This window comes from Puma concolor, chromosome A2 (genome assembly GCF_028749965.1).
Source record: "Puma concolor isolate L17-30 chromosome A2, mPumCon1.1.hap2, whole genome shotgun sequence".
Lineage (NCBI taxonomy): Eukaryota > Metazoa > Chordata > Mammalia > Carnivora > Felidae > Puma > Puma concolor.
The window spans coordinates 135535456-135607544 of NC_141668.1; the positions used below are offsets into that span (position 1 = coordinate 135535456).

At 42.5% G+C, this 72089-nt stretch overlaps 1 protein-coding gene across 4 annotated transcripts; it reads left to right on the forward strand.

The window, feature by feature from the left end:
• The first annotated feature begins 981 nt into the window (after window positions 1-981).
• EOGT (EGF domain specific O-linked N-acetylglucosamine transferase) lies at window positions 982-39439 on the forward strand. 4 transcript variants are annotated; one of them, XR_015248297.1, is made up of 18 exons: window positions 1347-1480; window positions 2292-2512; window positions 5107-5330; window positions 6476-6576; window positions 8413-8521; window positions 11480-11574; window positions 11916-12020; window positions 16061-16167; window positions 19394-19497; window positions 25075-25167; window positions 25520-25591; window positions 25738-25824; window positions 26345-26413; window positions 31085-31146; window positions 34295-34414; window positions 34936-35093; window positions 36585-36687; window positions 37259-37421. XR_015248297.1 is itself a non-coding variant. In XM_086697621.1 (17 exons), the coding sequence occupies exons 2-17, from the start codon at window positions 2503-2505 to the stop codon at window positions 37403-37405; spliced, it is 1608 nt and encodes a 535-aa protein (XP_086553747.1). In that variant the 5' UTR covers window positions 982-1097; window positions 2292-2502; the 3' UTR covers window positions 37406-39439. The 4 variants fall into 4 exon arrangements, 3 of the variants coding, with proteins under 3 accessions (XP_086553747.1, XP_086553745.1, XP_025771871.1); XM_086697621.1 differs by lacking the exons at window positions 1347-1480; window positions 34936-35093 and adding an exon at window positions 982-1097 and having other exon boundaries at window positions 37259-39439; XM_086697619.1 differs by lacking the exon at window positions 34936-35093 and having other exon boundaries at window positions 37259-39439.
• The last annotated feature ends 32650 nt before the right edge of the window (window positions 39440-72089 follow it).

The window sequence follows — 72089 nt, forward strand, 5'->3', positions numbered from 1 at the left end:
ACAAATAGCTGCTGCAGAATCACTCTCCCGTTCTTAAAGCTCTATCCTATCTTGTTTCCTCTGAGCCTGAATGACCACAACTTAATATTTAGCCATTTAAAATAGTACCATGTGTATGTGACACCAATTTAATTGACTTGTATGTCCTTGCAATGAGATTAACTTATTTTTAGAAACTTTTCTCAGGTATTATGTTTAAAAACCGTATAATAAATATAAATATACGTCACATGGCTTAGTGAGAAAAACTTATTTTAAATGATTACAACTCATTTTGAATAACCTAACAGGAAAGCTCCATTTCCTGTACATGACAAAAATGGGATGGTGACAAGTAAGCTTAGAAGCACTTTTAAAAAGTACTGCCTTTATTGGTATGGGGTGGGCAAAGTATGAAATTAGAGAGCAGTAGTTCCCTTAAAGGCAGTCTTTAACATGAAGAGTAAATGACTTGATACTGTGAAGTGCTTTAGGATTATGCCTGGCTCATGTCAAGTTACTCTGTTTTAGCGGTGTTGTTATTTGGGGGAAAAATCCAGACAACATTCCTAATTTAGCAGATTACTAGTAATACTTCTCATAACAGCATCTTCAAAAAGTATTTAAAAAGCATGTAAACCTTTGGAAATAAACTGTCGTGTTTCTTTAAGGTCATAGGAATAGTGGTGACTCTGTGTGTGAGCCTAAGTTTATTTTAATGGCATCAACCTTTAGTTAATCAGTTCAAGTTGAGTCCGTAATGCTCCTATGCTATACGAGATAGCATTCTAGAACCCAAGATGTCCAAAGTGAAGACAGTGTGGCGGATGCGCATTCAAATAATTATGATAAAATAACCCATATAATTATAAAGGAATTCAAATAATTATAAAATAATCCAAGGATAAAACTTCAACTCCGCAGAAGAGCATTTGAACTTGGCGAGTTGCCCCCAAGTACGGAGAGAAGCAAGTACCCCGGAATCCCCGCCGCCAGAAGGTGCAGCCAACTCCTTTCGCGCTCACGTTGCAAAGTGAATGCGGCAACTTCTCTAATGAAGCAGACGGTAACCACCCGCGTCAGGAAGACGCAACCAGAATGAAGACCGGGAGAGTCAGGTGTGCCGAGTCCTCCGAGCGCCTTTTCGCCTCCCCCCGAGGGGGCCGGTGCAGCTTCGAGACCCCGCTTCGCTCTCCGGCTCAGCGGCTCTCCCTCTCCGCCCGGTAGCGAGGGGCAGCGCAGACCGAGCCCCCGCCCCGCTGCCGTGCGTCCCGCGGGCGCGCGCCCGGCCCCGGCTCCTGCCCCTGCCCCACTGCGGGGCTCGGGCCCGCCTCCCGGCGCAGGCCGCCTCGCTGTCCCGGCGGCTCCCTGGCGCCCCCTGGCCCGGCTCCGGCGCCCGAGGTTTCCGGTGAGCCGCAGTAGCCGGTTATGACGACTCCGTGCCCCCGAACGGCGGCCGTCTCCTCCTCCTCCTCCGCAGCCCCGGCTCCCCCGGCTCCAGGTGGGACTCGCTCGGCGATCCGCGGAGCCCTCACCCGCCGCCCTCCCGCGGCCGCCGTGCTGCGCGCGCCTCTCCCGCCGGGGCGCCCGGCGCGCCTTCCCCGCGGGCTGCAGCCTCTCCGCGGACTCCGCCGGCGCCTTCGCCGCCTGCGGGCCGGAGAGGCGGGCGCTCGGCCCCTTCACGGTGCCTGCAGCGGCGCGCGGGGCTCCCGGGAGCCCGCCGGCCACGGGGAAGGATGCCCTTCTTCCCCGCCCGCGCCCCGTGGGTCGGGGTCCCAGACCCGGGCGAAGCCGCTTCCGCGGGCCCCTCCCCGGCACGCCGGGGGCCGGGTGGAGCGGGGGTGCGGTGCTGGGTGGCGGGCGACGTGCGGGGATCCTCGCGTCCGGGAGGTGGCGGGGTGGGTGCGGGGTGCGGAGCGCGGAGTGGGTCCGGAGCGCGGCGGGGTGGCTGCGGAAGCGCGCCCGCCGCCGATCCCGCCGCCGCACCGCTTCCCTTTCTCGCGCACAGCTGGTGGACCTCCCCTGGGCATCTCAGGCAGCCGCCGAGCCCTCTCCGACCCCCTTGCCTCTACCCACCGTGGGACCTGTGGCCCCAGTGGGGGCCGAGCCATTTAGGAGTCCTTGTGAGCCTCAGATGCTTTCAACTTTTCGTGTGTCCACTGCCTTCTTTAGACTGCCCAAGCTCTGTCACAAGGCACTGCCCACTGTGTCACCCACTGTGGTCCTTGTCAGCCTCGGGCTTTAGCCTCTCATCGTCTTTCATGCTCTTACTTTTTTTTTTTTTTTTTTTTTCCCCCTCCTCCACCTTTTAGGCCTGAGGAAATCCGGTCCAGGAATACAGAAGAGGAGGGAGCCAGTTGCATTGCGCTGAAGGAAAGTAGCGCAGCGCTGAAGCTTTCATCTGCTGGAGAAGTGCAGACACCCTGCCCTGGGGGACCTTGCAAGAAGACCGCGTGCAGACAGGCTTTCTGCCAGGCCCCGGGGTTGTGCTTTCATGCTCCAGCAGCCACCCCCTTCTAGCGTATGCAAGTGGGTACGTGCCCTTTGCAAAAGCCTGCTTTCTGGTCTGAGACTTCAGATTTTTCCCATGACTTAAGTTACTCCCTCTGCATGGATCAGTGGGTTTAGTTTTGGCTAGAGCTCAGTCAGGGACAGTGGACCTGAACACCGGAAGGTCAGGACTTAGTCATAGCAATGACTTCATCATTGGAAGGGATGAGCCAAAAAATAGGCCATCCTGCCTTTTGAAAGGTAAGGCCCGGAGTAGTAAATAGTAAGGTTCAAGCAGCAGTATGATTCAGTGCGCAGAATGAATAGGGTCAGAACCAGGAACATTGTTTGCCTCCAGGAAATGGTTAATCTACAAAGTGTCCCTTTGGCCTGTACCGGTTGGTGACTGTATAAAGCAGGCTGTGTCCTTCTGCTTACCATTAGAATCTGGTTAAAGTTGGAGTGTTGAAGATGGTGTCTTTGACTTTGCTTTTAGCAGCATGGTGTTCATTAGGGAAAAGAAAACTCACTGTGAGTCAGGCCCTTTGCTTACGGAGTGTCTCGCTAAATGCTTGGCCTTCCACTGAGACGTTATCTCACTACGTTGTTTTCTCTCTTAGTATTTCCTTGAATCCAAAATATCACCTATATGATAAGGTCTACGTTAGCATTCTTTTAAGGTAGTATGTTTCATTTCTGACAGATTTCACATACCTAAAGCATGACAAAAGCTTCTGTGTGGTTCTGAGAATTCAAGAGGCCAATATTTCCCTGATAAGTACACTGTTAGTATTAATATGTATTTTTAAATTTTGTAAAATTGCTGTCAACTCACTTGTATAAAAGTCATAACTAAAAATATTAATTCAGGTCACTTTATAATAGGTAACAGTATATTCTTCAGAGCCACGAAAGAACCCACCATATTTACTACTCCAGAGGGGAAAAGGATTCCTTTTCATTGTCCACACTCTTTGTTATGAAGCCTTGGCCTTGGAACTTGAAGCTGGATTGAACATTGAAGTTTGTTCCTAAAGGCCCCGTCCTTGTGACCCAGGGTCAATGAAGGCTGATTCTGAAAGCTGGGTTTTCCAACATGCCCTGATGACTGTGGATCTTGCTGGGGAGTAGTTACGTGTAATATAGCCCTATCATTCAGTGGGAAGAGCCCCCCCCTTTTTTTTTCACAGAGCAAAATATACTGCTAAAGTGAACAAGAAATGGTATCATTATGGTCTGGATACATAGGAGAATTCTAGTCCCTGAGATTTAATCCTTGTGGGGTGAGATAGACTTGCAGTAAGGTCCCATGATGGTTATTGTCTCTTCTCATCTTGCTAATGCAAGATGGGGACAGAGTAATGGCACAATCTCTGAGACAGACTGCCTGAATTTCCCTCCTGGAGTTTTCTAAGTTGTAGTTACTATTATCATAGATCAGTATGACACCCCCTAGAATGTAAGCTTCACAAGGGTAAGGGGTTTTAGACCACATCTTCATTGCTACATCCTTGGTACTTTGAACAGTACCTGACACATAGTATGAACCCATATACCATTGTGATTATTAGGTGTTTTTTTTTTTTTTTTTTTTTTTTTTTTAAATTTCAGAGAGAGAGTGCAAGAGGGATAGAGGGGCAGAGGAAGAGAGAGAAAATCTAAGCAGGCTCCATTCTCAGTGTGGAGCTCGATGCGGGGCTCAATCCCACCATTTTGGGATTATGACCTGAGCTGAAACCAAGAGTCAGAACACTCAACCGTGTGAGCCACTCAGGCATCCCGTGATTATTAGTTTTTATTCAGCAGATGCACATATCCTCAGAGCTTTTGCATTTTCTTTTCTTCTTTCTCCCTGGCATGATTTCCTTGCTCAAAATTCAGGTCTAAGCTCAAATACTATTTAGCGACCTGTTCCTTCCCCCCACCATACCACATGGCTTTAAACATTTATTTCATAAACACCTATATAGCATTTAATGTGCCAGGTACATCTAAACATTTTACCAATATTTAAGTCACAACAGCCCTATGAGGAAGGTTTATTATTATTTCCATTTTACAGTTGGAAAAGCTGAAGCACAGAGAGATTAAATAACTCAAGATCATACAGCCAGGAAACTGTAGCTGGATTCAAACCCAATTGGTCTAGTCTCAAAGTTCATATTCTTAACCATCATGCCGTGTTGTCTATCATATTACCTACTTTCTAGCATCAGTAATATGTGAGTGGGGTCACATCGAATCCTTCATCCCGTTTTCACAAATAAAATTTTATTAGAACACAACCACCCCTATTCTTTAGGATGGGCTGTGGGTTCTTTCATAGCAAAGGTACTGTGGCCTAGTGCCACAGAGATTGTAGGACCTCCCAAGCCAAAAATATTCACTATCTGGCTCTCTACTGAAAAAGTCTGAAAAAGGTTATAAGCTCCAACAGAGCAGGAGCCTTTCTTGTTTTGTTCAAGCCTGTGTACGGGGTGGCCCCTAACACAGTGCCTGGCACAGAACAGGTGCACAATAAATGTCAAATAGAGGGAATGTTACTCAGTAGAGTTCGGTGTCTTTATATTTAGCTCTTGATCTCTTTGACCTTTAAAGGATATGCCTTAACAAAAACCTTTCCAATTGGATCTCTAGGTTTGGAGGTTGCTATGTTAATGCTGCTTATTCTTGGAGTATTGCTTCATGGTGTTTCACTGAGTGGCCAAGAGGAGGCTTCTCCCAAGGCTGATGGCATTCCAGGCGAACCTCTGTTTAACTACGCCAGCATTCGCTTGCCCCAGGAACACATTCCCTTCTTTTTGCACAATAATAGGCACGTTGCCACGGTCTGTAAGAAAGACTCCCATTGTCCTTATAAGGTAGGTATTCATCTTGTTTTTTCTCCTCTTAGTTCTTTTTAAAAGGATTTTAGTCCTGTTTTATAACCTGAACTTGATGGCTGCATTCTGTAAGGTAGTAGTAAGACTTTGTTTGCATTTCATCTAGTGCTGCTAAGTGACTAAACTTTGCTTTTTAAAATGATACCCCATTCATGAGAGTGAGATTTAAAGTCGAAATCACTAATAAAATTTAAAAGCTAAATCACTAATGAAATAAATAGGCAGCCGGTACTATTGGTATTCTCTGTAAACAAAGTAAATTAGATTTCGGACAAAAGGTCTAGGTAAAAGCAACTGAAGAACTTCACACCTCTTCTTTCTTAAACTGCTCCTGAGAAGGTCTCTTAGCATTTAATTTCGGTAATAACACCTCCGCCTCTGTCTCCACCTAATTATGACTGTTACTATGGCCTTCCTTCTGTTTTAAGGTTGTTGGAAAGGCCTCAAATTGGAGCCCATTAAGACGTCTCATGAGGTCGAGGTCGCAGAGATCAAAGCTGGGCCTTGTGAAACGCTTCCTTTCCCATGGAGCCCACACAGGAAGCGCATGGACAGGCAGACCTGGGAATGAGACCAGTCTTGCTTCTGGGCCTTGCAGACAAGCGGACTAAGCTCTCTGGCCAACAGGAGCTGCTGGGTCCCCCCAGGACTGCAGAACTGTCCCGTCTTGTGGCGTCTTGTGGCGTCTCTCCTTATCTTGATTGATGAGTAAAGTTGCTGATCCATCTAATTTGTGGTTCTTTTGATCATAGAAATTTCATTTTGTACTCTTTAGGGACTGCTTTTAGAATCGCTTTGAGCACTGAGAAAGGCAGTTTCATTAGGCTTCTTGAGGAAGTTCCAATGCAAGTGGTCTTTGGGAATGTAGGTAAAGCCTACACTTGGGTTGGGTCACAGACGGACATGGTGTTGGGGGAGTGGTGATTAAAGACCATTGTTGTTAAGAACTTTGAGACTGCCATTCTTAGGATTTATTCTAATGATTTTTATTACATGAATATGTATTATAAGATGTAAGGGTGAAAGTTCTGTAAAGATTTGTTTTCTTCACAGAAAAAACTAGAGTCGTCTCTTAATGTCCCAAAAAGGGAGACTAGTCTAAAAGTACGCGTTTGTTTTTTTAGAAACACTTAGAGAATCTAAAGTTCTGCTGGGGTTATGAGAAATCCTGCAAACCAGAGTTCAGGTTTGGCTACCCTCTTTGTACCTACGTCGACATGGGATGGTAAGCTTCTAGATGGAATCCTCCTCCCCTTTAAATTCTTTTTTTTTTTATTTTTTTTATTTTTATTTAAAAAAAAATTTTTTTTTTCAACGTTTATTTATTTTTGGGACAGAGAGAGACAGAGCATGAACGGGGGAGGGGCAGAGAGAGAGGGAGACACAGAATCGGAAACAGGCTCCAGGCTCTGAGCCATCAGCCCAGAGCCTGACGCAGGGCTCGAACTCATGGACTGCGAGATCATGACCTGGCTGAAGTCGGATGCTTAACCGACTGCGCCACCCAGGCGCCCCTAAATTCTTTTTTTTTATGTCTATTTATTTTTGACAGAGAGAGGGCATGTGTGGCGATGCACAGAGAGAGAGGGAGACAGAGGATCCCAAGCACACTCCACACTGTCAGCACAGAGCCTGATGTGGGGCTCGAACTCACAAACTGTGAGATGATGACCTGAGCCAAAGTCGGACACTTAACTGACTGAGCCACCCGGGCACCCCCTCCTCCCCTTTAAATTATCCTTCTCTGCATTGTATGCTGATGCCCCACTTCCCCGACAAACTCTTTTGGTTTTAGATAGTAATTCTTTTAGATATTAATTTGCTTATACAGTGATGAATTCAAGTTGACTTGCCTCCCCTCCTTCTTGCCACCCTGTGCAGGAATATGTCTTTTTACCTCTACCAAGAGGGAAAAACAATATGGATCACTAGAAAATATTTTACCCCAACAAACACTAAAAAGATAAATTGATAGCTCCCTCTTTTTAAAAAAAAAAAAATTTTTTTTTAACGTTTTTATTTATTTTTGAGACAGGGAGAGACAGAGCATGAACAGGGGAGGGTCAGAGAGAGGGAGACACAGAATCCAAAACAGGCTCCAGGCTCTGAGCTGTCAGCACAGAGCCCCACGTGGGGCTCGAACTCACGGACCGTGAGATCATGACCTGAGCTGAAGTCGGCCGTGTAACCAACTGAGCCACCCAGGCGCCCCTGATGGCTCCCTCGAGTGTGGAGGAGAGTGTGAAGTATATACAGTAGCTAAAGCCTACACTTTGGTTGGGGCACAGATGGACATGGTGTTGGGAGAGTGGTGATTAAAGACCATTGTTGTTAAGAACTTTGAGGCTGCCATTCTTAGGATTTATTCTAATCATTTTTATTACATGAATATGTATTATAAGATGTAAGAGTGAAAGTTCTTTAAAGATTTGTTTTCTTCACTGGAAAGGCTAGAGTCATCTCTCAACATCTGAGAAAGGGAGACCAGGCTAAAAGTACACGTTTTATGTTTTAGAGACACTTAGAGAATCTAAAGTGCTGCTGGGGCACCAGTGCATACCAGCTAAAGAAAATACAGTAATAAGCAGCTCGTTTTCTTGAGTTCCAGATGACCCTAACTTAATAAATTTCTGTTGTGTATTTTCAGTAAAAGAAAGTAAGTCTGTAAGTAACTTATTTTGGTATCTTGATGTCTCAAAGGAGTTACAGGAAGATTATGATAGTTCAAAAAACTTTTAGCAATTTCACCTTTAGAAAGGAAACTCGGAGCGCCTGGGTGGCGCAGTCGGTTAAGCGTCCGACTTCAGCCAGGTCACCATCTCGCGGTCCGTGAGTTCGAGCCCCGCGTCAGGCTCTGGGCTGATGGCTCAGAGCCTGGAGCCTGTTTCCGATTCTGTGTCTCCCTCTCTCTCTGCCCCTCCCCCGTTCATGCTCTGTCTCTCTCTGTCCCCAAAAAAATAAATAAACGTTGAAGAAAAAAAAAAAAAAAGAAAGAAAGGAAACTCAAGGCTCAGAAAAGCGAAAAAGAGAAAAATAATGGCATCTTTGTGATTGCGAATAGGACAGATACCCTTGAATCAGCCCAGGACATATTCTGGAAACAAGCTGACTTTGGATATGCCGGAGAGCGACTGGAAGAACTTCACGTGCTCTGCCAGCCTGAGGAAACGGTGCGTGTTTATTTTCAAATACTCGTTAGTGTTTGGGTTTTCATGTAAAAGCAAGGCTCCATGAGAGGAATCCATACTCACTTATTTATTGGCTTCAACTTGAAAAAATTTTTTTATGTTTATTTATTTTTTGAGAGAGAGAGAGAGAGAGAGTGAGTGGGGCAGGGGCAGAGAGAGAAGGAGCCACAGAATCTGAAGCAGGCTTCAGGCTCCGAGCTGTCAGCACAGAGCCCAACAAGGGGCTCGATCCCAGGAACCATGAGATCATGACCTGAGCCTAAGTCGGACACTTCACCGACTGAAGCCCTGGCTTCAACTTTTATTTAACTTCTAAAACAAGTTGTTCTGTGTCATTTGGAAGCCATGTCCTCATTTTCACACATATCTCAGAAGGTCATATTTTGAGACAGTTAAAATATAACTAGGTTTAGAATTTTCCTCCAACATAGGCTAAAGAAGATAAATTGCTTCTTTCCAGATTCCCTTGCAAGTCGTTTGGGACAGATGATACACCCCCACCATACTGCTCTGTGTTTGTTTAGGACTTGATGGTTCGCGAAAGCCTTTTCTCCTTGTCAGCTAGCTTGACTTTCGCAAGCCTTAGAGCAGATAGACAGGGCAGGGATTACTGATGCCGTTTGACCAGAGAGAAAAACAAAGTCCTCAGAGAGGTTAAGCAGCTTCTCCAGGACCACGCTTGTAGACGTGTAGACGTCCACGCTTGTACGTCTAGAACTCAGATACAGATCTCTTTCTGTGTGCTTTCAACCGTGCACTGCCCTCAGTGGGTCAGCCGTGCACGTTGCTAAGAGCCAGTTCTGGGTGGTCAGGAGAAGAGCAGTCTCCACAGGGCAGGGTTCAAAACCTGATTCTTAGAGCACCCAACCTTGCCATGTTTCAGTTTCTTTTCCTTTCAAGCCATGCCTGTGTCATAGCTTATGGTGGGGATGAAATGGAATTCTGCTTGTAAAAATGCTCAGTGTGGGACTGGGTTTCCAGCGAAGGGCTCAGGGTTAGTTTTTAAAGGTTCATGGGTTGTAAGTACTTACTATTATTCTAAATTTATTTATTTATTTTGGGAAAGAGAGAGAAGGAACACAAACGAGGGAGGGGCAGAGAGAAGGAGAGACAGAATCCCAAGCAGGCTCTGCACCATCAGCGTAGAGCCCAGTGCAGGGCTGGCACTCACGAAGTGCAAGATCATGACCTGAGCTGAGATGGAGAGTTAGATGCTTAACCTACTGAGCCACCTGGGCACCCCTGTAAGCACTGGTTATTATTTTTTTCTTTTTTTCTTTTATTATTATTTTTTTAATTTACATCCAAGTTAGCATATAGTGCAACAATGATTTCAGGGCTAGATTCTTTCATACCCCTTACCCCTTTGGCCCATCCCCCCTCCCACAACCCCTCCAGTAACCTTCTGTTTGTTCTCCATATTTAAGAGTCTCTTCTGTTTTGCCCCCCTCCCTGTTTTTATATTATTTTTGTTTCCCTTCCCTTATGTTCATCTGTTTTGTCTCTTAAAGTCCTCATATGAGTGAAGTCATACGATTTTTGTCATTCTCTGACTAATTTCACTTAGCATAATACCCTCCAGTTCTATCCATGTAGGTGCAAATGGCAAGATTTCATTCTTTTTGATTGCCGAGTAATACTCCATTGTATGTATCTACCACATCTTCTTCATCCATTCATCCATCGATGGCCATTTGGGCTCTTTTCATACTTTGGCTATTGTTGATAGTGTAAGCACTTATTATTAAGGTCTCCTATCTGCCAGGGTTCTTGAACCCTGGCCATGTCTCTGACCTCTCAGAGGTCTCTGTTATCTCCAGGCAATCCAGAAAATTTTTAAAAAATTCTTAATTCACTTTCGTTAAGAAGTGGAATATGTGCTCTGTGGTGCTTTGGGAGATACCACGTAATAGAACTTGAAGCAATTGTAGGGAGGTGGATGAACCCCGAAGGAGGAATTTGTGGCTTTAACCTGCACTGCTGCTGACACCCTTACAAGACATCGTTTTGTGTATGCCACACAGTTTGGCTGGAGCCCAGATGTTCTTGTGGCGGGCACAAAGGGAGAGCCATTCCACACCTCACACACCTCCTCCAAGGCAGTTTGTAGAATGCTTTCCTGGACAAGATCTACAGTGACACATTTTGTGCAATCAGAATATGATCTCTTACCAACTATGGATTCCAAAACACCATGTGGGTTAAGGTTAGGGCCTTGTGTTCATTGGGGAAATTACGGGAAAACAGTAAGATGGCATTTAAATCCATAAATAAAATCCAGAGCAGATAACAGGTTTTGAAACTGTCCCTATTTCAGCACAAACCAGATTGGTTAAAAACAAAACAAAACAAAACAAAAAAAAAACAGGCTCTGGTAGTTGACTCTTTTGCTCTTTTATTACAGTGATTTAAAAAACATTGCCCTTTTACTGCTGTTGAAAGAGAGACTCTGAGAAGTGTTATAGTTTGTAGAAAGCACCTCTTATTAAAATTGGCAACTGCCCTTCCAGCCTTCGCTTTAATGTCTCTTAATGTGTGCATTCTTCTTTGTTGCATTTGGCTTGGCTTTGAAAAATGCTTTTTCTCATAGCTGTGAGATACTGATGGCTCTGAGAGCTTTCTTTTTTTTTTTTTTTAGAGCACAGCAAAACCACACATAAAGCTCTTGGCCTTAAAATTTGAGATGATATAAATAGTACATTTGGGAGTTTTCCCAGTAACCTAAAAGTGTGCACACTGGCAAAACTATGCTTGACCAGAGTCTGCTGGGGAGGAGAAAAATGCATCAACAGCAGCAGGCTTTCAGAAGCTGTTCTCATCACGTGGTGTGGTTTCAGCCCGAACATGTACATCCTGTCAATCTGTCTAGCAAGGCTGAGTGTGTCCTCGAAATGTTAATACCTGGAGTTATTTTTTTCTTTCTTCTCCACCTTGTTTCAGAATGACTCAAGTCTGGTATGTTCCCGTTATCTTCAGTACTGCAGAGCAACCAATCTCTATCTTGATTTAAGAAACATCAAGAGAGACCATGACAGGTATTTCAATGGTTGATGTTAAAATCGAGTAGAAATTTGGAAATATTTCCAGGTCCAGGGATATGGCTTGGACTTGCTTCATAGTAATATGGCGATGAGGTCGGGGAATGGGTGGAGGATGGAAGCCCAGTCAAGCCACAAGCTGATCATTGTGAAGCTGGATTATGGGTCCATCAGGTTTCTGTACCATTCTGCTACTTTTGTTTATGTTCGAAGCATTCTGTTTTAAAGAGTTAAATTCTAACGAGGAACGGATTTTGTAAACCACATTAGTTACATCCTGTGTGCTTGAACAGTGATAAAATTTCTCAAACTCCGCTTAATTTTTTGTCATCCACCAGATTTAAGGAAGATTTTTTCCAGAGTGGCGAAATTGGAGGACACTGCACACTTGACATTCATACATTGATGTCTCAAGGTCAGCGCAAAAGCCCTCTGCAGTCCTGGTAAGATTTAAAAAATATGTATATATATAAAACATATATATATATATATATATATATATATATATATATATATATTTCTAAAATATTTGCTTTGATTTCTGGCACTTGCAGACCTTGGGAGGGACTTTTAAATGGAAAATGTTACTTTATTTGTAGAGAATTTGGCATGAGCCTTCAGGGAGTGATGGCTACAGAGTGAATCTGTCAGTTGTATTTGAATTAAATATATGTTTATAAAATATTAGGAAGTATGGTACACGATTTACTGACTGCCAATGAAAGAAAAAAAATCTGTTCAAAAATGAAATTTTATTAACTCTTCATAATTGTGCATGTGTTTGGAGAACACATTTTTTATCTTTAAAATTTTTTTTTCTTTTTACATTTATTCATTTTTGAGAGATAGAGACAGAGTGTGAGTGGGGGAGAGGCAGAGAGAGAGGGACACACACACAGAATCCAAAGCATGTTCCAGGCTCTGAGCTATCAGCACAGAGCTCGACGCGGGGCTCGAACCCATGAAATATGACATCATGACCTAAGCCGAAGTCAGACACTCAACCACCTTACCTTCCAGGCGCCCCAGGGGAACACATTTTTTAAAGAAATAAGTATTTAATGAAGTACGTAACAAGCATATAGAGGAGGGTACAGTTTGGATGATGAAGAAGTGAACCTAGCTGTATAACTCTTACCCTGGTGAAACATAGACCATCACCAGCACCCAAGACTCCTCTTCAAAGGGAAACCCTGCCCCGACTTTCAACACTTCTGATCAACTTTTTGAACTTTATATAAACTGGAGAAAATATTTTGATTTAAAACATATTTCTGAAGTTTATTTATCTACTTTGGGAGACAAAGAAAGACAGAAAGAGCGTGGCAGTATGAGCAGGGGAGGGGCAGAGAGAGGAGAGAGAGAATCCCAAGCAGGCTCTGCACTGTCAGTGCAGAGCTCAATGTGGGGCTTGAACCCAGGAACCATGAGATCATGACCTGAGCCGAAATCAAGGGTCGGATGCTCAACCGACTGAGCCACCCAGGTGCTCCTAAAACATTTTTACTAATTCTTTGGTCTAATTGACCGTATCTAGAAATGAACAAATTAGGGTACTTTAAAAAAACTTTTTTTTAAAACTTTTTATTTGGAAATAATTGTAGACTTCCAGAAGTTTAGATAGCGCAAGGAGTTCCCATTGTACCCCTATCCCAGCTTCCTCTAATGATGATATCTAACATAACCACAATGATCAAAACCAGGAAATTGACATTGTTGCAATAATATTAAGTAAACATATTTGAATTTCACCAGTGCTTGCATGCACTCTTTTTTATTTTTTATTTTTGGATGCATAATTCTGTGAAATTTATATCATACGTCTGTGTGCATGCAACCACTAACACAATCGGGACACAGAACTGTTCTGTCATCTCAAAGAAACTCCCGTGCTACCCCTTTAGTCTAGCTGAGCACTCAGTTCCAGCGTATATGTTACATTTTCCACGTGCCACCGAGCAGTTGTCCAACAACAGCTGGCTGTCCTACAATTCAACTCAATTCTGACACCATCTACCCAGAGACAACATCAGATCCCACATAGGTTAAGAGCTCAGTCCCACAAGACTGTCCCCCCGCCCATTTTAGACCCCAGTTACAAGCCCAGGGGATCACCTGTGCTTCTGACTGATCCGTCGGCTGTAGATTGGGTTAGATTTTGCTAGAGTGGCTCAAGTAACTTAGAGAAATATTTTGCCTACTAGACTACCAGTTTATTCTAGAAGGATGTAGCTCAGGAACACCCAGATGGAAGAGTTGCATAGAGCAAGGTGTGGGGAAGGGGCGCAGAGCTTCTGTGCCTTCTCCAGGCACCCCACGTGTTCCCCAACCCAGAAACCTTCCAAGTCCTCTCCTGTTAGGTTTTCGTGGGGGCTTCCTTACCTCCATGACAGTTGATTCAAACTCCAGCCCTTCTTCATTCCCCTAAGGTGTGGGGGTGGGACTGAAAGGTCCAACCCTCTAATAACAGTGATTCTGATTGGGTGATGTGGTGATTCTTCTGGCAGCCAGCCCCCAACCTTAGGGAGGTCGAAAAGTGCCTCATTAGCGTAACAAAAGACACTTTCCTGGCTTTGAAATTCCAAGGGCTTTCTCCCTTGGCCAGAAATGGGGATGAAGACCAAATATGTATATATCTTATTATAAATCACAATATCACAAGTCACATAGCATAGTCTTATTTAATGTTAATTTTTGAGGCCAAACATTCATGCTCAGCAAATCCTTCAGGATAATAATCCGCCATACATTTATAGGGCATTTTACAATCTGCAATGCAGTATCTTCCTTAACTGAGGTTAAAAATCAAAATTCACCTGAGTAACTTTGAAGATCCTAGTTGGCTTTACTCGGCGATTCATGAATTGGGCAGCCTCCCATCTAGCAAACAGAGAAGAGCTCCAAGAAGCTGTACAAAATGCTTCTGCTTTTATAGGCAGAAGGGGGCAGGGACAAGAAAAAGAGCAGATCCCTTCATCTTCCTGTGGGGGAGGTGGACTCTGTGTGGTAGATGGCCTTGTTGGTGCTGACCAGAAAATTACGGACTGGCTGCTTAAGACTCCATTCCTAGAGAAGTTGGAAAGTGTAATTAGGTTAGGCATTAAGGTTCGGTTTGGTGACGTGGGCTTAGCACAAGTGACTCCATTTTGGGCCTCTTTTTTCTTTTCAACACTTAATGTGAGTTTTGCAGTAGGAGTACCTCTACTGCAGTGAGCTGTTTGATTACCTAGTATGTTTCGATATCTGATTTCACATGGTGGTAGTTCCCTCTGGTGTATTTATATTAGTAATTTATTGCCATGTAACAAATTACTCCCAAATATGCACTAGGGTATATTTTCATTCATTATCTATTTGATAACAAACTACTCCAAGATTTTACAGTTTAAGACAACAAACTTTATTATCTCATGAAGTTTCTGATGGTCAGGATTTGGAGGCAGCTTAGCTGGCCGGTTCTGGCTCAGGGTCTCTCACAAGGTTGCAGTTCAGCTATTGACAAAGGCTTAGCCATCCCTAGGCTCAAGTCGGCTTGGAGACTCTGCTTCTAGGCTCCCTCATGTTGTGGTAAGTTTCACTTTCTCTGTGTCTGGTGCCATGTTTTTGCCACATGGACCTCTCCCTTAGTGCTACTCACAGCATGGTAGCCGGCTCTGAGAGACAGAGAGAGAGAGAGAGAGAGAGACTAAGCACGTGCCCTAGGATAGAGGCTTCGGTCTTTGTGTACTCTAATCTCAGAAGTCATATACCATCATTTCTGCCATATTCTGTTCATTGGAAGTAAATCACGAAGTCCGGCCCACACTTAAGGGGAGGGAGTTAATCTCTACCTCTTGAAGGGAGAAGTATCAGAGAATTTGTGGACCTATTTTTGAAATCACCACAATAATTCGGCATTGTGTGTATTTTAACAGGATTTGTTTGATATTTGTTTTACATCAGTTGTCTCAAAAATGAAGAGTTATAATCTTTAGGTTAATTATCTTTTGGCACATGCCCATGATTATCTTCTTTTGTAGGGAAGAAAACTGTACCATATGGTCTCCAAAGACATTTTCTGAGAAAAAGGCTTTACTTTCTAACGGGAGGCTTAGCTGTCTGCTGTCTTTCTGAGGCACTCAATAATTTTTGGAAAGCCATCTGTTTTAGAATCCTAAAGTCTACCACAAGATCACAAGAAGGCTTTTTGAATCTTCCCACTTTACTGGTAGATTATTTAGCCAATGCATTGTGTAGATTTCTTTTTTGTCTGGAAAATTCCTGCTTTATCTTGTACATGAAGCTGTCATCTTTCTTCCTTGTCTCAATCTTAAAATCATTATCAAGTTATATAAATGTTAGTAAGTTTGAGAAGTTCCACTTGTCTTCATAAGAGCATATTCTAGAAATAAAGTCCCCCTAATGAGCACATCCTGAGTTACAGTATTATAGTAGGAAGTTCAGGAGGATCCCTTTGAAACTATCTCCCAACTCTTAATTCCAGGTTTGCTGAGCTACAAAGCTATACTCAGCTCGCCTTCAGACCCATAGAAGCTGCTGAATGTGACGTTGTTATTGAAAAACCAACCTACTTCATGAAACTGGATGCAGGTGAGAAGTTAAACTTGCCTGTTATTTATTTATCAGTGAATAAGGCATTGTTCCTTCTTTGATATGTGTATGTAGTGATTTCCTGTGACTTTCTGGGAGGCTGTGTGACATTAAATAGTGGGTTTGCTTTTTGAAGTGGGTTCCTTCTCTGAAGAAGGGAGCTAGTTTGAACTTCCCATTATATGATACTTTTGGTATTTTAGTGGAGACCTGGACATTCGTATCAGATGACTCTATCAGAATCAAAAGATGAGAGAAAAAGGTCTATGGACACCTTCTGTGGCTAAATTTACCCCATCTGGTTTCTGCAATAACTTGATTTGTGTTGTGCTTCCTTAGAAAAAATTTAAAAGGAAAAGCCATGTATATATCGTGGGTAGGAGAGGAATGCCCTTCCTCTTCTGGCAGACTTTCTAAAATCCTTTCCATGACTGAAGGGAAATGAAAATTCCTCTGAAGTTAGCAGTGCAGTGTATTATTAGGGGCAAAAAGTTAGTTACATTATTTTCCCATTTGTACCTATAGCTTCTGACTCTCACCTTTCAAGGACAGCTTTAACTTTGTGAACCAGTTGCTCCAGAGAGGAGAAACGTGGATCGTGCTATATTATGTGTCTTATTATGAGAGAAAAAGATCATGGAGTGCCTGGGTGGCTCAGTCAGTTAAGTGTCCGACTCTTCTGCTCAGGTCATGATCTCACAGTTCTTGAGTTCAAGCCCCGCATCGGGCTCTGTGTTGACTGCATGGACCCTGCTTGGGATTCTGTCTCTCCCTCTCTCTCTGCTCCTCACCACTTGCTCTCTCTTTCTCAAAATAAATAAAAAACAAATTTTAAAAAAGATAAAGTTTATTCTGCCATGCCGTATCACAATGCATGAGGGGCCGGGCTTCCAGTGAAATATAGAGAGCTCTCTGTCACAAATATTTCAGAATTACTATAATGTATTGATCATATTTTTAATGCTTCTGTTTTCTGAAGCTGTAATTCTTATATAACAAAGCGTTAGGTTCAGAAATCAGACCCGTTGTGGTTTTTGGAATGAGAGCAAGTAAGAATGCTGTGTTCGAGGTCCTGACTCTTGTTTTAAATATGCAAATTGAAAAGGGGCAAAGAAAACTCTGTGATCTGCCTGAAAAGAGGTGGATATGTATGAGCTGTTAAACGGATGCCCCTACTCAGGCAGTAAAATGGGTAAAGTAGGAATAATAGGCTAGCGTAGCCCTGGGCTGTTTCTTTTCCTATGTTTGTAACTCTTTTTCTTCTGACTACACCCTCATCCCGTTTCCCTTTTCACCTTGACTCTTACCGTCAGAGAATGAGCATTTTACAGAACACGACTCATTCGGGGGCACATTTCTTGAGAATGGGACCCATGTTTTCTCCTTCCTTGGCCACACTGGTCTGTGGCGCGTCCCTCAGTACCTGTTACAAACTTGCCGGATGATCCATGGGGGAGCTAATGTGTGCTGTGCACTCATCTGGAAATAAGGATGTGTTGTCATAGAACCTTCTTTTTCTTAGTAACTTGAAAATGTGCTCTTTGCTAAATTGTTCTGAATACATAAAGGAGTCTTTCCAAGTACTCATCTAAGATTGCAGTCTAGGGGAGCCTGGGTGGTTCACTTGGTTGGGTGTCTGACTTTGTCATGATCTCACAGTTTGTAGGTTCAAGCCCCGCATCGGGCTCTGTGCTGACAGCTCAGAGCCTGGAGCCTGCTTCAGATTCTGTGTCTCCCTCTCTCTCTGCCCCTCCCCAGCTCACACTCCGTTTCTCTCTCAAAAAATAAATAAATATTAAAAAAATTAAAAAAAAATAATTAGTTACCAGTCTAAAAATAATTTTTTTCTCTTTGTTTTATTGAGATGTAATTGACATAGAGCACTGTATAACTTTAAGATGTACAGCATAATGACCTGACTTCTATAAACTGAGTATTTTTTACTCTTATTTTCTGGCACACAACATTATTACTCACCGTGGGAATGAAGTCAGAATATTTTATGATTTCTGCTTTTCAGAGTCACTGTTTTTCTTTTCAAATGCATGTTTAAAATTTTTTTTTAATGTTTGCTTATTTTTGAGAGAGAGACAGAATGCCAGCAGGGGAGGGGCAGAGAGAGAGGGAGACACAAGAATCCAAAGCAGGCTCCAGGCTCTGAGCTGTCAGCACAGAGTCCGACGTGGGGCTCAAACCCACGAACCGCGAGATCATGATCTGAGCCAAAGGCGGACACTTAACCCACTGAACCACCCAGGCGCCCCAAAGTGCATGTTTTGAATGTCATTTCTTGGAATTTCGTCCCCTTTAGATTTGCACGTTGCCAGTTTGGATACTGGGTCCTGCATACCTAAGTCGAAAGAGTGCATGTTTGGTTTCTTTTTAATGACCGACTTACAAATTTAGAAATAGCTGCACACACACTTCCTTCGCCCCTGTTTGACCCGGCAGGATCCAGGTTGTCTTCATTACAGTTTCCCTCTGTGCCAGGCGCAGGGCCAGATACTTTTAGGTACATTTTCTTTGCATTCCTCCTAACAAAGCTGGCACCTAAGTATAAGGATTTCCTATTTCTCCTAGAGAAGCTAAAGCGTGGGGACTTTATCACCTCTTGTGAAAACCTTGCTCCTGAATGGCTGAGCTGGGATTCAACATGGTTCTTCAGACTCCAAAGTTCATGCTGTTTCTATTAGAACATGAGAGACTCAGCCCTTTCAAATGGTAGTTGGTTAATATTTTCCCAAGAAGCAATGCTATAAATAGCGATTAAAAAGGAATGAAAAATACCAAAATGTTAAAAGTGCCATCATTGTCCATACTTCTATGGTAAATACATATTGCTTGATTCATTTAAAAAAATAAATGATCATAAAAAATAAAATTACTCTTTTTGGCCTTATAGTTCTACTGCATTTTGAGCTAAATAGACTTCTCTTATTTTTTTCTTGGAATTTACTGTTCATTGGTTACTTAGTGTATATAGGGGAAAATGCATTCCTGATTTCTAAATGGACAATTTTAAAGTGATTTTTTGAACCCAATCATCAGTTAATTGAGGACTTCCCAAGTACAGATCCTTTCGCTTTTGGAAAAACTCTTATGTTTTTGTCCCAATTATTTTCAGCTAAAAGTCTATCACACTATAAATAGGTGGGGTGAATAAAAATTGTTTAATCCTTTGCTCTTTGGGGTTAATTAACATCGATTTCTTTTTTTCCAATACCAGGTGTTAACATGTATCACCACTTCTGTGATTTTATCAATCTTTATATTACTCAGCACGTTAATAATTCATTCAGTACAGATGTGTACATCGTGATGTGGGACACCGTAAGTAAGAACATGTTCTTGGCTTCAGCTTTTTTTCAAAATTTTTAACGTTTATTTATTATTGAGAGACAGAGAGAGCCAGAGCATGAGCATGGGAGGGACAGAGAGAGAGAAAGACACAGAATCTGAAGCAGGCTCCAGGCTCCGAGCTGTCAGCACAGAGCCCGACACAGGGCTCGAACTCACAAATTACGAGATCGTGACATGAGCCGAAGTCGGAAGCTTGACCGACTGAGCCACCCAGGTGCCCCCTTTGTTTCAGCTTTGCCTGGCTCGTAAATGTGTGAAATGTGATGTGGTGAAATGGGGTTTTCTAACCCACACACATTTAAATATACACACATGTACACACTGAGGCAGATGGGTGTGAATGTGTCTGTGCATATGCATTTACATGTATGCATACATATGGGTATGTATGCATTTGCGTGTATATATCTTTGTTCTTTGAATTTTGGAATGAAGCCGTGGAAGATTTCTTTCCCCCTCTGGGCAGGTGAAGCCCCAGAGACCTGTGCTCAGTGTTTCTTTGAGAGAGACATGTGAAGACTGTCCTTTGCTTAACCTCTGTGACCTCCCACCTGACTCCCATGGGGAGATCTGGCCTCTGTTTCACCGTGTGGCCTCCTGTAATTACCACCTACCTTTGCTTAACTGTAGTTTCCCTTTTCTACTTGACTGATGCTAGATTGTGCTGTATCAGGTCACTACCCAGGGCAAGTCTTAGGTATATTAGCACGGTCTTTTTTTCCCCTCTCCTCCTTCCCTTATCTAGCCCCCCACCTACCAACGTAACCCCAGAGTTGCCCCAGTACACTCAGCTGGGAAATGGGATGATTCTGGTATCTCCCTCAGTATCATGGATGAACCATGCAATATGCGAAGAGTCACAGTGCCTGGCTCTGTGTGTTGTGTGCTCTGTGTGTTGACTATGACCATGGCAATGATAGGGAGGACAAGTGGTTTATGGTACACATGAGAGGCTGCCACTAAGAGGTCATTAAAGTTCACCTAGACATTCCAACTCACAAGATGCTCGTAGACCCCCTCTTGGCACAAGTCTGTTGAGAACATTCTTGCAGGCAGGGCAACTTCAGGCATTCCTTCCAGGGAGAGTTCTTCCAGAAGCCTGAACAGCATAGCTCAGGTGCAAGGGGCGGGGATCTTCCTAGGGCAGGTACAAACACTTCATGTCCCACAGAGGCCACTATCTCCTGCACCAGCTGTGTTGGTAGAGCTCCCAGGATCCCCGGAAGAGACAGCCAGCTCCAAGAGTCATCGTGCCCTTTCCCAGTCCAGACACATTGTACCCGTCAAGCCTCTTTTTAAATCGCAAACAGGAGCGCCTGGGTGGCTCAGTCAGTTGAGCTTCTGACTCTTGATTTTGGCTCAAGTCGTGATCTCACAGGTTCGTGGGATCAAGCCCTGTGTTGGGCTTCTCGCTGGGCTTATAGCCTGCGTAGGATTCTCTCTTTCCCTCTCCCTCTACCACTCCCCGGCTCATGTGTGCTCAGACGCATGCTCTCTCTCTCTCTGAAAAAAAAAAAAAAAAATTAAAAAAAAATTTTAGAAAAATCACAAGCAGTGTTACTTAGAAACACAGTTGGCCTCTGCCATCTTCATTTCCAGAGAGAAGAGCCAGACAGTTAAACGAAGGTTAGATTCTCGTGCAGGATTTGGGGAAGTGTTTTGTTTTCACAGATACGAGGCTCATAGTGGAGCTGCGTAGAAAGGTTTCCTTTATCACTGCTCCATAGACTTGTAGTTTGATTTGAAGTCTGGGGAGAATTGGGTGATAATTCTTGGCATGTGAATAATGCGGTCTTTTGATTTTCTTCTTTGCAAGTATGTGTTTCCCTCTTGAGTTCCAGTTTTGCTACCATGACGGTTTCATTTCTTGAAACTGTTTTTGTGGTCAAAGGACGCAACAGTTCCTTTCTCTTTTCTGTCAGTGCTTCTAGGCCACTGTCACCAGCTCTCAGAAGCCCTGATGATTAACTCAGGGTTAAAAATAAAAAATTTTTTTTTTAACATTTATTTATTTTTGAGAGAGAGAGAAAGCGAGAGCGAGTGAGTGGGGGAGAGGCCAAGAGAGAGGGAGACACAGACTCCAAAGCAGGCTCCAGGTTTCAGGATGTCCACATAGAGCCTGCCATGGAGCTCGAACCCACGAACCGTGAGATCGTGACTTGAGCCGAAGTCAGACCTTAATTGAGCCACCCAGGCGCCCCTTGTTGTGCCTTTTTTTTAAAAAAATTATACCCTATGTTATATCATTGAGTGCTCAGAACCCTCCAGGGAGTAGGATTTTTATGAACTTGGTTTACAGATGAGGAAGCTGAAGCTGTGAGCAGCAGGCGGGTGTTCTAAGAGAGCACAGTCAGCGAGGGGTGGAGTCAGGGTTCCAGGCCAGGCAGTCGGACCCCATCCTGTGCACTGAAACCACAGTGCCCTGTCTCCTCCCTATGGTCCCCTGCACATCCTATTAAGTTGACGGAAAGTTTTCTAGACACTTTCCAGAAGCTTCCTTATATCTTGTTGCATGCTTTTCCATGTTTTCCTCAAGTGGACTGAGTTAAACTGAGCACCTTCTATAGCCCTCCCCTTCTCTGCACCTTCTGGAGAGTGTAAATAGGATGCACGGCCACCATGAAGTCCCAGGTTACTCACTTAACTGGTAACTGGGCACGTGATGTCAGGGCAGGCTGACCACGAGTGGCAGGGAGGGGCAGGATGCATTTAGCTGAGCAGCGTCACCACCCTCCTATTACCTCCCTCTTTTGGGGTTAAGCATCCGGCTTTGGCTCAGGTCGTGATCTCATGGTTCATGAGTTCAAGCCCCACACTGCAGCAGTTAGTGGCTTTGGATCCTCTGTGCTCCTCTCTCTCTGCCCCCTCCCCGCTTGCATATTCTCTCTCTCCTAAAATAAAGAGACATTAAAAAATAAAATAAATTAAGTCATGGGAATGTAAAAAAGGAAGGAAGGAAGGAAGGAAGGAAGGAAGGAAGGAAGGAAGGAAGGAAGGAAGGAAGGAAGGAAGGAAGGAAGAGAAAGAAAGAAAGAAAAAGAAAGAAAGAAAGAAAGAAAGAAAGAAAGAAAGAAAGAGGTCTCTTCCCCTTCTTCTTCTTCTCCAAGTTCATTTCCCTCAACAGTAACAAACTGCAGTTAACGTGGGAGTCCCTTATAAGACTTGACTTTAGCAAATATGAAGATATCCTCATACAAAATCTATGTAAGGATCTGTAGAAGGATATAATAAAATTTATGTAGGGATGTGTTTGTTTATATCCTTAGAGAAAATATGCTCTCTCATATCCTAGTTTAGTATTATATCAGGGGCATCTTTCCCAGTGGGTACATTTAGGGTTATTATTAGTTTTTTGTGTGTATGGTTACATGATATTTGGTAGATGCTAGGGATATCCAACACATGCCTCAGTGCATGTATCATGTCCTGCCACCCCCCAATCATATTTCATGTATTGCCATTTTTTTTTTTTGCTACTTACTGAAATGCATTGAACATCCCTCCCACATACATGTGTCTTTATACACTTATCCCAGCTTTTCTGTGGGATGTATTCCTGTAAGTAGACTTTCTAAGTCATAGGTTATTTGCATGTTTAAATTGGAGACATACACAGGAGGAAATTTTATGGCATCTTCAAGAATATCCAAATATTCTTCAACCTGAGACTAGAAAGAAGTCCTTCCCCTGTGGCAGATAATTTGAAGTTGAGGGCTGTGGAAAAGAACCTTTTGGAGGTGGTTGTTACTGAATAATACATGATTTCCCTGAAAAGTCAGGATTGCTGTATTTTATTATTAAATTTTCCTTTCAAAGGTATCTTATTTTATCTGAAGTATTTTATCTCAAGAAACTGTCTCGAATCACTCTTTTAATTGCCCTTTATTTATTATTGAGCCAGAATAGGGACATTTCATTTTTGATGGTGTTGAGAAGGGCCTTTATTAGGGCATTGGAGGAACATCGAAGGGGAAAATTTTTTTTTATCACTACATCTAACAGTTCTCAATAACTTTGAAATAACTCTAATATGTGCAACATAAAAATTTCAAAATCTGAAAAAAGAATTGCTATAATGATAAAAAGACATGAGCATAATGTATAACCAACTGTAGACCTTGCATCTAATCCTACAATACATAATTCTTATTTCTTTTGGCTGAATTTTTCAATCCAAGTTATACCATTTTTAAAGAAACTGATCTCCTTCCTTTAGCTGAGGGAGCATGTAATTAATTTCTGCTTTGCAAAAATGGAATGCACTTGGTAAATGTACTAGAAAGACCTATTTCCCTCTGAGAGGCAATTGTGTACAGAGGTTAAAAGCTTGGAATCTGGAAGCAAACCGACTGAATTTAATCTCAACCCTGCAAACATACCAGCACTGCCATTTATGCAAACTACTTAAATTTGTATCTCTGTTTCCTCATCTGTAAAATGGGGATAATGGTATCCCCTAGGTTATTAAGTTTGTGGGGTGTTAATAATTTTAAGTGCTTAAAAGCATGCCTGAGATGTAGGAAATATGCAAGATGCTATTATAATTATTATTACTCTTAATGTTAATGGGGAATTGTCACATGTTACTCTTTGGTCAATGAGGAGATCATTTCTTAGAAAAACGCTCATCGGGGTGGGGTGCCTGGGTGGCTCATTCGGTTAAGTGTCTGACTTCAGCTCAGGTCACGATCTTGCACTTTGTGTGTTCGAGCCCCGTGTCAGGCTCTGTGCTGTCAGCTTGGAGCCTGGAGCCTGCTTCAGAATCTGTGTGTCTCTCTTTACCCCTTCCCCTCTATCTGTCTCTCTCTCTCAAAAATAAACATTAAAAAAAAAAAAAAAAAGAAAAGCATTCATCATAGTTTAATGTTAGGACTTCCAAAGCATTTTCTTGCTTTGAAATTTCTTCAGAAGTGTAATCCATTTACCCTGATTGTTTTTGCTTACTGAGCTATCCTAGTGTGTACAAATGGTGTCATATGTCTGTGATTTGGATAGAAGACTCACAGGGAAAAAAACCCCACACCAACTACCATTCAGAGATGTGAGTATAAGAACAGATAGGGTAGAAAAACCAAATGTTTTCAGCAGACTAAGAGTATAATTGTGGTGATTACTTCTTTTTTAAATAAAAATTTTTAATGCTTATTTTATTTTTGAGAGTGAAAGAGAGCACATGCGGGAGAGGGGCAGAGAGAAAGGGAGACACAGAATCCTAAGCAGGCTCCAGGCTCTGAGCTGTCAGCACAGAGCCCGGTGCAGGGCTCGAACTCACAGAATTGTGAGATCATGACCTGAGCCGAAGTTGGACGCTTAACTGACTGAGCTACCCAGGTGCCCCTTGTGGTGATTATTTCTGATGACATTCCATCAAATTAGGTATTTGCTCAGGCCCAAGATGAAAATCCGTGTTTCTTCTATGGATTTTTTGAGCTGGTTTAGCATCGTTAGTTCTTAAGACTAACAAGCTTATTCGAGTATTTTGTTGCATTTTTAAAAAGCCATATTGCATCCTTCCATGGCCCTAACCTATTTTGTTTTCACTTTCAGAGCTCCTATGGGTATGGTGACCTATTCTCTGACACATGGAGAGCATTTACGGATTATGATGTTATACATTTGAAAACTTATGATTCCAAAAGGGTACTGGAAACTTTCCTGAAATGTCTCTAAATAACAGTCATTACAGATGACTCACTCATCGAATAAATATTTAATACGAGTTTCTATTAGCTATTACCATTGATTTTTGACTTCGTAGTTGCTTTTTTTTTATGACTAGAATAATTGTTTTTAACTAGGTAGCATTAAAAAACTTTTCCCTTTAACTTTTCCAAAATTACGATTTTCACTTGAGTGAAATAGCTTGCTGTTCAAAATATTTTAATGCAAAAAAGAGATTAATTAAAATTTGTTTTCTGTAATTTTAAGTACTATTTTGGTGTGCAGTGTGCAAATTGTGTTCTCTTACCTTGTACAATACCTTCATTCTTAGGTGTGTTTTAAAGAAGCTATTTTTTCCCTACTCCCCCGGATGCGATACGGGCTGTTCTATAATACCCCTTTGGTAAGCATGTCAACGGGTGTTAATATTCATATTTATACACTTATTCTGGATAGATTTTAAGATAAATGTTTATTTGTATCTTGAGAACATCCTAAATAGTAAGGCCGAATGGCTCATTGTAACATGAATTATTGTTTTCATGTTAGATATCTGGCTGTCAGAACACGGGATTATTCAGGGCATTTTCCCAGCATGTGCTGCACAGACTGAACATCACACAAGAGGGCCCCAAGGTAAGGAGTACATTATAGGTTCTGACTTGGGCCTGACTTCACCCAAAATAAAAACCAATGGCACCTTTGCAGAAAAAGAAACCAGCGGAAGACAGTGTTTTCTGGGGTTAATAATTTCTTGCCTGGAGTGAGTGATCCAAAATCAGATGTCACCAGCCTATGACAGATAAATAAGGGACGGTGGAAGAATGTACTTTTTTCTCCATTCTCTTTCTCCTGTCTTTCTCCGTATCTCCTTGCTCTTCCCCCAGCCCCCGCCTAACCCACAAATCCCTGCTAAAAATTCCACCCAGCCAATCAAACAGAAGTGTAGTAAACAAGTTTTGTTTTCTGTGGCTAAAATGGATGCAGTTTTATTTCCTGAGGGAAGTCTGAAGGAATCAGGCTAAACAAGTACTTGTTCCCTAAATATATCCTGATTGAGTTTCATCGCTTTGTGAAAATCACATTTTAGGTTCTAGTATTCATTCATCTGTGCAGGCATATACAGCATTATTTTGCCTTTTCCTTTTGATGACAGGATGGAAGAATCCGAGTCACCATTCTTGCACGGAGTACAGAGTACCGGAAAATTCTAAACCAAAACGAGGTTAGTTTTTGGTATGCGTTTTTAATACCATCATGTTGAATTTAACTTCCTGTAACTCATGTGCTTAATTTTTTTCACACTGCACTACATGCTTTGATTGGAAATTATTAGCTTTTAGCAAAGTTTGATGGCTATGCCCAGTTCATCTACTAGACTCCTACTGGGGGTCAGCAAACCACCAATTGCCCAAACTAGCTTCGCCTTACTGTAAACGTTCACCTGCCACAACTCAGAGTGGAAACAGAGGCAGAAACTATCTCTTGCGTCCTGCCTTTACTGCCATAGATTGCCAGACATTCTGCCTCTGTACAAACTAGCGGCAAAAATGCAAGAGTATCTTTTGAGAGATGATTGATGGAGTGTGGCAATACTGTGGCATCCAGAGGCAGACTTAAGTTAGAAGAGTCTCCATTCTTTTCATGACTGTGTGTTCTGGAAATTATTCACCTCTTAGGTTTTGTACTTTATTTTGACAGCATCAGCTCTTAAATTATATTTAACTGAGATAAGATCACCATGCAAGGCCCTTGCCTATAACAGCCTGGTTGGCAGGTGTTCTCACAATAGTATGACTGAGTCCACAAAAATGTCTTGAGCACCTGCTATGTGTTGGGCTGTATTCTAGGCCCTGGAGCTACCGTAGAGGACAAGATAAGTGAGATCCCTGCCCTCACAGAACTTATGCTCTCTGGGTGAGACAGACAAGAAATAAGTAAACAAGTCCCTAAGTAAGGTGATTTCAGGTAGTAGTAAGTGCCACAAAGGAAGTAAAACAAGGTGATGGGGTAGAGGGGCCAGAGATGCAGGAGGAAGGGGAAGCAGTCAGGTGAGATATCTGAAGAGGTGCTGTTGGGCAGAGACCTGATCGCTAAGAAGCCAGCCAAGGAGAGAGCCTCCCAGGCAGAAGCAGATGGCCTGTGATGTCCAGGCTTTAGGTGCTCCAGGAATGGAGAGATCACCAGGCAGCTGTAGCACAGCAGGAAAGGTGGGGGCGACCCTAGAAGAGGTCAGAGAAGTTGGGCAGGCGGTAGAGAGGTCCTATATCCTCTTGGCCTCATAGGCCTAGCTGAGAAAATGAGCGGGTTCTATTCCGGTGTGGGAGAAACCACCGTGAAGTTTTGGGCAGGGTATGGTAGGCAGAATACTGGGCCTCCTCCAGAAGATGTCCCCATCCGAATCCCTAGAACCTGTGACAAGATTAGGTTACGTGGCAGAGGGATGCTGAGTTTGTAGGTGAAATTAAGGTCGCTCGTCAGCTGGTCTGAAGGTGGGGAGATTACCCTGGATTATCCAGCAGGGCCTGATGGAATCACAAATGAGCTTTAAGCATTCTCCACCAGAGAACCATTGCCTCTGCCTGAAAGCTCTCTGCTTAGCTGGATTCTTCTCACTGAGCACATTTTAGTTCCGCATGTCCTTGAAAGTGGAAGAAGGAGACAGAATCCAGAAGGGAGTCATGAGGACAGAAGCAGGGCCAGAGGGATGCCACATCCCTGGCCTTGAATATGGAGGAAGAGGCCCCGAGCCAAGGAATGCAATGGCTCCTAGAAGGTGGAAACGAATTCTCTCCTAGAGCCTCCAGAAGGAGCACAGCCCTGCAGATAGCCATCTGTCTCACTGTTGGACTGCTGTCCTGCACAACATTGAGTGGGTCAGTTGTGTGGCCGTGAGCTATAGAGTCTGTGGTAATTTGTTGTAGCAGCTAATAGAAAATAAATACACAGGCAGAGACACGATCTGGCTTATTCATTTATTTGTAAACCACTTTGGCTGCAAGAGTAGGAACAGGGGGTATCATTCAGAGCTGTCACTGTGGCCCCGGGAAGAGTTTGGACGAAGGTGATGACAGCAGAGATGACAAAGTAAATGGATTTAAGATCTGTCTCGGAGATCGAGTCTGGGATACTTCCTGGCTGAATATGTAGGTGCATGTTCGGTCAGGCCAAGCACTGAGGATCAAGGGTGAACTCCCGGGCTTTTAGCTTGATCAGGTCAGTGGAACTGAGGTGGGAAAAGCTCAGTAGGAGGGGGGGATGGGGGCAGGTTTGGATGGGTAAAGTGTTTTACACAAATTAGTGTGGATGCCTAACAGGCTGATCAAAATTATGCAATTAGTGTCTTGAGATCCATATGGATTATGAACATATGCTGTAATGAGACAATGATTGTACGTTGTGGGTGGAAGAAATGAGCAGTGTGTGTGTGTGTGTGTGTGTGTGTGTGTGTGTGTGTGTGTTTTAAAGACCCGGAAATACAAATCTATCAAATGATGCCATGTTGGGGTTGATGGATGGAACCCTTATGGACAGGCAGACCAGTAGTATATATTGGTAGAGGTAACACATATTGAGTGCTAATTATATGCCAAGAATATTACTCTATGTTCCCCATTGCTTCCAGCAAACCCGTGAGGTACATATTTTGTTATTATCCTCTGTTTTAGAAAAGAACACTGAGGCTTAAGCGATAAAAAAAAAACATGCTTGAGGTCACGCAGCTGGTGAGCAGAATAATGGAGGCGGGGGTGAGCTGAGGTGGTCAGAGTCTGAGCCTGCTTCTGAACCAGAGACTGCCACTGCTCTAACACAAATAGATGTGACAGGAGGCCGTGTCGGGAAGGCTGGCGAAGGAACATCATCCATCCAGTGGAAAGGGGTGGTGCTGGGTGCTGCCGGTCAGCCACCGACATGTTCACATCCGGTCACACAGATCGCCCGCACCATGTTGCCCAGAGGTGAGATCTGGAAGTTCAGATCTGAACTCTAAGCCAGTGAGCACCCACTGGCTGCTTTTGTCTCAGTAATTGGCATCACTTGAGAAGGTAGCTACCAAGCAGAGAAGAAAGCACGTTCGACTCTACGTTGATTCGTGAATACATGATTAAACCCCCCATGCTCTCATTGGATGGTGGTTCCTGCAGTCCTGCCCAGCCTCAAGGTCGAGAGAGCTCTGGCCACCTCCATGGTGTGACTAGAAATTGTGAACAAGAGCCTGTTTGCCAGGGGACCCTCTGAAACAAGTGATGTGTTTTATGTGGACACATATTACGGGACCCGGGCTCATGCCCTGGGATTAATTCCCTCCTGAAAAACGGATTCTAATCTATCCTCCCTCCTTCAGCTCCTTGACATAAGCAGCATACTTATGGGAGTTCAGGAGCTGTCTAGAGAGAGAAACTTCCATTCTATGTGTGTGTGTGCGTGCTTAACGGGGGTGGGGACTGGATGTAAATCCCTGTCTGTTGCTTTTAATACATGGGAGAGTACAGGGTACTGGCTGAGAACACAGGTTTGGGGGTCAGATGACCTAGATTTAGTTTTGGCTGTGCCATTTGCTAGCTGGGAGATTCTGGGAAAGGTCCTTAACATCTTTCAGCCTCCGTTGTATCATTTAAAAATAGGCATACGGGAGCACCTGGCTGGCTTGGTCGGTAGACCCTTAATCTCAGGGTTCTAAGTTTGGGCCCCATGCTGGATGTAGAAATTAATTAAAAATAAAATCTTTGGGGTGCCAGGGTGACTCGGTTAAGCATCCAGCTTTTGATTTCGGCTCACGTCATGATCTCAAGGTTTGTGAGATCAAGCCCCACATCAGGCTCTGTGCCAAGTGGAACCTGCTTGGCATTCTTTCTCTTCATCTGTCTCTCCCTCTCTCCCACTTGTGCTCACATGCTCGCTCACTCTCTCTCTTTCAAATAAATAAACATTAAAAAAATAAAATCTTTAATAAAAATAGGCATAAGAATATTTACTCAGTATGAGACTGTATGAGGATTAAGTGACATTCACCAAAGTACCGAGCAATGCCAGCACAATTGAAGGGATACTTTGGTTACCATTGCTGTCATAGGTCGGTTCAAGATGGCTTAATTGTGAGGGACATAGAGAACCATGGCTGTGTTTCTGATAATAGGTTAATCGTGCTTTGTTACTTTGTTTGCTAAGAGAATAATTGTCTTTTTCTGTGTAGAAATATTGAAAACATTTTTCTGCCAAGAATTTAGCGTTTTCAGAAGATAAGGTCCAAAGCACAAGTGGTTTGTCTGAAGTGAGATAATGGGTAGGGAGAAAACTCTTAACATAAAACCTGGAACAAGGTAGGTGCCCAGCAAATACACATTGAGAAACGGAAGGATAACTAGCAAGTAGTAACCATGGCCGTTAACGCCTACTGGCTTCTGTGCCACTTTGCTCTCATGAATTTTTTTTTAATGTTTTGTATTTATTTTTGAGAAAGAGAGAGACAGCATGACAGAGTGTGAGCAGGGGAGGGGCAGAGAGAGAGGGAGACACAGAATCCAAAGCAGGCTCCAGGCTCTGAGCTGTCAGCACACAGCCTGATGAGGGCTCAAACTCACAAACTGTGAGATCAGGACCTGAACCAAAGTCGGACGCTTAACCTCCTGAGACACCCAGGTGCCCCCCTCTTGTGAATTTTCCACTCTCAGCCAAATGACAACCCAGCACAGCAGGGTTTTAGGGTGGTAGAATAATGCGACCAAGGGGTGAAATCTGCATTTGAATTCAGTTAAGGGTTAAAACACTAAACCTGAATGATATGTAATACCTGAAAAGTATTTTGTATGAAAAACAGAAATTTTAAGACTCAGAGGAAAATAAAACAGAAGATAAAGAAAAAAAGAAATTCTAAATGTTTCTGTTTCTTCCCTAGCTGGTAAATGCACTGAAAACAGTATCTACACTTGAGGTTCGGATTGTCGATTACAAGTATAAGTAAGTGATACCTCACCCTTGAGCAGACACTGTCATCTTTGGCTTGGATGCATTAACAGGGGTCGAAGGATTTTTTCAAATGGTAGCTTTTGGCGCTGATAGACCAGGGAGGGACAGGCAGAAGCATCAGTGAGTGTAGCCAGCAGGGAAGGGCCCCAGGGCAGGAGAGGGCCCCTGGTGGTGATGGGGGTTGCACCAGGGCACAGGGGCAGTCACTCTTCAGCTCTGTGGGGTCCAATATTTCAACCCCGTCTCATTTTTCAAGAGAAGTGAGGAACCGAGATTTTCATTTGAAATTTCTGTGTTTTTATTTATTATTATTATTATTATTATTTTAAATGTTTATTTTTGAGAGAGAGAGAGAGGGACAGAGTGTGAGTGAGGGTGGGGCAGAGAGAGAGAGAGAGGGAGACAAAGAAGCCAAAGCAGGCTCCAGGCTCCAAGCTGTCAGCACAGAGCCTGATGTGGTTCTTGAACCCACAAACTATGAGATCATGACCTTAGCTGAAGTCGGATGCTTAGCCTACTGAGCCACTCAGGCGCCCCTGACATTTCTGGATTTTTAAAAGTTGGCAACTAATTCTGAATTTAAAAAATATTACTGGACTCATGTGTCCTGCTAGTTGCCACATTTCAACTCATATGGGAATAATTTGAGTGTCGTAGAATAATATGAGGTTTCTAAAAAATATTAAAAAGTATTTATACTTCTTTTAAAATTCCAACAGAAGTAAAAGGCTTAGACACAATATGCCTCGCATCTACTGTCTATAGACAGTAGAAAAAACAATGAATGATAGAAAAAACAATGATGCTGTAAAATAGATGTTCCTGGTTGGAAAAGTCAAGCAGTATTGAAAAAAGCGCAAAAGGAAAGGTGAAAACTCTCCTCCATTTGCCCCACTCACAGTCACTGTCTTGTTTTCCAAATTAAACACTATAAAGAGTTTCTATGTTAAAAAAAAAAAAAAGCATACGTATACCAGCATATGAATGTCTATAATAGGTTAGAAGCCAGTAAGAGGCGCATCTGTCTGGCTCAGTCAGTAGAGCATGTGACTCTTGACTTCCAGGTCGTTGAGCTCAAGCTCCATGTTGGGTGTGGAGGAGACTACTTTAAAAAAAAAACACCAAACTTACCAGTGAGCATGGGATTTCCGCACCTTATTCACCATGCATGCGTTCACTGATACAATAAATCTTTATGGTGTGTCTGCCATGAGCTGGGCACAGCCTTTGAAATAGGAATCCAGATATGGAGGATGGCATGGCTCTTGTCTTCAGCACCGTAGACAATGAATACAAATACACAGCAATCTTAAGAACAGCTACGATTTGTTGAGACTTACTGTTATGCTTCGCTTGCTTTATCTCAGTTCTCCCTCTGGTCTTACGAAGTTGGCGAAACTGTTACTGTTTTACAAATTACACTGCGCAGTGGTGACTACCATCATTGCCACAGGAAGGAAGAAGAGGGCCGGACGTCAGGCTGCAGGAACTGGGGAGGCTCCGTTGTTGACTGGCTTTTAAGAAACTGTGCCCCGCGCAGGTTTCCCAGCTGAAGGAGGAACAGCAGTAAATTCAGACATTGCCAATCTGAGGGAAGCGTTACTAACATAATAGATGGAGCTTTGCCTCCTTATCCTCAGACATTTTCCACACCGGGTGACTCCAGGGTCATTCCTACCTGGGCAAATACCCACCCTTCCTGTGGCATCAGTTGGCATTCTTTGAGAAACTGAGGCACGTGTACCTCGTGTGAAGCACACACATGGTGCCCTTGTCTTCTTTCTCTGTGTGGAACGTGGGGTTTTCATTTACTTCGAGAGGAAGCTCTTTAAAGAGGAGAAGCTGGAAAAATGAAAATAAAAAAAAAAATAATAAAGAGGAGAAGCTGGGATTTCACATTCTCTTCTTAAATCCAAAATAATCTTGGTAATTTTTTTCTTTTCCTTTTTTTTTTCTTTTTTTTCTTTTCTTTTTTTTTTTTACTTTGGGTAAGAGGGAATGGGAGGTCTAATTCCATTATGTATATTCAGAATGTTATACTTACTGCAGCCTCACTTCAGTGGACTTTATTGGCACTGACTTTCAGTTCAGAGTTTGCATATCTTTTAGGGTCTGGAATTCCGAGGACACTTTAACGATCTCGATGTGCATAAAACTTGAGGATTAGTCTGTTGCAAAGGCAGGACAATGCCCTCGTGGTATCTGAGATAATTTTAGGTATACCCAGATGGCATTGAATGAACTCCAGTCTCACAAGGAGAATTTATTTTACAAAAAAAAAGTCCTTTTGTTATCTTAAGGAACTAGTTTTCAGTTTGATGCTAGTACAACATAACATCTCTGTAGTGCCTGCTAATTTCCTTTTTTCTTAAAGAAAGAGCAGGCCTTAGGCTCACAGCTCTTCCTTCAATAGTACCTACCTAGATTTGAAACTTTTTCATTTGATTGTATCTGTCTTTACAGTTTTGTTTGTCATGCACTACTGGTTTTCATTTAAGACAGCTCTCAAAGTTTCCTTCTAAAATAAATGCACTTAGGGGCTGCTGCCTGGCTCGGTGGGGAGAGCTTACGGCTCTTGATCTCAGGGTTGTGAGTTTGAGCCCCACGTTGTATAGAGATTACTTAAAAATAAAATCTTTTTTATTTATTTATTTATTTATTTATTTATTTATTTTCCAACGTTTTTTATTTATTTTTGGGACAGAGAGAGACAGAGCATGAACGGGGGAGGGGCAGAGAGAGAGGGAGACACAGAATCGGAAACAGGCTCCAGGCTCTGAGCCATCAGCCCAGAGCCCGACGCGGGGCTCGAACTCACGGACCGCGAGATCGTGACCTGGCTGAAGTCGGACGCTTAACCGACTGCGCCACCCAGGCGCCCCAATAAAATCTTTTTTAAAAAAAATACATTTAAGTTTTTTTTTTTAAAGTGAGCTTACTTAGAAAACAATGTTAAATTATTAAATAATTAACTTATTAATTATTGGAGTAGGCTTGGACTTGGCAAAAAGCCATATTAGCTTGTGATTTAAATTGGGAGAGGCGCTTGTATGAATACTGTTACCATGAGTCAGGAGTAACTCAACCCAACGGTCTCTCTCTTCTCCCCTCTGTCTTCTTTTGTTCTATGTGTTCACAGGGAACTTGGGTTTTTAGATCAGCTGAGGATCAGTCATAACACGGACATATTTATCGGAATGCATGGAGCTGGTCTTACCCATTTACTCTTCCTTCCAGACTGGGCTGCTGTCTTTGAACTGTAAGTGTTTGGAGACAACTTGTACACTGAGGCCACAAATAATGCTTTTTGTGCATGGCTGAGACTGCCATTCAGAGCTTCAAAAGGTGGAATACTTTTTTAAAAAAATTTTTTATGTTTATTTATTTTTGAGAGCAAGAGAGACAGAACGTGGGTTGCGGAGGGGCAGAGAGAGAGGGAGACCCAAAATCCGAAGCAGGCTCCAGGCTCCGAACTGTCAGCACCGTGCCCAACACAAGGCTTGCACCCACGGATCTCGAGATCATGTCCTGGGCTGAAGTTGGACACTCAAAGACTGAGCTACCCAGATGCCCCCAAAAGGCAGAATACTTAATCATTACCAGAAAGTCACATCATACAGGCATCTAGAGAGAAAACAGACCTAAAACTAAATATGTGAAGTCTGTAGCTGCCATTACAGTTAGCAAGCAAACACCCCTTTCTCCCTCCATCTCGGTATGATGCGGGAGATGGGAGTCTGTGACTTCCTTCCTGAAAGCTCGTTGCTGTGTCCTTCTCAGACTGGGACCATCTCTCTACACTCTGTGCCATCATGCTGATAAAAAGGAACCTGTATACTGCATACCTGTGTTCATGGCACCCTTATTCACGGCAGCCAAGATGTGGAAGCCACCGAAACGTCCATCAGCGGATGAATGCATAAACAAAATGTGGAAATGTGGGTATATCTGTATATCTCCAGTAGAGCATTACTCAGCCTTTAAAAAGAAGGAAATCCTGTCACGTGTTACAACACGGATGATCCTTGAGGACATTATGTTCAGCTAAATAAACCACTCCCTGAAGGACACATACGGTGTGATTTCACTTACGTGAGGTACCCAGAGTAGTGACATTCACAGAGACAGAGTAGAATGGTGGTTTCCTGGAGCCCACAGGGGAGAGAAAAATGAAGAGTTCGTATTGAATGGAGTCACGTTTCAGATTGCAAGATGGGGAATTTCTGGAGAATGGTTGCATCGTGTGAGTGAGTGCACTTAGCACTACTGAGCTGTGTGCTTAAAAATGGTTATGACGGTAAATTCCATGTTAAGTGTTTTCTACCACAGTTAAAAAGAGAGCGAGTTCAAGCACCTGTTTGTCTCATGAAGAGCACAGCTCCAAAGCACAGGCCTACCATGTTGCCTGCTGCTCACTGATTCTATACTCAGGGAAAGCGAGGCCTCAAGAGGACAGTGATTTTCCTGGGGTGCTCCTCTAACTGGGTGGGCAATGATAGAGACATGGCCTTCTCCCCCTTAGTGATTCTGCCGTAGACACCACGCCCCATCTTTAGTTCTGGGCATGCCAACAGTGGCTACTGTTCCCCCATTTCGCTCTTTGTGTCTGTATACCTAGATGTTACAGTTTCACTTTAAAAACCACTTCATTCAGTATTTGAATGAGAGACCATTTAGGAAAAAAAATTGTGAACTTCCAACAGTTTGCAAAAATATTTGAAATACATATACATTAGAGAAATAGCCAGATAATTATGGATTCTATCTCAATGCTTCATTTCTCCCAAAGAGAGGCAGAGAAGGAAGGAAGGAAGAGGTGGTTGATAGTGCTCAGGCCTTGTTGCTCAGGTGACTAGGTTTCCATTTCTGCTTCCCTAGCTATGTGCCCTTGGATGTGTTACTCCCCTAAGTCCACTTCCATGTGTGTAGACTGGATATTAGGAGATAATACCGAGTCCACAGTCAGTCGGCCCTCTTGATAGACTTTAGTTCCCTCCATTCCTTGATCCTCTCTGGATATTTTAAAGTTAAGGAGCACCTGGGTAGCTCAGTCGGTTGAACGTCCGACTTCGGCTCAGGTCATGATTTCAGTTTGTGAGTTCGAGCCCCGCGTCGGGCTCTGTGCTGACAGCTTGGAGCCTGGAGCCTGCTTCGGATTCTGTGTTTCCTTTTCTCTCTGCCCCTCCCCAACTTGTGCTCTGTCTCTCCATGTCTCTCAAAAAATAAATAAATGTATAAAAAAATTTAAAAATAAAATAAAGTAGTTCACTTATGAAGATATTTAAAAAATAATCTCCATCAATCTTGTGTACTGTTTACACGACCTTTTGCAGGAACATATTTGGGAGGTGTGTTATTCCCCAGACAGGTGTTGATTTGGCAAAACCCCTGGACACAAGTCTCACGTGTGGGTGCCCTTGTGCCCTTAGGTACAACTGTGGAGATGAGCGCTGCTACTTAGACCTGGCCAGGCTGAGAGGGATCCATTACATCACTTGGCGAAGGCAGAATAAAGTCTTTCCTCAGGATAAGGTAAAGTTCAGTGACAAAACTCACCTCTTTTTTTTCATTTTAATTGGTTTAAAGTGTCTGATTAATATGAAAAACTGCCCTTAAACTTCAGTCCAGAGATAAACTGTCCTCCTAAAATAGTGAGTTGTATTTTATATTTGCAAGTTGGGAGAATGGAAATTAATCACTCCCTATCTTTATGTTGAGAAGACAACTTTGTGAAATTTGAGCCTCGAAAGATCTTTTAAATTATATACAGGAGAGATCAGCAAACTATAGACTGCTAGGGCCAAATCTAGCCCACCCCCTGTTTTTATAAATAAAGTTTTATTGGGACAGTCTCGCTTCTCTGTTTCCATGTCGTCTTTGGCTGCTTGTGCACTTCCCTGGTGGAGTTGAGTAATTGTAACAGATACTGTATGGCCCACAGAGCTGGAAAGATGTGTTACCCGGCTCTGTACTGAAAAAAAATTGCCAGTTTCTGATGCAGAGCATAAATTAAAATAGTTGCCTTGGCCAAAGTAAAATAATTATGTTCCTATTCCGAAAACCATGTCATTAGTGACTTACAGCTCTGTGACTGTTTTTGCAGGGCCACCACCCGACTCTGGGGGAACATCCAAAGTTTACCAACTACTCTTTCGATGTAGAAGAATTCATGTACCTTGTCCTTCAGGCGGCAGACCACGTATTACAACACCCGAAGTGGCCGTTTAGGAAAAAACGTGATGAGCTATAAATGTGCCGAGTCTGTTTGTAAAGGTCTGTTTGTTTAAACATTCCACCACCCAGGCTCTCACAGTTAAATAAGTAAAACAACTAGTTATCTCCTAACCCCAAATTACCTTTTCTGGACCAAAACATGCCTTCAGGATATTACTTACATGTTTTAGAGTCTTTAACTGTTTCCCGTGATTTTCGTGTCATAGCTATTTATCAAGATACTATTTTTGCACTGAAAACTTTACTTTTTATAGTTTAAAAATAAGGCATGGGCTCGCTGATGTATTTGCGTTTCTTAGGTATACCAAAGTTGTCAACCTTCTTGGCTTTAGAATTTGTAAATGTTTTTGCAGATGACCATGGGATTAGAATTCTAGTGGCTTCCAATGTGTTTCTGATGTATTTAAGTTAATTCACAGCAGCTTTTTTTATTTGCCAAAATCTGTTCACGACACTTTGTGGTAGGAAAGGAAAACAACATACTACACACACACACACACACACACACACACACACACACACACACGCCCCGTTGTGATTCTCAGTACCAGGCTATAGGTAGCCTACTCCATGTCAGAGATCAAACAATGTTCTACCCAGGTCTGTTTTACTCTCTCAGAGTCCAAAGTATCTCCCACAGAATTCTCTGCTCTATCTTTTTAGTAAACTCCAGGCTACATGCACCAAGAACCTCAATAAACCATGCCGTTGCATCAGTTTATATTCCCATATTTCATATGCAAATCATGTTTTCCCCAAATGCAACAGCTACATACGATAAAAATAAATTAGACCATCCGTTAGGACTGCTTTGGATACCTTCTAGCTGGTGGCCCCTAATTCCTTCTTAGCCCTGGAGAGCAGTTAGGTTGAATTTCTGTATCACATGGTGGTTTCGGTGCAGGTATTCGTGACTGCACACGCCTGTGTGATGCTTCTGCCTCCTTTTGCACGGGAGTGTTTCCCTTTGAGCTTGTAGACTCCAGATTAGCTACATGAAGAGACTTTTTCCCTATCAAAAACAAAAACCAAAAAAAAAAAAAAAAAAAGTAAAGACACACGTGCATTCTCCATTTCAAAATGAAAAAGCAGCCCATGAGAAAGTGCTGTTGATTAAAAAGAATATCTGAAATGCAGTCCCACTCTCTGGGATTATTTTCTTACTGTTTATGAACTTTCAATCCAGGGGTCAGAAACCATGGATTTAATTTACTGCGAAATGTGAAGTTTACATTTTATTAACACTTGAGAAATCTAATTTAGAGATGAATGACTTCTATTTTTTAAAGTAGATGATTAACAGGGCTGCAGATTTTTTTAAAAAACATTTTAGCGTTGTAAAAAAAAAAAAAAAAGAGTAGGCAGCAGAATAGTAACTTGAGAAACCCAAAGTATTTTTTTATATGGACCTTTACAGAACAAGTTTGCTGACCCCTGCTTTAAAGGTTTATGAACAGTCTTCCAGAGTTTAGGGATATTTATTAAGATCTCTGTAAAGAAAGTAGTGAAGGACTATAGTAATACTTTTGATTTCGATGTGAAAATTGTGTAAAAAGAATCACAACACATGAATATTTAAGTGAGTGGTATGGCTGTGCTTCGTGCAGAATAGAGTCACTCCTGGGAAAAGATTTCACTTTAAAAGAAATTTAAAGGCAGCATTATACTTTTAATCAGAGAGTGTAAACTTCTAGAAAAAGTATCTGAAAAAAATGTCAGCGTTGAGCTTACCTCATTTTAAGAAGTGTGTAGAAATACAATTCTATAGACTAGCAAGAATTCCAGAAATGGAGGACATTTTCATAATGCAACTATTATATTGAAATATTTTACATTTGTAGAGAGAATGCTTTTATATAAACACGAGTCCATTTAACACTTTATGGAATTAACTTTTGCCAGACTTTTTCTATGGGAGCAAAAGACCTTCAAATGGTTATAAAATTTAAATGTAAGGAGTGCTTTTGAAAATTAAGTCTTGAAAAGAGATTTCATTGTTTGTACATTTTGGGTATGGCTTTGAAATAAATCGTTTTATATTTTATTTGAATACCAGAACAATTTTCAAGGTTTTCTGCGTCTTCATGCTACACCCTTACTTTTTGGCAATCTGGTGGCTCTAGGTCATAAAAGTCAGTAGCTCACTGATGAGGAATTCGGTTTAAGCAAAAATTATGCCTTACGTTTATTTAGCAGATGATTCTACGATGCTTTCCCAAATGTATTGCATAACTTTTACAAAAATGACAGAAGAATTATTCCCATTTCTCACGTGAGGAAAATCAGACGCGGTTTAAGGGAGAGGACTTCCCTAAAGATCACAGCTCTTCTGGCCCCACATCCAGAAGCTTCCGTCCTTTCACTTGCTTTGCTTGTTCAGCAAATACTGAGTGAGTAACTACCATGTACCAGTTACTGTTTTAGGTTCTGGGAAAAGAACAGAAAAATGTCCTTGCCCTCATGGAGCTTACGTTCCGGTGGAGGAGACAGACAGTAAACAATATAAATAAGTGAAATTACACTGTGTGCCAGATGCTGATACTCACTAAGGAGAAAACTAAAGCCGGGAGGGGCAAGGGATGTAGATTTCTTGGGGGAGGCAGAGTCTGGTACACTTAAGTGGAGGGTCAGGGAAGGCCTTCCGATTTGGAATAGGTGACCCGGGAAGCAATGCAGGGAGATAACTGGGCCAAGAGCATTCCAGGAAGCCAAAAGAGTACGTGCAAAGGCCCTGAGGCAGGAGCATGCCTGGCAAGTTTGAGGAGTCGCAAGGAAGCCAGTGCAGCTGGAGTGATTGAGGGGCAGAGGAGTAGGAGATGAAGTCAGAGAGGTTCTGGGACTGGGGTGCAAGTGGCAAGGCTCCCATCCTTTGTTTCTGATAAAAGGGGAGTTGCTGAGTTGCAAACAGGAGTAATGATCTTGCCTTGAACAGGGTAACTCTAGCGATGATGATAGGAGTAGACTGCAGAGGGATGTCTTAAGGTCTGTTCTCTGGGAAACAGACTCTGAGATGGAGATGTGTATGTTGTGTATTTCATATTGTAGAAGGCTGTGTGGACCATATGTCTTCTCTGCCCCATCTTATTATTTGTTGGTTCCCCCTCAAGTTTTTAGAAATGTAAAAACCATTCTTTAGGTGTTTAAAGAGAGCAGAGGGGTAAAGGAACTTACTTAAAGCCACACAGCTAGGAAGTAACAGATAGATTGGATACTGGGCTTCATTTACGAAGGAATTTAAACAAGAAAGTTTACAGGTAATGAAGAAAGGAAAGTAGGAAGGGAGGGAGGGAAAAAAGAGAAAAATTAGCTGGGGAAATAGAGAATCGAGAAAATATTCTGGATTTAGGCCCTTTCTTGCACTTACAAAATCGTTTTCTTTGAAACACAGCCAATGGATAGAGAATTTGAAAAATACGTGCTTTTTCAAAACTAGGAGCATTTAAAATCATCTCAGGTATTATTGCCTTAGAGCAACCAGTTGTTTAAAACAACCTATTCCCATCCAAGGACTGTTGACAGACATTTTAACACCTTTCTTCTCTTTTAGCTTATTGGGGCATGTCAAAAGGTGTCATAAGCATTCTTGTCATAAAAGAGGTGGCTTAGAGCAGCGCATAGACCGCGTCGGCCCTTGCTTTGGGACGGTAACGCATGCATTGACCACGCGGTGGCAGTCAAGCCCTTCCAAGTGGTCTCTTTGTGGCCTGAGGCCCGGCATTTTCATACCATTATAACATAGATTCCAGACACCTGAGTGACAAAGTAAGACCTTGTTTCTGCATATGGATACATTTGTTTCATTCCTTTGTTTTCTTTTTTAATATTTATTTTTGACAGCTCGTGAGAGAGACAGAGCACGAGTGGGGTAGGGGCAGAGAGAGAGGGAGACACAGAATCAGAAGCAGGTTTCAGGCTCTGAGCTGTCACAGAGCCCGACATGGGACTCACACCCACGAACTGTGAGATCATGACCTGAGCCGAAGTCAGAGCCCTAGCCGACCGAGCCAGCCAGGAGCCTCGATTTGTTTCATTCCCGATTTGAGGGAAAGCGGGAACCTTTTCGCAGACGGTTTCACACCTAAGTGTGGAATTTCTTAGTTGCAGCCAATAGCTTAGTCCTGTGTAATCACTCTTAACTTGCGTGAAAAGCATTTGGCCCTGGAAAGACGATGTCTTGTGACAGACACTATTTAGTGGAATGCGTTCTCAGTGATGTGCAGAGGAATTTACTTGGAATGCGAGGTCTATTTAAGGACCTGTAGCTGGCACATTAGCTCTTCGATTCTTATTAGGAGCTAATTCCTTTCTTTGAAAGGCTTTATGGGTGTTATCACATATGCAATTGCTGTTATGACTTAGGTTGAGCAGAACCAGACTGTAAGCAGAGGAGTTCACTGAAACCTAGACATGGAAGACAAGTGCTTAAAGCATAAATTAAAGAGTGTTGACAGTCGAGTCCTGACGTGACCTAATGTGGTTCTCAAAGTGTTTAGTATTCTAATACAAAGTGTATTGTATTCTTAGCAACCTTGAATTGCAGAATTTGGGCATGTTTTTGCCGAGAGGGACCTTGGAGGTCCTTCATGGCATTTGTTTGTTCCACAATGGTTTGTTGACTGCCCACCAGTAACAGGCACTGGTAACAGACCGGTAACAGAAAGGTGGGCTCCTGGAAGAGGCAAGTTGTGTAGACCAAAGAATCCAGGCATAGAAGTCAGAAGACCCTGCCTTTTCAGCCTTGCGACAACAAAAGCTGCGTGTTCACGGCCTTGTTGCCCAGCTGCATGGCGCTTCAGTTTTCTTACTTATAAATTGGTGGTAATACCTATCAGGCAGAGCAGATTTAAGGATACAATTTTAAAAACGCAGGCACACTTGTGTAGTCCCTGGCACCATAGGATACGTTCATTAAGTGCAATGATTGTGCTATGACATATAGAACTATTGTTATTTAAAGCTCTAGTATCTGGGGAGCACTTGTATTCTGATTTCCAGGCCTCTCCCCAGACACACAAAAAAATGGCTTGCTTGGTTAATGTCGCCACAAGCCTTGTTTAACACAATTATTTATTGCAGGGCATCTCCATGCCTTGGATACGCTCATGTGCATTGTGAATATAGCTAAACAGGAAGAGGTAATATTTTACTGTTTCAACTTTATTTGACCACTGGATCTTTTTCTCAAGGAGTATGAGGGTCAGCCTTGCAAGAATCCCTCTCCAGACACCTGGAAGCACTTGCTACGGCCACAGGGCCCTTCTGGAGAAAGGGTACCAGGCAGTGCTTTTGGGATGAAGTTGCTTTGGTCAGTTGCACCATGTTTGTGAGTTGAATGAGTTGTAGTTGATTGGACCAGGGATCAATAGCTGAGCGAAAGTCTGTCCAGTCAGGAGGCTGCAAGATAAAGGGTAAACAAACAACCCAGCCATTCAGAGGGGACATTCGGGACAAAGAGAATGCCAATTCCCTGGTACCAAGACACCAGATCTGAGTCCCTGCGTGGTTCCCGAAGCCACTTTTCAGTTACCCACGAGGCCACTTGGACATTAGGTCACGAATTGGATGATCTCTCTTCCTGACGGTCTGAAAGAACCTACATGATACAGCCATGCCTGCACTCTATGTATTGTTCTCCCCACCCTACCCCCTGGTGACGGAAGCGAACAGAGGTTAAAGGACTTGGACCCAGGTCTTCCTACTCCAACTTTAATGCCATCCAGCTGCGCTGACGTGTTGTCCCTTCTTGCGTTGAGGTCAATCAGCCGGACAAATATAGGGAGAAGCAATTGGGAGTTTTCGGAAATAATCTGGAAAGTAAAGATTGTCAGGACACAGTTCTGTTGAAGTGCCTACCGCTTTGGGTGGAAATCTAAGCCGGGCGGAGTATTAAATAAAGGTGCCAGAGAAACCGGGCCGGTGTGATAGGAGGCAATTGGACGAGGAATCAGCAATGGGAGACGCAGCTAACGGTGGGTGTTGCCAAGTCCCAGGAGCAAACCCGTAGCTAACGTGATTTGGGCAAGTAACTAGAGCCAGGGACTAGAGTCAGATGAGGTTAGTCCTGGATGCATATTGAACTGACCTACGGAGAGGCTGGGAGAGGCCTGGCTTAATGTTTGAAAGCCAGCTCCAAAGGAGGTAGCGGGAGGTGGAAAAAGGAAGAACTAAGGAAACACGCACACACCAACCCTTCCAACTCTCGACGCAGGTGGAGAACGAGGAGGAAGGCAATAAAGCCCCGCCTCACAGTAAGAGTAATTCTACACAGACAAATGTAAATCCTCTAGAGAAACATCTTTGTCTACGTGTCATTTTTCAAAAATGCGGGGGATGTTCAGCAACATCAGGGAGAGAGTTTACACAGGTTGCTTTTGCAAGGGTTTATGGTTCACTCTGTGGAAAGGGGACCAGGAGGTTTTCCTCCTCTGGTTGACACCGATGTCACCACATCTGCTTTTCTGTGAAACTAAAAGCAAGGTGTGATGATGGAGCATCTCACAGCACGCTCCCCAAACCCGAGGCGTGGGCGGAGACGGACCCTTGGTCCAGCCTGGCAGGTAGGTCTATGCAAATAAATCGCCTTTCGGAAATCGCTTTGTGATACTATCATTTTACTTTGCGCTAGATTGTATGTTCCTGGAGAGTCGGGTTTTTGCAATTCAAATAGCGGTCTATTGAAAAGACGAGGGTTACGGTGGCGGTGACTTGGTGGGAGCGATAAATCTGGAGGACAAGGGCATAAAAGTAGTAGGCAGGAAAAGGTGCCCGTTCTTTCACAGCGCTGCTTGTACACCAGTGAAAAGGACCAACAGCTGGGAACGATGTGTTCCACTCCTGTCATTTTTCTTCTTCTCCTTCCTCTTCCTCCTCCTCCTTCTATCAATATTCGCATTTAAAAGTGTGCTTTCTTGGTGGAGAGTAAATTGCTCCCGTCAGCCAGGAATCCTGCACCAAAGTTCTGACTGGTTGGTGACTAGCATCAGCGTCCTGTTCCAAGGGCTCACCCATGCTGGTAAGGCATTAGAGCAGATTTTGGATTTACCCAGCGTTAGGCCGTGGCCGTGGCCATCTCTTGGAAGGGAAGCCGTAGTCGCCTGCGGATAACATCTGCTTTGCCCACTGAGACTTCCTGAGACCCACGGAAGGTCTTCTGTAAGGTAATGACATTTGGCCAGTGCGGGTACATGATGTCTCACAAGAAATTGGGGGGGCTTTGCAGAACCGTAATGACAGGGGCACCTGGGTGGCTCAGTTGGTTACACGCCTAATTCTTGGTTTCGGCTCAGGTCAGGATCTCAAGGTTTTTGAGATTGAGGCCCACCCCACATCCCTGCTCTCTCTCTCTCTCTCTGCCCCTCCCCCCACGATGCATGCTCCCTTTCTCTCTCGAAATAAATAAACCTTAAAAAAAAAAAAAAGAAAACAAGAGGGGGGCGCCTTGGGTGGCTCAGTTGGTTAAGCGTCCAACTTCAGCTCAGGTCATGATCTCGCAGTTTGTGAGTTCGAGCCCCGCATCGGGCTCCGTGCTGACAGCTCAGAGCCTGGAGCCTGCTTCAGATGCTGTGTCTCCCTCGCTCTCTGCCCCTCCCCTGCCCGTACTTGGTCTCTGTCTCTCAAAAATGAATCAGCATTAAACAAAACAAAACAAAACCAACGCGATGACAGGCAGTGTGAACAGTGAAAATTACAAGCATACCCTGTGCTGCCACTTACTGCCTGGGTGACCTAGGCAAGTCACTTACACTCACAGAGCCTCAGTTTTCTCATCTGTCAAAGGGGGCTACTGAGGTTGTGCGCCAACCTCAAAGTTACCGTGAGGTCATTCTACATGCAAGGCACCTTGCTGGGCAAGCAAGGGGTGAAGGGATAGGGGAGGCTGATACGAATCAGGTGAGGGTATTTGCCTTATACTGAGGTCAGTGGCCTGAAGGGCGGGAATGTGCTACAGCCGAGGGGAGGAAGGGAAGTGCAGTAACACAGTGTCTGCACAAGGTGAGGCCTCAACAAATAGGGAGGCGAGGAGGCAGGTGAAGAGGCGGAAGAAGATACAGACACACAGGGAGCCGGGGTCGTGTATCCCAAGCACCAGAGAAACCTTCGTGTTGTGACCACTCGCCTCTGAAATGCCCCGGGAGAGCGGGCCCCGACGTCTGCAACCCTGGAAGGCCCCCGGGGGAGCGAATGTGGGGGAGGAGGCCAGCGGGAGTCCGCAGGGCCAAACACGCACCCGCACCCGCTGTGGCGGAGGACTCAGGCCTGTGGGCCTCGAAGGCGGCTTCCCACTGAGGGGGTTCGTCAGCGTCACCTGACGACCTCCCCGCCCGCGGGCTCCAGGCCGCAGCGCCGCCAGCTGGGAAGTGAGGAGTTCGGACGCCACGTCGTAACTGGTAACTGCTTCCGCTGGCTCGGTGAGTCTGCGACAAAATGGCAAACGGTGTGTGGAACTATGCAAATGTGTGCACTTACGTAAACCCACGGTTCGGTTCTGTAAGGCCGCCAGGCCACTCCGGGGCTGTGAAAGGAGGGCCTCCTCCTGGAGGTTTTTTACAAAGCGCTCCTGGTCTTTGTCCTGAGGGGGCGGGGGGTGGGGGGGGTGGGGGGTGGGGGGGGCAATCATTCACTTGCTAATGTGTTTAAGGAGGGGCTGAGACTTCAGTTTTCCATTGTTGGTAGGCAATTGACTACTGGGATGGGGGGGAACCAAAGCTGTTTGGGGGGGGGAGGTGGGGTGCGAGTTGGGTAAAATAAATAAAACGGATTGCTGCTCAGTAGAGGAGGAGGGAGGTGCTTGAAGCAGGTGTTACTGCTTTTTGCCCAGGGCATGTGGTAGAGGAGACCACTGACGGGGAGCCAGAGGTTGGTTTCAACGAAGGGCCAAGCCTGCCTTTTAAATCAGGGAGATAAGTTCTTTACGCGGGTGGGAAGCGCCTGGTGCTTCCAGGGCTGCTCTGGATGGTGACCTTCCGTCGACCTTCAGCATTTTGTGGATCGGGCCCTTCACAGCCCCTGGCAAGTTTGCCGGGCACATTCGGGCCGCCCTAGAGACGCCGTGGGGGATGAGGGTGTCTGAGGAGCAGAGCGAGCTTGGGAATATGGATCTGACCCTTGCTAAAGACCATGCCTCTGTGCCTTTTATCTGGGAGCCTTCTTTAAAAAAAAAAAAAAAGAATGGTGTTTTGGAGCCTAGTTGGCACGCAAGGTTGCATTAGTTGCAGGTGTGCAACATAGCGATTCTGCGTCTCTATACGTTGTACTCCGCTCACCACAGGTGTAGCGACCATCTGTCATCATATCCTATTACAGCATCACCGACTCTATTCCCTATGCTGTGCCCTTTATCCTTGTGACTTTGTCATCCCATAACTGGAAGCCTCTGCCTCCTTCTCCCTTCACCCATGCTGCCCGTCCCCCCCCCCCCCCACCTCCTTCCCCGGGGGCAGACAGGAGTTTCTTCCCTGTATTTATGGACCTGTTTCTGCTTTTTGTTTGTTTTTCATTTGTTTTGGTTTTTTTTTTTTCTTTTCGTGAAATATGAGTGACATCATAGCCTTTTTGCCTTTCTTGTCTCTGAGTCAGAGCAGTTGAGTTTCTGAGTCGCATGCAGTGGCCACAAATAGCTTCCCAGTCGCAGGAAAAAAAAAAACAACCCCAAAACGCTTCCCAAGCGAGAAAGCGGAATACTTGGACGGTGGTGTTTGGGTGGCGATCATGTCAAAATGTGAGCTCGTGTGTATTTTTAGTTCTGAAGTGTATGACAGGTACCACCGTTGTGGCTAACCTTTATGGTACCCTTGACCCTCACCCCCTTCTTTTATTTATTTTAATGTTTATTTATTTTTGAGAGAGAGAGAGACAGAGCATGAGCAGGGGAGGGGCAGAGAGAGAGGGGGACACAGACTCCGAAGCAGGCTCCAGGCTCCGAGCTGTCAGCACAGAGCCCAACGCGGGGCTCGAACTAACGGACTGTGAGATCATGACCTGAGCTGAAGTCGGCCGCTTCACCGACTGAGCCACCCAGGCGCCCCAACCCCCAACCCATTCTTAAACCCCACCCCCTTTTTCAGCAAGTCCCTATACCTGACCTCACCCTCCTAGTTTTATACAGGAGGGAAAGAGAGCCGCGTTATTCATCACCCTCAAAAATGCTGCAAGGCCCAAAGGTTGTGTGAGATGGTGATGTCAGTGGGAACAATTCATTATTCCATCAAGCACTTGGCATGCCAGTCAATGAAAAAATATGTGCTTTAGAACTGACAGCTCAAAATAGTCTTTTCAGCAATTGGCATGCCAAGATCTTGATAGTATAATGAATTATTCTTTAAACCTATCATTTCAGACCATCGGTTTGGCCATGTAGACTTCTTCGAGGGGTGGGGGGGGGGGCAGAACTAAATTGTAGAAGTTATCTAAAATAGCAAGCAAAATAACTTTGCGGCCTGGGAAGGGAAGACCAAAGCTTTAAGAGGTAGAATTAAAAAGAATGTTCCTCAGGGAAAATACTGAGGTAAACATACAATTACCAGTCGCGAAAGTGTAAGAAAAGCTCGCTGACTTTTCGTGACTCTTTAGGCAGGAAAAATACTTTATTCTCATTGGCCACCTGTGGAATTTCACTGAAATTTCATCCTCATTTTCTATAACACTGCACTGGGAAAATACATAATTTATTATTCTGTTTGTATTGTATGCAAGCTTACTGAGCAATATCGTTGCTGATTATTTAGGACACACAGGTGTTGAGAGTAGGCTTGGATTGGACTTCGAGTCTGGCTGGAAGATCAGTATTTCCCAGTGAATCTCCATATGTAGATGACTTTTCCCACACTTGATGTATGGCTTTTCTTATACTCATGTGGCTAATTAATTCTGTTCGTTCTGAAGTCCTTCCTCTTCAAAGATCCCTACCCATCTCTTCTCCGAGTGTTCTGAAACCAGGGTGAGAAATTGCACAGCTCGCTGGCTTTATGGAGGGTGTTAGCGTGTTGGCAGCATTTTGGGTGACTTCTGAACACGGCACAAAGCATGTTTAGGTTTTAGCTGGTCAAATTGCTTTCATCTGAAAATGTCAGCTTTATTTCTAGGAACAGCAGCTGCCACATACATTTTTTTTTTTTCTCTCTTGAATATCTCTGCCGAATTGCTGGATGTAAATGGTTATTTTCCATTCTGTTAAATAATGCCCTGTTGCTGCAGCAATGGTCATTTTAAATACCATCAGAAAATAACAGCGACACCAATTTGTTCCCAGGATTGGGTCTTAATTGTCTCCCCGTTGTTTGAAAATAGAGAACAGCCTCATTAATCCACTGCAGAATATTACGCATTTCATTAAAATATTGCCTGGAAAGGAGAGTTACTTCACATCCCCTTCATGCGTCCTTCACGGCCGGCAATATGATCTATTCTGCATTTTAACTATCAACCTGAAGAAAAATCTGGGCATCCATGACCTTTTAATTTGTGCTTCAAAGAAAACATTTCGTAATGTTATGTAATAAATCAATCATTACTTGCTTAATAATCTTAATGCATGTCTTTGAAGTTAGCAATTCACAAGAGAGGCCGGGATTTTTAAAAATTGACAACTCTCTGGTCATTTGATGTAAACTGTGTTTTATTGATCAGCTATAAAACAGTACTTGGTATTAGCTGAATGTAAAGGCATGAGATCATGGGGAACAATGAAAAATGAAGACTATTATACATATGGGTATGGATATGTGCATATTTTTATATAGTCTCTGAACTACCCAGGAAATATGACTTTTTAGTACATTGCTATTTGAAATTTGTGAGATAATAATAAATCCCCTTTAACTCTGTCTCATCTTTGTACATGAACATCCTGACATACATAGTACTTACATATTTTCTAGTTTTTTTAACCTTGAAATGGAAGTATTTGCAACTGTAGTTTCTATGTACTCTATGGATCCATTATTAAAAATGCAAATTTACCCTTGTTTGTTCAATCCTCTGTTGTCTATTTGCCCTGATTTCTTTTGTTGTCTGAAGAATTTTTCACTTTCCAACTTAGAAACAATATCCCAGTTACTCATTATTAATGCTCTGTTTATCATACCAAAAAAACCCACGCAAAGCCAATCCTGGATTTTTGCATTATTTTATAGATGAGCATCAGATAACAGTTGCAGATTCACTGCTACTTTAATGACTAACTGCTGAATTAGACGTTTCCTGATTTGTAGCGTATTTAGAAAAAGCAACAATGCAATTAATCTGATAGTAATAGGAACGGAAGTTAATATTGGCCTGAAGGTAAGCTGCTCACTGTAAACATCTAGCCTGAATAATTTACAGTCACAAAGGCTCAGTTCTGGTTCCTAAGAGTCCTCTCATCGCTGCCTGGCCAACTCAGCTTGACCCCATTTCTCTTCAGAGAATTCTATCCAGGTATTACCAAGGTCCTATCCTAGTCACTAACACAACAGTGACAATGCCTCTCTCTTAGTTTTCGTGGGGCCCTCTTTTTGTAATAGAGAGTCCCTGAAGCTTCGTAGTAAAGGGCACATCTGGACTCATAACCTCAGCTCCAGGATGTAGCTCTGACTTTGGGCAAGGCATAAAACCTCTGGGCCAACCCTTAGGAAGACCTACCTTCAGGGGTTGCTGTAAGGGTCAGGGAATAACGCCTGGCACTTTATAGGAATTCCAAAAAGCTGTGGCATTCCAAGACAGGGAGGGAACTTGTGCTACAGAATGTCACTGCTCTGGGGTCCCACACCTCAGAGCTCTCAGCCTCAGGTTGGAATATTGTTACCAGTTGCAGACTGACTCTGACCTCTTCTCTACTCCTTTACCTGTTACCTTTTCCATCATTTCTATTCAATAATTAATGCTGAAAGGCTTTTCTCTATTGAAACAATGCTCCCAAAAGGTTTTTTACATCTTCTCTAGGTTTTTTTCATTTTCCTTTTATCTCAACACTTGAAACACATTTAGACAGAATAGGTTTTGTCTGTTCTTTTTATTTCCTCTAAAATGTCTTCGGTAGGTACTACGTTCACTGTAGAAATACCTGAAGATATAGAGAAGTGAAAAGAAATCATGTGAAGGAAGCCATATTTATCAAGTCAGATGTGGTTGTGAATATCCCCCACACTCCCTCAAACACGTACATACAGATTTGACACGCATGTGTATATGTATATAGGTACAACTTTTTACACGCCAGGCTTTATATATATTGTACTGTGCATATTTCTGGATAACCTGCTGTTTGCCAACAGGATTTAATGGTACCTCCTCATTACCATAAAAATATTTACATCCACATTTGTGATGTTTGCAGATAATTTCATCAAGCCAATCTCATATTGCTGGACTGTGGAGCTTTTTCCAACTACTTATTATTGTTAAGGAAGAAATGCCATGCCTCGAACATCCTTACACATACATCTTTGTGCATCTGTACAATTGCTTCCTTAGGATAAATTCCTAGATGTGACACTGCTGGGTCCCAAGGCGTGGGCACTTGTAGAGAACTGATTTCATCCTGATACATTTCTACCCAGAAATATGGTACTTTTCATCCCACCCTCGGGCAGATAAGCAAGAATCCAGCCACCTCACGTACTCACAACACTGGACATTGTAAGTTGGTGGAAGGGTTTAATTTTTAAAAAAAAAATTTTTAAAGTTTATTTTTATTTATTTTGAGAGAGAGCTAGAGAACAAGCAGGAGAGGAACAGTGAGAGCGAGGGAGGCAGAATCCCAAGCAGGCTCTGTGCTGTCAGCGCAGAGACTGACGTTGCGCGCGAACTCATGACCCGTGAGATCACGACCTGAGCCAAAACCAAGAGCTGGATGCTTAACCAACCGAGCCACCCAGGCTCCCCCAAAGTAGAGTTCGGAATACCTTGAGAGAAGATGACATAGTGGATCAATCTGTGTTTCATGTATTGAAACAATTCTAAGCAGTCTGGTTAGCAAGACAGGTTGCTGTACTGATGTCTGTGACAAGGATCATAACAGAATAGAAAGTATCACCGGGTCTGCAGAGCCGGACCCTACACAGGGAACTGTTGTTTTGATTGAAAAGACCCAATAAAGGAACAGCAGCGACCATTATTTGGCTGTCAGTTTTCAAACTAGGTTAAGTAAAAAAAAGGCTACCCAGGTTAATTAAAAGATAACGCTTTGCAGTCGGAAACAGTGCCCTGGTAATTGTTTCTTCCATTAAGACAAGTATGCAATGCATATTACAGAGATCTAGGAAAAGAAATAAACTTGGGTGACAAAGATGAGACATTTGTATCTAAAGCTGGAGTGTTTGCCCCATATCCCGACGTTAGGTGTTTATAAGCCTGGATGCATAATGGAACATTTTGAAATTATCTGTAAACACGGAAAGGCTATAATGATCCGTAGGCTTGGGCTATTTGTAATTGTCTGAAAAAAATGACAGTAAAAAAAAAAAACCCACTTTTTTATCTGGTAAGTTTCAAACATGCACAAAAGTGGAATGAGTACTACCATGAACGTCTGTGTACCCATCATCTACTTATAAAAATCATCAATTCATGGAGACTCTTTTTTCATCCACACATCACTCCCTCCTGCCTCAGATTATCTTGAAGCAAATCTTTGACATCATATCATTTTACTCATGACAATTTTAGTGTACAAAAAGATGATTTAAATTTTTGCTTCAGCATTGTTAGAATCTCTTTGTAAAATATCAATAAATTGTACGACCTTAGCGAAATTACTTAACTTCTCTGAGCCTCAGTTTCCTGTTCTGTAAAAGAGATACTAACAATACTTAGGTATATAGTGTTATTGTGAGGGTTAGAGGAGATGGTTCAAGATAACATCAAAGTGATGCCAAAAGAATGTTGACTAATCATCATTTCCATTATCATCACTGAAATTCAGATTTTAGAGGAGAATGATATATGGGGGCTTTGGAAAGTTAAGTAATAAGACGTAAGGGTTTAATAGGCTGCTGGGGAAGAAGAAGATGGGAAAGGTGACAGGTGCATCAGAAATAAATGAGTAGAGCTAGAGATACTTGAGGAAGGTACATCAGCAGAAATAGCCAGGAGCCCGGGCATGTGGGAGGGTGGGGCTACGAGTGTTTTGACGCTGGCCACTGTGTTCCATTTCTTGCCAATAGGGTAGGAACTTGGAGAAGCAGAATATCAATGGAAGATGGACAAGGAGGAGACAGAGAACTTGAGTTTCAAAAATGTTAAAGTTCATTAAAGGTCAAATCCTATCATAGTAATAAATACTATTATAATACAGAAGTTGAGTTAAATATGGAAACAACTTTTGAGTCTTGCTTAATGGGTCCCTAATATCCGGAAATGATTGATTCTGCAAATTTATCTGTGACCAATGCATGTAAATCATCTCTTGGAATTTATTTTTTGGGGAATTCGATTCATTTCCAGCTATGGTAACCTTATCAAATGAGGACAGTTAGCTGATTTACCAAATGATTTTGAAATTTTGCATCTAAAGTGGCTTTTTCCACCATTCCATTCATTGGTTTCTTTCTTTCTTTCTTTCTTTCTTTCTTTCTTTCTTTCTTTCTCTTTCTTTCTTCTATCAATATCAATCACTATCTAATTTTTTAATCTAATAAAAGTGGCATATAGGATAATTTCACAGTACAGAATGTTTTATGAAATCAGGCCACAGAAATACTTTGATGAATGCACCTCAGTAAAGGACTTCATGGCTGATGAGGTGTTAATTGTGGCTACTCCTCTCAGTATCTATTTGCAGTTAACAGGGACTTCAGATGCCATGACTGAAAGGAATGGATAATATAGATGTTTTAGTGGTAATGCCAGAGAGAGAGAAATCTGAGGCAGGAGAGCATTTGTGTCTTCAAATCAAATCATATAAGAACAAAATTTGTAAATCACATTAAAGAATTCGGATTTTATTCTCAACATTGTGCCTCCCGGCTACAATGGGAAGTGACATAATCATATCTGGACCTTTAGAAAGGTCACTCTGGATTGCATGGAAGCAGGACAGGAAGCAGAGGAAGTAGAAGATTGTAGAAGACGCATGACTGAGGACAGCGGGCAGTGAGGATGGAGAGATTTGGGTGGATATTAGGAGTTAGCATCTCTAGGCCATGGTTATCAATTGAATGCAGAGTATGAGTGTGAAGGAGACATCAAGACTCGGTGTGGATATGGAAGAAAAGGTACATGGCTGTATCACAGCAAAGGGAAGGATGGAGAGAGGCAGGCTTTAGAGGAAAGGCAGCGAGTTCCATTTTGTGTTAGAACTGAGGCGACTGAGAGGTATCCACTGGAGGTACCTGTTGGATGCAGGAGTCTGGGAGCCTAGGAAAGTAGATGCCACTGGCATGGAAATGATGGTTGACACCATTGGAATGGATAAGATCAGACAGTAGTCAGTCAGTGGACACTACAGGTGAACACACGGGTGCTGAGCCCCGCTTACTTCAGCCCTCTAGGATTTGTAGTTTCACCGGATAGAATTAGTTTCTTTGAGGAGAATAGCTCCTACTATCAGGGAAGGTGTCAGAGTCATTGGGCCATCTTTAAACATTTAAGTTGGAAGAGAGTCTCAAGATCTTATAGCAGACTGAAGATGGCCACAGACGTTTTGACAGTCTTTCCTTCTAGAGATGGGATCTCTTCCTCCCATCGATTCCCCTCATGTTTTAAGTCTGGGTGGTCTCTGTGACCACTTTGAGCAATTAATTATGGTGGATGTAACCCTGTGCCAGTGTCTTGGCCCACACACTGAAAGATCAGCAGCTTCCAATTCCTGTCTTTCAGAATATGTGCTCTTGGACACCATGTAGGAAGTCTTACTACCCTTCTGGAGAGACCTTGAGACAGCATGGAAAAGGAGGGACCGGGCTGAGCCCAACCTTCCAGCTGGCCTCCACCAAGGCATGTGAGTGAAGCTACTCTGGACCCTCCACACCAGACACCAGCTGAATACCGCAGAGTGACCCATGTGATCCCAGTCAGATTCACGTGGAGCAGAGTTACTCAGCTAAGCTCTGCCTGAATTCCTGTCCCGCTAAATTGTGAGATACAATGAAAGGTTTGTTGTTTTAAGTTACTGAGTTTTGGGGTTGTTTATTTAGCACTAAGGAATCTAAACCATTGTCTCTGCCATATTCCCTCCTGATAAGATTTTGGAAAAACACGGTGTCATCAGTTGAATGTTCTCTTAAGTCAAAGAGACCCATATGATGGACCAAAACCTATATTTGCATCTGTAAATCGAGGATGAAAATATCTGCTATTCCTTCTTAGAGTTGTTTTAGGACTCAAGAGAGATAATGTATATGAGTGCATTCCACAAATTGTGAACCACTCTCCAAATACAGATGAATTTAAATAGAATAAAGCACTCTACAAATACAGCTTAAATATAATTTTATTGTAAAAATAAGTTTTAGGGGTGCCTGGATAACTTAGACAGACAAGCGTGTAATTCTTAATCTTGAGGTCATGAGTTTGAGCCCCAGGTTGGGTGTAGAGATTACTTAAATAAATAAATATATTAAAGAAAGTTAAAAAAATTTTTTTTAATGTTTTATTTATTCTTGAGAGAGAGAGAGAGATGGAGCATGAGCGAGGGAGGGGCAGAGAGAGGGAGGGACACAGAACTTGAAGCAGACTCCAGGCTCTGAGCTGTCAATACAGAACCCAACGTGGGGCTCGAACTCACGAGCCAGAGCCGTGAGATCATGACCTGAGCCGAAGTCGGGCGCTCAACTGACTGAGCCACCCAGGCACCCCTAAAAAAATAAACAGTTTTAAACTGATATTACAAGTGTTTTTTAAAACAGCGTTAAATATACAAAGTTAATTGATGTACTTACAATTTCAAGTTACAATGGATCAATCAGAATTACTTTGGGTCTTTGTAAACTGATTTGGAAGCTTTTTATCAGTTCTCCCTGCTGATTTAGTATTTTAGTATTTTGAATCTTTGTAAAAGGATGGAAGTTCATTTTACCTCTTCTTTCACCATGTGTTGCTCTAAAAAGGGCCTTATTTACTTAAAGAAATCAAGCAGATTCATTTTGGTTGAGAACAAGGAGTAGAAATGGATCCAAATTGATACACAGCAGGTACTGACTGCCTTGGATGGCTTGGTGCTAGCTACAGATGACTAGCTTTTACACATTTGTCACATTACCTCTTTAGTAAATTGAATTACCAAATTAGCATCAGTTGCTCAGCAATCTGGTGATCTGGTACCAGATTTCTTCAGGGTAATTGAATTAATTTGTGTAATTTAAATGAACACCAATCTTGCAATTTTTCCATCACGATGCTTTTGAAAAAGTGGAGGGAGGTAGAGTTCAAATGGAATCGGGGTCCTGAATAGAAACATCGGGAAGGATGCTGTCCAGGGTTTATGTTTAGTTGTTTGACACCCGCCTATCATATCCAACTCAAAGAAAAAGCAAGACAAAGTCACGTGTGGGGTTGGGGTCAGTTAGGGTGGCTCTTGCAGACAAGGCCATTTGGAGCCAAAGAATTCTTTATTGTGTAGGACTGTGCTGTAGATTGTAGGCTATTTAGCTGCCTCTCTGGCTTCTACCCATTAGATGCCAGTAGCAACTCTCACCCCTCAACTCAGCTGGGGCAACCAAAAATGTTTATGGCTATTGCCAAACGTATCCTTAGGGCCCAAACTGACTCTTGCTGGGAACCATTGTTGTAGACAATTGAGTTTGTTTCTCCTACTGGGGAGCAAACTAATTTTGCCTCACACTCTTCCCCACTTTTCATCTCCACCTCCCGAGCCCACAACCTTTATGCGTCACATACATTTGTGTTTAATCAGCTCATCCCTGGTGGTGTTTTCCAGGACAATGAGCTCTTGTTTATTCCCTTTGATATGTGATAGTGGGCCACTCTTTATTAGACTCATTCAGAAGCTGACATCCACATTTGAAGGTGATTTTTTTTTAAAGAAGTCATCCTTTAAGAGGTCATAAAACACTTGGCATTAGGTTCTTAGAGTGTGTGATGAATATTTTAATAGTTAAAAATGTAGCCAGGCAGCAAGGAAATGATTTAATGTTGTAAATAAATCTCTTTGTGGGATTTAATGTGCAAAAATGGACAGCAATGGCTTTAAAAAATCATTCCCCAAGTGATGGGATCTATACAATGGCGCACTCTGTATGTTGGATCCATATCTGGAGGCAGTGTTCACTATATTTTTTTAGATATTGGAGGAAGACACTAAGATCATTTTCTCTCTGAGGACCTCTATCTCTTTTTCTCAAAACTAGAAACCCATAAAGTCAACTTTCTGGGAAATCGTACTAATACCAGACCCCTGGAGAGAGTAGCAGTCATCACCTTCCACTAGATAATAGTAACATGGATGTGGTGCTTGTGATGTGTCAAGCACTGGTTTAAGAGCTTTGCATGTGTTAATACTTGACCTTGTGAGCTAATTCAGGAACTATGTACAGTGGGCCAAATTTGGCTGCTGCCTGTTTTTTACAGCCTGTGAGCTAAGAATGTTGTTTATAGTTTCTAAGAGTTGAAAAATAAAATCAAAAGAAGAAGAATATTTCTTGACAATTACGTGAGATTCAGCAAAAGACCCATCTGATAAAGGACTGTTACCCACATATACAAAGAACTCTTACAATTAACAAGAAGGAAATAAACAACATGATCGAAAAATGGGCCAAGGACCTTAACGGAAACATCACCCAAGATAGATGGCAAATAAAGCTCTGAGAAGAAGCTCCACATCAGAGGTTGTCAGAGAAATGCAAATGAAAACAACAACGAGATACCACTACATACACGTTAGAATGGCCAAAATCCAGAACACTGACAAACGCCAAATGCCGACAAAGATGTGGATCAAGAGAACTCTCCTACTTTGCTGGTGGGAATGCACAATGGTGTAGTCACTTTGGAAGACAGTTTGGGTATTTCTTACAAAACTAACCATACTCTTACCATGAGATCCAGCAACTGTACTCCTTGGTATTTACCCAAAGGAGCTGAAAACCTATGTCCACACAAAAATCTACACAAAGATGTTTAGAGTAGCTTTATGATTAATTTGCCAAAACTTGGAAGCAACCGAGATGTTCTTCAGCAGGTGGATGGATACGTAAACAATGGAAGAACCAGACAATGGAATATTATTTGGCACTTATGAAAATGAGCTATCAAGTCATGAAAAGACACGGAGGAACTCTAAATGCATAGTACTAAGAAGCCAGTCTGAAAAGCTACAGACTGTATGATTCCAACTACATGACTTTATGGCAAAGGCAAAACTATGGACACAGTAAGATCAGCCATCGCAGATTGTGGGGGATGAATAGGTAGAACACAGAGGATCTTTAGGGCAGTAAAGATACTCTGTATGATATTATAATGATAGGTATATGTCATACATTTGTCCAAACCCATAGAATGTACAACACCAAGAGTGAACAGTAAGGTAAGTTATGGACTCTGAATGATTATGATATGTTACTGTAGGTTCATCCTTGGTAAGAAACAAACAAACAAACAAACAAACAAGACCAAAACGAAAGCACATCGTTCTGGTGAGTGGTGAAGATAATGGAGAAGGCTATATATGTGTGAAGGGTGGAGGTATTTGGGAAATCTCTGTACCTTCCTCTCAATTTTGTTGTAAACATGACACTGCCCACATAAATAAATAAATAAGTAGCCTTGGGGCGCCTGGCTGGCTCAGTCAGGGGAGCATATGACTCTTGATCATGGGGTGGTGAGTTCAAGCCCCACCTTTGTGTAGAGATTACTTAAAAATAAAATCTTTAAAAAAAGAAAGTCATATATATATGTATATATACATATGGAAAGTATATATATGTGGAAAGTATATATATACATATATATATGAAAAGTGTATATATATCTATATATATGGAAAGTATATATATATATATATATATATATATATATATATATATATATATATATAAAGTCTTATAAAAAATTATATAAGATTCAAATTACAGGGTTCTTAAAGTTTTACCGGGAGAGGGCCACACCCATTAATTTACATACTGCCTGTTGTTGTTTTTATGCTACAGTGATGGAACTGAGCCGTTGGGACTGAGACTGAGTGGCCCACAAAGCTTAAAGGATTTAGTATGTGGCTCTTAGAAAAAGTTAGCTGGCCCTGAGCTAGGTATTATTACTGTCCCCATTTTACAGAGGTGAGATGGAAGTACCAGGAAGTAAGTGGTTTGTTTAGTAACATATCAAATATGTGTCCAAGTCAGGATTTGAACTCAGAGTCTGGCTTCAGAGTCTTGGCTCTTCTGTGGTACCGCAGTACGGTGACAATAGGACTTGGCAGTACAGGACTCCTCACTTGAGGTTTATTTCTTTTTGACAGAGATAGAGTGTGATCATGAGCTGGGGAGGGTCAGAGAGACAGGGAGACACAGAATGTGAAGCAAGCTCCAGGCTCCGAGCTGTCAACACAGAGCCCAATGCAGGGCTCGAACTCACGAACCGTGAGATCATGACCTGGGCTGAAGTCGGACGCTTAACCGACTGAGCCACCCTGGCGCCCCAGAACTCCTCATTTAAAAAACAAACCAATAGAAGCAACTCCCCACAATGCAGCTTTTTTTTTTTTTTATTATACTTTGCAGTCCGTTCATCCTTTATTTTTTGTACTTAGATCCCCTGGAAGCAATTACTGAATGAAATGGAGAGCGGCTTGCACTCCTTAGGGTAGGTATATATTCCCTTCAAGATTTCCAAGGATGAACGTTTGTAATTCTCCTTTTATTCTGCAGGATTCTTGCCATACAAGGAAGCAGCCCTGAGGTGCAGGATCCTGAAGGCCGGGAATATAGGTGGGTAACTGTTTTCATGCCACACAAGAACACGTGAGGAAGGAGGACATGTCAAGGACAGAAGGGCCATCTCTGGGTTTGCTGTAATTGAAGTTTTAATGTCTATGTAGAACAGTTAGGAACTTTACAAAATAAAAAAATTAAAAAACAAAACAAAACAGAATTTGATCCAACAGTCTGGCCCAGAATTGGCCAAGCTTCATTCAATTTATCCATTTCAGAAGATGAAAGGCTGCGTTGTCTGCCAGGATTTAGCGTCCAGTCCCAGGGAATCATTGTGTTTCTAATCTGATGTTTGGGTCATGACGCCATCCCCTCTGCCTGCCGGTCAAGATCAGTTCATTTTTCTGTTATGTTGTTAAAAGGCCCTGGCCATGGAATGGTTTCAAAGAAGCATTTGGCTCCATAGGGAACCCAGCTAACAGGTCTTTCGTTTTATTTTATTCCTTTTGGGATTTAGAGGGGCGTTCATTCCTAGTAGAAGAGGGCTATAATAATTTCCATTTTATTAAAAACAGCCACACCAAAAAAAAATTAAGAGTATAGAATGTTCTAGATCTTGATTGGAGTGATGGTTCTATGAATAGATGCATTTGTCAAAGCTTATCCAATGGTATACTTAAGGTCTGAGCATTTTTACTTCCATTTAAAGGACCTTAGAGGGGGAAAAGTATGGAAGACAGATATTTTTTTTAAGAGTAAGAACAGTTAATTATAGCACCTTTCTGAGGCTGGGTAAACCCAGAATTACTCTCTAGTAATCACTTCTAATTCTTTAGATTTCTTGAATCCCAGATCAAGGTATCTCCTTGCGGGAGGCTTAAATTCATTCCCTCTAATTTGTGTTCTGCATTCCTTTCAAAGCAGTCATTCTAAGGCCACATAAGGATAACTGATATTTATCCCTATAAATAGTCAGTGTCAGAAAGGTAATCTTTATCTTTGAGTCTCTTTATTATGCCACACTGGATTTACAATTAAATAAAGGTGGAAAATTTACCTGGGAGAGGGGGCAGTGAATGCACTTAGTGCCTTTTTCCTGTAGCTTGTAAGGAAAGTGAAGTGTGGAGATAAGAAATATGACTTTAAAATAAAAAATCTTTGGTTGCAATCATTCATCATGCCTCCGATACAGATTTCCAGTCTTAGATATAAATATTTCAGGATCAAGATGCTTTCATCTTTCTCTGCCTTGCAAGAAGGGAAGATTGGAAACAATCTTCCTTAAAGTAAGCAGCTTTAATCATTGTTTCTAAATCAACTGAACTGTGTTGGAAAAAAAGAAGATGTAAGAATCCTATAATCCCTGGTTTAGTGGTAATGAAATTGTCCAGGCCGAGAAGGGAACAGATGGATTTTGATTAATTTCTACTAAGACCAGCAAGTATCAACCTCAATATTCTTTATAAACTTGTCAGGGTAAATGTTTTATAGTCATAAGAGGATGAAGAAAAAAAGACGTAAAATAAACATGATTTATAACTGGGTTATGAATAGGTAAGGGAGATACATTTAAAAACACTATCCTCATGAACCTGTCAAAATTCAGATTCACTGAATCAGGACGTTTATTTTTTCAGAGACCTTTCAGATTTAATTTCTTAAAAGATGAAAGAATTTGTTTTTGTTGTTGTTGTCAAGAGAGGACCCATTGCCCTAAGTATCCGGTGAAGTGGGCCTTCACCTATCATGGCCTTAACAGTAAGAATACAAACAAGATTCACAGAGCTGAGAAGCTGTACCTCAGATTCGACATTTATGATTCCAGGATGATAATTGGAAACAAAGATGAACTTTACTGAGACATAATTTGGAATGAACTTAGACAATTCAGTTGCCACAGTTCATTAGTTTTATGGTTGATATTCAGGATGCTGAGGGGCAGATTTTCAGCTTCCTCTGTCCTTTTAGGGACCTCCCCCCTCCTCCAGTCAGTCAAAGAATAGACTGGGAAGGGGAATCAGAGGGATCCAGGGGCTTAGAGATTTAAATCTGCCATCACCTTGAAATGAGAACTGAAGATTCAAAAAAGGCAAAGAGAGAATCTGAAGTGCATTGTGAATCTGGTCTGCATTGTGTAGGGTGTGAGGCGTGAAACTCCAAAAGAAAATCAATAACTGTTTGTTTTCCATTTAAAAATACTTCTGCTGCCTAGCTTGTCTTTTTCCCAGGATGGCTTCACATTGTCCACTTCCTTCCGCCTGGTCTCCGAGATGCTCACAGACCGAGAGCTGGCTGAGCAAGTAAAATCCTGAATATAACCTTCAAGATCATCAATACTTAACAGATTGCCAATTAAAGGCGGTATTCATCCTCAAAACACGCTCGGTTCTCATTTAAAAACAAAACAAAAAATGCTAAGTTGCTTTCCAATCCTGGAAGCAAAACTGTGATCTGAGAATATATAGAAAAGGTTCCCTCTTTCCCAGCTATGAAGTGATCTATTTACGTAGGGGAAAGTGAGTGTTATTAACGAAGTATGTGATTGTTGTGCCATCAGCCCCTGGAGTGTGGCGAGTAGTAAATGAATTGGGCATGAATTTAACACTAGATACTCCATTTTTCTTCCTTTAGTATCTTGTCATCATAGCTGTGACTTGGAAACAGGATCTGCTTTAAGGGCAAGGATGCCGACGCCGGGTCCACCGTAATGGAAACAGGCTGTTTGGGAAATCTGACCTGAGGATCATGATCTTAACTTGATAGTACCCCACCTTTCTAGAAGTTTCTATGTTTTGTCTGTTAGGTATGCAGGTAGAAGGGACAGCATCTGTCATAGTGCTGGCAGAAAACAAGCAGGGCTGACTTCTCCATTTTGAGTAGCAGGTACAATGCCTAGGGCCCATGACACTTTTAGGAGCCCGTGAAAATGTTCTACTTTCTTTTTTTTTGTTGTTGTTGTTGTTTTTTTTTTAATTTTTTTTTCAACGTTTATTTATTTTTGGGACAGAGAGAGACAGAGCATGAACGGGGGACGGGCAGAGAGAGAGGGAGACACAGAATCGGAAACAGGCTCCAGGCCCTGAGCCATCAGCCCAGAGCCGGACGCGGGGCTCGAACTCACGGACCGCGAGATCGTGACCTGGCTGAAGTCGGACGCTTAACCGACTGCGCCACCCAGGCGCCCCCCCTTGGGTTTTTATAACTTGGGGTATCACTTACCAAAAGCAGACAACTCAGGTCTTAAGAACAGATACTAGGGGCGCCTGGGTGGCGCAGTCGGTTAAGCGTCCGACTTCAGCCAGGTCACGATCTCGCGGTCCGTGAGTTCGAGCCCCGCGTCCGGCTCTGGGCTGATGGCTCAGGGCCTGGAGCCTGTTTCCGATTCTGTGTCTCCCTCTCTCTCTGCCCGTCCCCCGTTCATGCTCTGTCTCTCTCTGTCCCAAAAATAAATAAACGTTGAAAAAAAAAATTTAAAATCAGAAGAAAGGGGTACCTGGGTGGCTCAGTCAGTTGAGCGTCTGACTCTTGATTTCTGCTCAGGTCATGATCCCAGTGCCTTGGGGTCAAGCCCTGAGTTGGGCTCCACACTGAGTGTGGAGCCTGCTTAGGATTCTCTCTTTCCCTCTCCCTGTCCCTCTCCCTCTCCCTCTCCCTCTCCCTTTCCCTCTCCCTCTCCCTCTGCTTCTCCCCTGCTGGTGCATGTGTGTGCATGTGCTCTCTCTCTCTCCACAAATAAATAAATAAATAAGTAAATAAGTAAATAAATAAAATCAGAAGAGAAAAAGTAGATATAATGCAACCTGGATTACATTCATCTTTTTACCAACGCAGTCATAAAATATCATTTTAAATAGTTTTTCATAGAGGAAAGTGTTCATGAAAATAGCAATGCCAAAGGCCCGCAAAAGTCCTCATGTGGACCTACAGACCAATGACAAATTCAAAGATTTCAACTGAAGATAATGAAACAAAGGGGGCTCTGTGCAAAGGTGCTGTTTGGGGTCAGAAAACCTACCAGGCGAAGCACCCAAGGGCTAACAACTGTGGGAATTACCACTCCCTTTGGGCCTGAATTCACAAACGCAGGTGACCAGTGGCCAAACCCACCCAGAAGCCGGGGCAGGGGGGAGAAGTTCAGAGGGTCATTCCATGTAGGTGAGCTTGTAGGGCGCAGAGCAGCAGACAAGAGCAGAAAATGGTTTGGGGACGGGAGATGGGGTTGTCAACAAAGAGTAACTGCTACTAGGACTCCTATTCCAACCCCTCCTGCCTCTAGAGTTTTTAAATGAGTGTAACTACTGTCTTTGTGTAGGATTAATGGGATCTCTGCATGAGTTAAAAAAGGAGGAACTGGGGCGCCTGGGTGGCTCAGTCGGTTAAGCGTCCGACTTCGGCTCAGGTCATGATCTCGCGGTCCGTGAGTTCAAGCCCCGCATCGGGCTCTGTGCTGACTGCTCAGAGCCTGGAGCCTGTTTCGGATTCTGTGTCTCCCTCTCTCTCTGACCCTCCCCCATTCATGCTCTGTCTCTCTCTGCCTCAAAAATAAATAAACGTTAAAAAAAAAAATTAAAAAAAAAAAAAAGGAGGAACTTATTTTCTGCTTCAAAAGAAAACACACAGATTTGAAAGGATAGTACCCTATCGAGTGGCAAGTGACCCAACCTTTCCTGCTCATTTGCTTTATTTTGGAAGCATCTGTCTTTTAGGTCTTATGTTTTCCACCCCTTCACAATCAGGGCTCAACCTCCTGTTCTGTCCCACTGAGGAGACAGTTGAGAGAAGTGGTCAAGAAAAGTCTTTTGAAACTGCCTGGCCTGCGGGGATATCAAACACCTATACCACCTCCCTGTGCCTCAGTTTCTTGATCTGTAAAAGTAGGATAGTAGTAATATGTACCTAGTGCTTATTGTGAGACAAGCACTATTCTAAGTACTTTATGTATATTGGTTAATTTTACCACACACAGAAAACCAAAGATTAAAACATGAAGGGAGATCAATTTGCGATGGTATTATTTGGCTATCTGCATGCAGCTGTGCTTGAAGGTCAATTGCCACTCAAGATTTCATATATGTGAATCAATAAATGTTTCCTAAATTTTTGGAGGGGTTCTAAGCCAGTCAAATTGAAATTCTATCCCTTGCAACCAGGATAGCTCCAATAAAGTTAAGGCTCTATAGATACACATATATGTATACACACCTATATATATTGTATATATTTATAAATACATAAACATATCTTCATTAGCTAAATCAATCAAGAGGAAAATGATAGAATACATAGATAATGTCTCTAAACCTTGGGGAATGCTGCTCTAGAAAGTCTCCCGTTAAGAGAAGTAATGAAAATGACCTCAAATTTGTTCAGTACTAATTAGTGCCGGGAGAGTGTGTGTATTTGATTTGAAATAGTCCTCACCACCACCCTATGAGAGCACTACTCATTATGCCCATTTTATAGAGGAGGATATGAAGCACCAGAGAGCTGGAATAACTTTCCCGAAGTCAATTAGCTGATGAGTTGATGGAGCTAGAATTCAAACCCAAAGCCCATCCTCTTTTTTTAATAATAGGCTCCCTTCCCCTGTTGCACTCAGAATGCAGGGATGGGTGGACCATGGGTTTGAGCTGGTGTGGTTTTTGCCATCTTCTTTGGTTCCATCAGAGAAGGCTGGGGTAACCACAAGAACAAGATAAAGGATGATGGGGTCAGAACTGTGGCGATGCAAACAGTTCATAATAATAAATGAACTGGATGCATCAGCTTTGAAAAGGCAACCGTCTCTCCCGCAGAGTAACTGAATGGACAGAGGCTTTCCTCTACCTGTTGCCACACACTGTGTGTGCATTAATAGCAAAGCTTTCCACGTTTACTTCTGCAGCAAACCAATAGAGCAACTGTCTTATTGTGTTATGTGCTTTGGCAACAACAGAAGAGTCTGAAGTGGCACCCGCTGGCCCAGATCCAGAAGTGAATGCCTTCCTAATGATTCCTATCTGTTAACAAGATTCCTGTCCTATTGAAACAAAGGCAGGTCTAACCCATGAGTGGAGGTGGGCGGATGGTAGGAGAATATTTCCTGGGCTGAGAGCTACAGCCCCTCACTTCTCCCAGAGGGGGCATGGGGAAGGGGTGGGGAGCTGGTGAGCCTTGAGGCTCACTCTGGTAGGCTGAAGGACCTGACCTTTATCATGTCCTTCAGATCAGGAATGAAGAATGGAGGAACATCCTTAGACTTTTTCAAGCCCAAGATTCCTAACTCTTGGGGCTAGTATCAAATAATTGTCAAGCTTTCTCTGACCCTCCTGATACTCAACTCCTTTCTCCTTCCCGTTTGCTTCCAGAGCTTTAATATAGCACTTACTGTATTTTTTCTCCAATACCTTTTCCTTTTTTTTGTATAAAAAATTCATTTCCCTCTCCATACTATAAAGTCATTATATTCTAGAGCACTGGAAAAAAGAAAATACTCATAATTCCACACCCAAAGAGAATCATTGTAAACCTTTGTACTCTCTTCCTTTATTTTATTTTATTTTATTTTTATTTTTAATATAATTTGTTGTCAAGTTAGCCAACATACAGTGTATACAGTGTTATTATTTTATTTTTAAAGAAGATTTTAAGTAACCTCTACACCCAACATGGGCCTTGAACTTAAAACCCTAAGATCAAGAGATGTGTGCTCTACTGACTGAGCCAGCCAGGTACCCCTCTTCTTTTATTTTAAAAGATATTTTATTTTCTGGTTAAAAGATTGTGACTCCAAAAGGGCAGCAATCTCTTTATATTTTAAGTGGCTAGCACATAGTTTGGGAAATGTTTGCTCAATCTACGTGGTTGAGGTGAGCACAGATTCAGGGTTGATTTTATCTTGCTTAAAAATATATAATTTTTTGGGGCGCCTGGATGGCGCAGTCGGTTAAGCGTCCGACTTCAGCCAGGTCACGATCTCACGGTCCGTGAGTTCGAGCCCCACGTCGGGCTCTGGGCTGATGGCTCGGAGCCTGGAGCCTGTTTCCGATTCTGTGTCTCCCTCTCTCTCTGCCCCTCCCCCCGTTCATGCTCTGTCTCTCTCTGTCCCCAAAAAAATAAACGTTGAAAAAAATAAATAAATAAATAAATAAATATATATATATATATATTTTTAATTAGTTATATCAGAGTTGCCTGGAAACTTCATCAGTCAAGTTAGACCAAGGAGAAAAGATGCTTCGCTTAGTAACTAAAGCCCCCGCACCTCAGGCTCTTCATTCTTTTCTTCTGACTCCTTTCTGTCTCTGCCTGTTTTGTTTTGTTTTGTTTTGTTTTGTTTTTTAAGCCTTATTGAGGTATAATTCACTTGCCATAAAATTAACCTCTTTAGAGCGCACAGTTCAGTGGTTTTAGTATGTTGACAGTGTTGTGTGGTCAGCACCACTACCTAATATTAGAACATTTTATTCCCCCCCAGAAGAAACCCTACACCCGTTCAGCAGTCAAGCCCTGGTCCCCCGTTCCCAGCTCCTGGCTATTAGTCTACTTTCTCTCTTTATGGATTTGCCTGTTCTGGACATTTTAGGTAAATGTAATCATACAATATGAAGTCTTTTGTGACTGGATTCTTTCATTTAAAAAAAAATTTTTTTTAACATTTATTTATTTTTGAGAGACAGAGACAGAGCATGAGCAGGGGAAGGGGAGAGAGAGAGAGAGAGAGAGAGAGAGAGAGAGAGAGAGAGAGAATCTGAAGCAGGCTCCAGGCTCTGAGCTGTTTGTTAGCACAGAGCCTGATGTGGGGCTCGAACTCACGAACTGCGACACCATGACCTTAGCCGAAGTTAGATGCTCAACCGATTGAGCTATCCAGGTGCCCCATGGATTCTTTCATTTAATAATGAAATGAAGCTTAATGTTCACAAGGTTCATCCATATTGTAGCTTGTACTTCTTTTTATTGTTTCTTTGCCTGTGTTTTCCTGTCTATGGCTTCTTCACATTCTGTGAGAGGTTTTAATGGTATATTTGTTCAAGTGGCTCCTGCCACTTGATATTTGCCTCCTTTACCCAAGCAGTGTTACATCTAACATATCCCTTTGCTTGGGGCCCCAAGGATCAAGTAACAAGTATCTCAGAATTTGCCAGATTCTAAGAAACTGTGTATTTCAGTTTTATGTGATGTACATTTACACAGTTGGATGTTCAACTATTAGAAAGCAAGTATGTTTGGAGGTAATAATCTTATACACAGAGAAAGACATGCACATACGTAACAGTTCCAAAGACTAGGTAGACAATCAGGAAAAGTAAAGTAACATTTCTAGATGAATCTGTCAAATACTTTATTAAAAACCTGCCAACTTGCAAAGGAATTTTAATTAACTGGAGGAGGGATTGGAACCAACTGGGTTCTAGGAAATGGAAAAGTTATATGATCTTCTAAACTGTGCTCAGTTTTTGAGTAATATTAGGACCGGGAGAAATTGGCTCAAGGTTTATCTGGAGCTTTGAAGTCTGCCCTCAAATCAGTGAGTGTCAGTTACCTCCACGTATGCTGCCAGGAAGATCACTTATTATTAATGGATCGTGAAATGGATCGCTGGGATGTTTGGGTAATTCTTTGTTATGAGCTCTGTCTCTAAGTACAATGGAGTTGTTTTCCTAATCAGAGGTCTAGGATATTTCTGTATCTAATCAACTCATCGCTTTTTTCCTCTGCATATTATTAAGGCATTCATTAGCTTTCAGTAGCACTGCAGAAGTTGGCTTGGGTTTAAAATTGTGCCCATGGTAGAGGGAATGTTTCCACAAACCACTTAAAACATTATTAAGCGGTACTCCTTTCCCCCTCAGAATTTATTTAATCTCATTAAACCTAAAAAATGGCTAAGCAGCGGGTAGCATTTTCATTTTTTTCTTGGTGAATCAAAACATGAAAAAGAATGCAAACATTAAGAGGTAATGAACATTGGATGCAATCTCTATTCTAACTTTTCAGACTTAAAGCAATATAAAATACTTAGATGTCGTTATCTAAAATACTTATGACGGGGTTGTTTTTCCTCGATAAGAAATTAATTGGTAATAAATCTGTGTTAGAGTGTAACCGGAAGTAAAAGCAGACTGTACCGACTTAATTTGGCTTTAGGGATAAGATGGCAGCAGATGTTGGAATTAGCATTTTAAAATATTATCCCTCTAAGTCAGCATTTGGAGAGGAGATTGGTTGTGGAATTTTGCATGGAAAGTGGTAGATTCACTCATCCGAGGTCTCATGGCCTTGGACTATGTTTGGGGATCTCTGGAATGTACACAAATAGCACTTGGAGACAGGACTCATAACCAAGAGTTATCCTAACATCTTAGTGCCCACAAATTTGCACATCACCCATGAGCAATGGGACATACTCATCTTCTCTGAATTATTTCAATTTTGGCAGCAAATATGGTACCAGTGTGAGCACGATTAGTCAAAAGCCCAGGTGACTCAGGGGAGATGGGTTTTAGTCTTCTGGTGCGACATAATTGTGTTGCCATGGGCAAGTCATTTAACTTCTGGGATCACTTGTTTTCTTCTCAGTAAAAAGGGACAATTTGTAGCTGCCCTGCATACTTGACAAAGTGGAAAGCTCTGTGGGGGAGTAAGAAACACTAGAGAAATAGAAGGTATATTTTAAAATCAGCAAACTATGGCTTAAACCAATGAAAGTGTAAATGTTATAGAAACAGCCCCCAAATATCAGTTTTCTCTAAGAACATTCCTTAGGAATTCATCTAAGAAAACAGTCAAAGGAATATATAATGTTCATCAGAGCATTACCAGTAATGGCGAAATATTGGGAGTAACCTGAATGTCCAGCAATAGGGGATTGGCTAATTAAATTATGTTATGGCTATATTAAGGAATACTGTACCTTCATGAAAATCCACAACATGTTGTGAAGTAAAAAAATGGCAGGTTACAAAACTGTATAACCTATGGTTATATGGCCCCAGTCTTTGGCTTTGTGAAAATAAAATACATAGGAAAAAATGTGTGCAGATAAAACATTAACAATGATTATTTCTGAGTGGGTAGAATATAGATGATTTTTTGGGGGGTGATTTTTGTGTTCTTAAAGTTTGCTATATAAAGAACATATAACTTTTCATTAGAAAGAGATATTTGTGTAATCTCTCTTTCTCTTTCCCTCTTTCCCTCTTCCCATCTTGATTCTCAACCTGGGCATTTTCTCTCCACCTTCCCTTCTTCACCCTCCATCCCAGTGAATATTTGGCAATATCTGAAGTTATTTTTGGCTGTCATGACTTAGGGGTTCTCTTGACATCTAGTAGGTACAGGCCAGCGATCCTGTTAAACATCCTGCGATGCCCAGGGCGGTCCCTGGCCAAAATGATTATCTGGCCAAAATGTCAATAGCACCAAGGTTGAGAAGCCTTGTGCACATCCATCCTAGGTCAGACTTCTGTTGTTGATCTCACATGACCCAGGAGAGCTGTCCATGGTGGTCTCTGTAGGTAATGCTCACTGGCCTCATACTTTCTTCTTTTCATCAGCTCTTCTCTTCCATCCAGCCTATGGAATCTTGCCTTGTCTGAAAGCTAGAGGGGAGGCTATTTTTCCCAATCTATTGTTCGAGATATGCTATGGCTTTTTGATATTCAAAAACTTGGCTTCTGGGGCTCAGAAACCCTTTCAAAACTATTATCTCCAGCATGGGTTTCAGCGGCCTATTTTGAAACTCATAAGCCATGGCTGTGTGTCTTTGTTCTCTGAGTTTTGCTTTGGTACATTTTTCCCTAGGGTTGTAAGCATACTGTCTAGCTGCTTGAATTTGTTGCGGGTGAGGATGGAAAGTAGGGTCATGGACTAAAAGGAAGTACAAGGGAATATTTAAAAAATCATCTCAGCACATGTATTTACTCCTTAAAATTTATGTCAGTGTGTGCTAATGTTACAGAATAAAGTGCTGACATGATGAATCATACGTTACTTTTTATTTGTTGCTCTTAAAAATCTTATTAAAATGTTAGAATGTTCTGAATTCACCAGGGGCAGAATCAACTCAGTGTGGAACCTTGTTTATCATGACTGGGTGGAGGTGTCGCCTTGGGGGTTGCCATATTCAACCTGACACCCACTTTTTGATATGCTCTGTCTCATTTTCTTCAGCCTGGCTCTATATGCCTGTGCTAATTTGCAAGATTTATTTATAAATTCATGTGAAAAAGGGAGATTCTCTTGAAGTTTTCAGGCTGGATAAAATGGGAGTATATGCAGCATAAGCATGGGAGGAAAATCACCAAGTCCTACAAAACAATTTGAAGTTTGTTTCATGTTGTGGCACCTAGAAGCATGATCACTGTCATCTCCACAAATTCTGCCCCAACCTCCCTTTTGCTGAGAGAGTACATAATGTGTGGAGTCTTGCTGAAAGTGAGCACTGATAAATGAGGAATATCACCACTATTCCCTACCTGTGATCCTTCACTTGGCAGCCTCACGCCCTTCCATGGCTTTAGGGAATGCCTCTAGGAGTCTAAGTAGATAGATGATTTCCAAATCTATGCAGCCAGTACAGCTCTTTCTATGCTACTCAAGGTTCTGAGGCTTCTTGCAGTAGGGGGAAAGTGTATTCTTGACTTAGAGACTTTCTAGCTTGAAACATCACATTAAGAAAGATCAGATAAGTTCTCTGAACCTCAATATTTCATCTGTAAAGTGGAGAGAGTGAAGACCATCTAATGAAGACTCCCAGTAAACTGAGCCAGCAAGTCCCTGAACCTCTCTTTCAGAGGTGATATGGTTTCAGCGTCAATGTTTGTCTCTTCTTTGATCTCCAGTTATGTAGGTTGGCTTCTTTATAACTTCAGTTGCACATTACCCATAAGTATTTGTCATGTAATTTAGTTCAGCTGCCCCAAATCAATGGCTCAGTTTCTTGAGCTTCCATTTTCAAATTCCAGGGAGGAAAGTGTGATTGGTTCATGCCATTTTTCTAGCCAGATGACGCAAGTCAGAAATAGCGGATGGATGGACAGTTTTAGGTTCCGGAGCCTAAACTAATCTAATTAGCTATTGTCGTATGGGTTGGTCAATCAGGGCATTGTATGTGGCACACTCCTGGCATGGACATTAGTTATTGTCCAACACTCCTTCTTTTGGAGGAATGTAACTGTGTGATTATAGTGTGACTGCTATTCACCTCTTATACCCATTGTGGGCATGAGGATGCGCTTGTAAAACAAGCTGGCCTACATTTCTTTAATTTGAAGCGAGAGGAGAATTCTTTTTGCATCTAAGGTCATACGGCTGGAAGGAGATGGCTTGGAGTTTTTGAAGATCATCTTTCCTGCCTCTTGGAAGAAACCTCCTCTTAGTAAGAGAGAATGAGTCCAATGCAAACAAAAGAACACAGCCAAGAGATGGAGAAGAAATACACATTCATGCCCTCCCTTGAATACCAGTATCTAGTTACATTTCTAGAGCATCTCAGTTACGCAAGCAGTAGCCTCTTTTTGCCTATTTGTTTGTGTTGAGTTTCTGTCACTGGCAGTCAAGGATTCTGCCTAGGATGCTTTCTCAGACGGGGGTGTTTGGCAGTGAGGCAAATGTTTAGTACTGCAACTTGTTTGAAATCCATGGGATTTGAGGTCCACTGATAGATTTGGCCTCCCTGGTGGGTAAGTCCCTGATCAAGAGTATTCCAAATGTCAGATGTCCAAGTGAAGCCTCTTAAATCCTACTTTAACATTTATGACCTTTGACTAAATAACGTCATTTCAAGGTAGAGGTGAAATGTTCAAGTCCAAAAATAAAAGTCGAGTGGCGGGTGGTTTTTGTTGCTGGTATTAAAATAGAGCAGATGGAAAGAAAGTTGGAATAAAACCCCATACTTATTTTTCTGCTTTC

Bases quoted from the DNA above. Each gene is read 5' to 3' on its own strand.
- EOGT (XM_086697621.1), top strand. The intron at 5,331-6,475 runs GTAGGTATTCAT...TTGTTTTTTTAG, and splicing joins ACTCCCATTGTCCTTATAAG to AAACACTTAGAGAATCTAAA. The intron at 16,168-19,393 runs GTGAGAAGTTAA...TTCCAATACCAG, and splicing joins CTTCATGAAACTGGATGCAG to GTGTTAACATGTATCACCAC.